The 72089-nt window shown below is 45.7% G+C and overlaps 1 protein-coding gene across 2 annotated transcripts; it reads right to left on the bottom strand.

Moving 5' to 3' along the window:
• Positions 1-13774: 13774 nt before the first annotated feature.
• LOC122544184 (sialic acid-binding Ig-like lectin 13) lies at positions 13775-44576 on the bottom strand. 2 transcript variants are annotated; one of them, XM_043683234.2, is made up of 9 exons: positions 44430-44576; positions 44129-44210; positions 28576-28929; positions 26874-27167; positions 26098-26379; positions 23608-23889; positions 18938-19034; positions 18043-18103; positions 13775-16298 (listed from the first exon to the last, which is right to left on the bottom strand). In XM_043683234.2, the coding sequence occupies exons 2-9, from the start codon at positions 44166-44168 to the stop codon at positions 16191-16193; spliced, it is 1518 nt and encodes a 505-aa protein (XP_043539169.2). In that variant the 5' UTR covers positions 44169-44210; positions 44430-44576; the 3' UTR covers positions 13775-16190. The 2 variants fall into 2 exon arrangements, with proteins under 2 accessions (XP_043539169.2, XP_087837176.1); XM_087981050.1 differs by having other exon boundaries at positions 44129-44576.
• Positions 44577-72089: the final 27513 nt, after the last annotated feature.

Genomic DNA, 72089 nt, shown 5'->3' on the forward strand with positions numbered 1-72089 from the left:
TCAGCAACAGTGGGATGGCAGCAATGCCACTGCTAATTAAGCTGGTTAAGTCATAATCAATATAGCTGCTAGACTGGGTCTGCCAATTTGCCTGCCACGAATGCAATTGTCTATGACAGTAACTGGACCAGTGAACAATGCAAACGACTTGTGGAGACTAAGTCCTGTCTTCACATGAAGAATATCCTGTTGTGTGTCCTTGTTAAGGGAGGTAAATTTTGAACTAAACCAGCAACTCAAGACGGAATATCTGTGAGGCGCTGTGAGCCATCAACAGCAAAAGTGTACTCCAATACAAACTTCAACTGCATGGCACAACATATGCCCCATTTTAGCATTACCAGGAGCTCAACCCTGGTTCAATGGAGAGTGTAGGAGGGCATGCCAGGAGCAACACTAGGCATACCTAAAAAAGGGGTGCTCACCTGGTGAAGCAACACAGGACTATTTGTGTGTCAAAGAAGATAAGCAACAAATATTAGACAATGCTAAGCGATTCCACAACTGACAGATCAGATCTAAGTATTGCAGTCCTGCCAACTCAAGTTCTGAATGGTGGTGGACAGTTAAACAACACTCTGAAGGGGAAAGCTCCATAAATATTCCATCTTCAACTCTGGGGAAGCCCCGCACAGCAATACAAAATGGAAGACTATCATATCTGCAACAACTTTTAGTCAACAGTGCCAGCTCGATGATCTGTGTCAATCTCCTCTTGAGGTCTCCAGCTTCTCTACCACTTCGATTTACTCCACTTGATATCGAAATGGCAGATGCTACTGGACAGTGCAGAGTCTCTAGGCCCTGACAATATTCTGCAATCTTGCAGCACCCTGAGCCAATCTGTCCCAGCACAACAAAAACACTGGCATCTACAGAAAAGAATAGTAATTTACTATTACTTGTATTTCACCAAGAAAAACAGTGAAAAGTATTTAAGTTGACATAGTCGTGGAGTCATAGAGATGTACAGCACAGAAACAGACCCTTCAGTCCAACTTGTCCATGCTGACCAGATATCCAAATCTAATCTCGTCCTATTTGCCAGCACGTGGCCCATATCCCTCTAAACCCTTCATATTCATATTCAGCCTCTCCCTATAGCTCAAACCCTCCAACACTGGCAACATCCTTGTAAATCATTGCTGAACCCTTTCAAGTTTCACAACATCCTTCTGATATAAAGGAGACCAGAATTGCACCAAATTTCCAATGTCCCAAACAGCCGCAATATGACCTCTCAACTACTATGCTCAATGCTCTGACCAACAAAGGAAAGCATACCAAATGCCTTCTTCACTATCCCATCCATCTGTGACTACTTTTAAGGAACTAGGAACCTGCAGTCCATGGTTTGTCTAGGGCCTTTATAATAACAGAAATCACATATAAAAACACTTTAAGAACAAAGTATATCTCTGTTTAATTCACCGCACATGGGTTCCCAAGGGTCGAAGAAAAGACTACATTCTCCACTACTGCAGAAAGGCGACATTGAAGCTGACGAATCTGGAGCCAGACCACCATGCTGCCGAATATGCTGGAGAAACCACCTCAAAGACCTATCTTGTTGCTGAAGCTGCTGTTGAAGAAGCAGACCACCATGTCGGGCCATTGGAATCCACAGCCAGAAAACATCACGGAAGCCACCTCAGGCATCCTAGGCCAAACCCACCTCATCGCTGCCGATCTGGGAGGTTGGAGTCCCAGGTTAGACCCATCATGTTGCTAAAGACAACAAAGCCACTGAACCAGACCACCACACCACAGGTCCCACCATGACACAACCTCAGTGGCCACAAGGAATAGACCACACCACTTTCACCACTGCAGCAGCCTCCCGTGACATCTTTGCTCCATTGAAGCTCCATTGTTAAAAGCGGCAATGTGGAAAATTGTTGAGTAAAACATTTTTTTTGCAGCTTCCTCGTCAAACTGCATGTCAACAGGAAACTTTCACAACCTCAGGATGTACAAAACAATTTGTTTTAAAGCAGAATTGTGAAATGATGTCACTGGTGCATTATGGGAAATCTGATGGTCAAGTTACACATACAAAGATTACACATAGAAAGATCTCACTAGTAGTAATGTGAGTATGAATGCAGCCATTTTATTTTGAGGAATGTTGCTTCTGGGTTAACTTGTGTATCACAATGAGCTCCCTCATGATCTTTCATGGAATAATGACAGTTGATTCATCTACATTGACCCATGAGGCTAGACTGGGCTCGGATTAATGTCTCAATCTACCACTGGTATGTTGACAAGAATCTTCTAACAATCAATTGTTCATCAAGGATTTATGAACTCAATGTGTTAATTTACTTAAAACAGCAACACACATTATGTTGCAGACATTACTACCAACTAACTGATTTCTATGTTCAGTTTGCAGACCCACTAACTGCAGACAGTCATAAAACACACAGGACATCAAGTTGAGATGAGCCAAAGTGAGCCAAAGACCAACAGAGAGAGAGAGAGTTGGGGTTGGGGGTGGGGTGTTGTGGGGGTGGGGGAGCTGGTGTGTGTATGAGAGAGAGAGTGAGAGAGAGTGTGTGTGTGTGTGTGAGAGAGAGAGAGAGAGAGAGGGAGAGAAGACAGGAACAGCCCAAGACAAAAACAGCCCAAGACATCGCGAATGAAATAGAGAGAGAGAGAGAGAGAGAGACAAACAGAAAGAGAGAGGGAAGGAGGCACAGATTAGATGCAGAGCAGGGGAAACCTGAACCCATCAATTCATTCTTCCCCCGCTGGATGCAGCGAGGACTGGAATTTTTAATTCACTTCAGGGATATAGGTGTCACTGAAAGGGTTTATTACCAATTTGTAACTGACCATGAGAGGGTGCTGGTGAGCTGCCTTCTACATCTTCTGCAATCATTTCATCAAATCGGTACAGTGTGGAAACAGGCCCTTCAGCCCAACAAGTCCACACCGGCCCTCTGAAGAGTAACCCACCCAGACCCATTCCCCTACTCTATTGTCTTGTATTTATGCCTGACTAACGCACTTATCCTACACATCCCTGAATACTATGGGCAATTTAGTGTGGCCATCCCACCTAACCTGCATATCTTTGGACTGTGAGAGGAAACCCACACAGACACAGAGAGAAGGTGCAAACTCCACACAGTCACCTGAGGCTGGAGTCAAACCCTGGTCCCCAGCACTGTGAGGGAGCAGTGCTAACCACTGAGTCACCATGCCACCCTTCCCGCTTCCCCTTTCCCTGCATCATCTTCCATATACATGCAAACCCTTTCCTAGCTACAAACAGATCTGAAGAAGGATCACTGGACTGAAAACACTCACTCTGTTTTCTCTCCACAGATAATGTGAGGTCTGCTGAGTTTTTCCAGCAATTTCTGTTATGTATGTTACACATGCTGACACTGTGCCTGTGAAGCAGAACATGATTATGCAGAATTACCTTGATTTCTGACAGGATATCTGAGTCTGTAATTTGCAGTGACAATGTTGGCTGAAACAGAAGATTTGAAATATTTGGATTTTGACATTTTTTCAAACAGGTGTCACACAAAGGTTTCATAAGACTCTGGGGACTCGAGGAATATGTTAACAAAGAATCCTGACAGTGTGGAAGCAGGCTATTCATCCCAGTGAGTTTACACTGTCCCTCCGAAGAGTCCCTCAATCAGACCCAACCCCTCCTAACTTATCCCTCCAAGTCATAACTTATCCCTGTAAGCCTGCATTTCACATGCTCAATTCACCTCACCTGCGCATCTTGGGGCTGTGGGAGCACCAGAGGAAACCCATGTGGACACTGGGAGAATGTGCAAACTCACACAGACTGTCACCTGAGTTTGCAATCAAACGTGGATCCGTGGCGCTGTGAGGCAACAATGCTAACCAATGAGCCACAATGCTGCCATGCTGCTATGGATCGGAGACTTGGTTAGAGACTAAATAAGACTGCAGTTTCTGGAATCCAATGTAGACAAGCAGGAGGTTGGAAGAACACAGCAAGCCAGGCAGCGCCAGGGGAGACAGGCAGGAGGCTGAAAGAACACAGCCAGCCAGGCAGCATCAGGAGGTGAAGAAGTCGATATTTTGAAGAAGGATTGAAAAGGGGTTATACCAAAACATTGACTTCGCCATCTGCTGATGCTATCTGGCTTGATGGATTGGAGACTGGGTAAAGGACAGAAAATTGAGAGAATGAACAAAGGGAAAATTTTCAGGATTGACAACCTGTGACAAGTGAATTGCTCCAAGGATCGGGGTCTCACCTATTTCCAACCAGATCATAATATGAGTGACTCTGAACTGTATAACTGGGGCAAGCAATGCTGGCTGAACCAGTTTCTTCATCCCCCCTCCCCCCACCTTGTCTCAGCCGGATCCCTCCAGCCCGGCACCGCCTTCCTGACCTGCAGTCTTCTTCTTGACCTCTCCGCCTCCACCCTACTCCGACCTATCACCCTCACCTTGACCTCTTTCCACCTATCACATTTCCAACGCCCCTCCTCCAAGTCCCTCCTCCCTACCTTTTATCTTCTCCTGCTGAACACTCTCTGCTCATTCCTGAAGAAGGGCATGTGCCCGAAACGTCGAATCTGCTGTTCCCTAGATGCTGCCTGACCTGCTGTGCTGTTCCAGCAATAAAGTTTCAGCAGTGGCTGAATGGTATTGCCATGGGATAAGTATTCCAGACTCCAAAACTATTTCTCTGATGGCATGGGGTCAAATCCCAACCATGGTAGGTGAGGGAATTTAAATTCATCAATCACTCTGGGATTGAAAGCCTATCTCAGTGATGATGACTGTTAAATGCTCATTGATTGGTGCAAACATCCATTATCTTCACCAGTGTCCTTCAGGGAAGGAATGTGACAAAAATACTACAGATGCTGGAATCCAAAGTAGGCAGGCAGGAGGCTGGAAGAACATAGCAAGCCAGGCAGCATCAGGAGGGACAGGCAGGAGGCTGGGAGGACACAGCAAGGCAGGCAGCATCAGGAGGGACAGGCAGGAGGCTGGAAGAACACAGCAAGGCAGTCAGCATCAGGAGGGACAGGCAGGAGGCTGGGAGGACACAGCAAGCCAGGCAGCATCAGGAGGGACAGGCAGGAGGCTGGGAGAACACAGCAAGGCAGGCAGCATCAGGAGGGACAGGCAGGAGGCTGGGGGAACACAGCAAGCCAGGCAGCATCAGGAGGGACAGGCAGGAGGCTGGAAGAACACAGCAAGGAAGGCAGCATCAGGAGGGACAGGCAGGAGGCTGGGAGGACACAGCAAGGCAGGCAGCATCAGGAGGGACAGGCAGGAGGCTGGGGGAACACAGCAAGGCAGGCAGCATCAGGAGGGACAGGCAGGAGGCTGGAGGAACACAGCAGGCCAGGCAGCACCAGGAGGGACAGGCAGGAGGCTGGGGGAACACAGCAAGGCAGGCAGCATCAGGAGGTGGAGAAGTTGATGTTTCGGGTGAGTCCTGAAGAAGGGGTACACGCAAAATGTCGACTTCTCCACCTCCTGATGCTGCCTGCCTTGTTGTGTTCTTCCAGCTTCCTGCCTGTCTACTTGGAGAAGGAAAGCTGCTGCCCTTACATAGTCTACATGTGACTCCAGACTGGAATATCATCGATCCTGTCTTCTGTTATAGTTAAGCAAGCTACTCAACCTCTGAAGAGACAATTAGGGATGAGTAACATATGCTGGCCTTGTCAGTGATGCTGACTTCCCATGAAAGAACATAAAAAGCAAATTGCAGCAATGAAGGACAACATACCTTTTGGGAATGAATAAATGGAGAATGTGTATGTGGAATGGGAGTGAAGGGGTCACACTCCAGCCCAGTGTGAAGGCATACATTAACATAGAAGCAAGTGTTGATCCTCTGCAGGTAGTGGGGTTGGATTTGACCACAGACATTTCATATTCTCAGAAAAACCTCAGAACATTCAGTTTAACAGTCCAATTCACACAATAAACTTCACCACAACATCCCAGTTACATTAAAACTCTCCGTGTACCCCCTTCCTAAGACAGACACAGACCCTTCTTAAATTTAATGAATTCAGATCTAGTTAAAGAACTCCCACTTGTTCTGATCCATGCTGATAGGACTGTGAAAGGAATCAGAACCCAGAGTGAAACCTGGATTGATAGGTCATACATTAATGTAGTACTTAATCACACAAGGTTGCAGATCGTCCTCAAAAACAGATTAGGAGTTCATTACACAAGAGAAGAAATAAACAAAAACCAAGCGTTACGCCTCTTTGGATTGAAACCCTCGAATTCAAGCTTCACTGTTCCTAGAGTTGTCACAAAAAAGTTGAAGGTTTTATTTGAGTAAGCAATTTTCACCAATGTACCTGTTGTTTAGTTTAACAGTGAGCACAGACCACATTTCTTGACTTGATAACTACAGTCAAAAAATTCTGAACTATACCTCTACTGCTGAAACCCTAAACCCCTGATAAAAACACCAGTATACACAGACATATAGACACATATACAGACAGAGCAAAAAAATAACTGGAGTTGTGGATGGAGAGAAGGACTGCAAAAGCCTTTCAATGGGAGTTGAACGGTCCCTTCTCTATGGGATTTGCTGAGCTATCACACCTCTAGCTCAATGTTTTAAGCTTATGATTCCAGCTGACTAGACATGAGATCTCAGTCTGAAACTTTGCTTAACAAATAATATTTTACATTTATTTTGTTTTTAACGAGGTGGTCTCTCACTAAAGCACAAGCACATAATGCTTATTACACAGATGAAGTAATGATGCCTAGAATGAATGAACTGGTTGCAGATAACATGTGCTTAAAAATTCTGAAACACAATAAATATGGTTAAAGCATAATCCCATTAATCCTCTCAACAGTACTTTACAGAACCCAAAAACACTTCTTTACAAACACATCTAGAATCTTTCACCTGAAGGCCAATCATAGAATTTTAAAATGTTGGGGTGGCACGGTGGCACAGTGGTTAGCACTGCTGCCTCACAGCGCTAGAGACCCGGGTTCAATTCCCGCCTCAGGCGACTGACTGTGTGGAGTTTGCACATTCTCCCCGTATCTGGGTTTCCTCCGAGTGCTCTGGTTTCCTCCCACCATCCAAAAATGTGCAGGTTAGGTGGATTGGCCATGCTAAATTGCCCGTAGTGTTAGCTGAATCGGTAAATGTAGGGGGGTGGGTTGTGCTTCAGCGGGTCGGTGTGGACTTGTTGGGCCGAAGGGCCTGTTTCCACACTGTAAGTAATCTAATCTAATCTAATCTAAAATATAGAAGAAAAAGGCATTTCAACCTATCATGATGTATGGTGCCCAAAAGGCCTACCCAGTTGGTCCCACTCTCCAACCCTGTCAAATAGACGCTATACTTTCCTTGCTCATAAATCTTTCCAATGAAACAAAAACCCATTAGTTCTTCAAAACTCTCTCTCCAAACTTACTTTATCACCATGGCTACAGAGATGCTCAAATCTGTCATTAAACCCTTTCCAATGTAAAAGCGATATGAGATTAGTTCAAATGTCAAAAGTCCAGTTTTAAAATAAGAGCCATTAAAATATGTATAAATCACATACCATACAGCACATGGCTTCGATGTAACTGACTCCTTACAATTTCATTTGCTGTCGACTTTGAAGACCATTCAATGAGGCTTTCCAAATGTGCCCATGAACCTTTATATAGATCTGAGTGCACAAAGGGTAATTGGTGCATGGAATACGTGGTAATAGAGTCAGATACATCAGGGACGTTTAAGCGACTCTTGGATAGAACTGAATACTGGCATCTGCTGAACTGAATTTCTTGACATAAATAACTTTTTTTCTGAATAAATTGTTAAAAATTGCTGATCAAGATTCAACTGAACTGAACACAAACCGAATAGCCTGACATGTTTATCCTACCTGTGGTGAAGCATAGAATAAACATCTTATTTCATTCATACTCAAGAAGTTTGCAGTCATCTACAATTTGATTAGGTCACAGTTTCGGAAGGACTCTCTAAAAGTCTTTTCCTCAAGAAATCCCCTCACAAAAGTCACCAAATCACATCTGTCACTATTTTGAAATCTAAACTCCAAAAGTGATATATCAAAACATGTAAATTATAAATGTTTCATCAGACCAGCAGTTTAGGAATGATGCGGCTTGGAGCACAGAACCTGCCCAAATTCTGGGTGGGTTTCCACAGATTGTTGACGACCACAGTGCGAATGCCATGACTAAGGGGAGGGGAGGGGAGAGGGTGGAGAAGGAAAGCTCCACAAGTCCATGCTGAGTGGATTTGACCCAGAGCGGACTTACCTGCAAGTCCCATTAGCACAGTTTCTCATCCAGAGAAAGCCCTTCCAATATTCCCTGGCTGAATAGAATGAGAGTCTTCCTGAAAAAAGTGACACAAAGTTGAATTCTCATCTTGCACTCATCAGGACAGAGGCAGGAATACAAAGTTCTAAAGGGAAAATCAATTAATACTGTATGAGAAACTGGGCTGGTTGGTTGGCAAGTGCACTCCGATAGTGCATCGAAGAGTCCTTAATGTTGTGCAGACCTTTGATCCTACTCCAAGATCAAACTAACCTACATTTTACTAACATCCATGTGTCTATCCAAGAGTCGCTTAAATGTCCCTGATGTATCTGACTCTACTACCATGTATTCCATGCACCAATTACCCTCTGTGAAAAGAACCGACCTCTGACATCTCCCGTAAACCTTCCTCCAATCACCTTAACATTATGCCCCCAAGTGATAGCCATATCTGCCCTGGGAAAAAAGTCTCTGACTATTCACTGTATCTATGCATCTCATCATCTTGTACACCTCCATCAAGTAACCTCCCACCCTCCTTCGCTCCAATGAGAAAAGCCCCAGCTTCCTCAAACTTTCTTCATAAGATATGCTCTCCAGTCCAGGCAGCATCTTAGTAAATCTCCTCTGCACCCTCTCCAAAGCTTCCACATCCTTTGTATAACGAGGTTACCAGAACTGAACACAATATTCCAACTAGAGCTCTATAGAGCTACAGCATAACCTCACTGCTCTTGAACTCAATCCCTCTGCTAATGAAAGCCAACACACCATGTGCCTTCTTAACAACCCTATTAACTTGGGTGGCAACTTTGAGGGATCTATGGACATGGATCCTATTTTCCCCCGGTTCCTCCACACTGCCAGTAATCCTGCCTTTAACTATGTCTTCTGCATTAAATTTGTCCTTCCAAAATGAATCACTTCACACTTTTCCAGGTTGAACTCCATCTGTCACTTAGCCCAGCTCTACATCCTGTCAATGTCCCATTGCAACCTACAACAGCCCTCCACACTACCCATAACTCCAACAACCTTTGTGTCATTGGCAAACTTACTAACTCACCCTTCCACTTCTCATCTAAGTCACTTATAAAAATCACAAAGAGCAGAGGTCTCAGAACAAATCCCTGTGGAACGACACTGGTCATTGGACAGCAGGCTGAATACTTTACATCTATTATCACATTCTGTCTTCTATGGGTCAGCCAATTCGATATCCAGACAGCCAAATTTTCCTGTATCCTCTGCCTCCTTACTTTCTGAATGAGCTTACCATGGAGAATCTTATCAAATGCCCTGCTAAAATCCATGTACACCACATCCACTGCTCTACCTTCATCAATGTGTTTTGTCACATCCTCAAAGAATTCAATAAGTTTTGTGAGGCATGACGTGCTCCTCACTAAACCATGCTGGTTATCTCTGATCAAACTATGGTTTTCCAAGTAATCATAAACCCTGCCTCTCAGAATCCTCTCCAATAATTTGCCAATCATCGCCATAAGACTGACTGATCTGTAATTTCCAGAATTATCCTGATTCCCTTTCTTGAACAAGGGAATAACATTTGTCACCCTCCAATCATCTGGCACTACTCCAGTGGACAGTGAGGACACAAAGATCATCACCAACGGTGCAACAATCTCTTCCTTCACTTCCTGCAGTAACCTTGGGTGTATCCTTGAGGGAAGCAATAACTTGTGGCATTACACTGGACTGTTAATCCAGAGACCTAGGTCATGTTCTAAGGACCTGCGTTTAAATCCTGACATGGTGGAATTTGAATTCAACAAAATTCTGGAACTAAGACTCTAATAATAACCAAGAATCTATTGTTGATTGTTGGAAAAACTCATCTGGATCACTAATGTCCTTCAGAGAAGGAAACTGCCATCTTACCTAGTCTGGCCTACATGTGACTCCAGACGTACAGCCATGTGGTTGACTCTTAACTGCCGCCTGGGCAATAAATGCTGGCCTAGCCAGTGATGCCCTCATCTTGTGAATGAATAAAAAAAGTCCCGCCTAGCCCAGGGGATTTATCTATCATAATGCTTTCTCAAAAGTTTCAGCACATCCTCCTTATTAACATCAGACTGTTTGAATATATTGGCCTGTTTCATGCAGTCCTCACAAATGACAGGTCCCTCTCACTAGAGAATACTGAATCAAAGTATTCATGAAGGACATTTTCTACTTCCTCCGACTCCAGGCACAAGTTCCCTCCACTATCTCTAATCGGCCCTACCCTCACTCTGGCCATCCTCTTGTTCCTCACATAAGTGCAGAATGCCTTGGGGTTTTCCTTAATCCTACTTGCTAAAGCTTTCTCATGCCCCCTGCCAGCTCTGCTAAATCCATTCTTCAGTTCCTTCCTGGCTACCTTGCAACCCTCTAGAGCCATGTCTGATCCTTGTCTCCTCAACCTTAAATCAGCTTCCTTCTTCCTCATGACTAGATGTCCTACATCTCTTGTCACCCAAGGTTCCTTCACCCTACCATCCCTTCATTGCCAATTTGAGACAAACCTGTCCAGCACTATCAGCAAATGCTCCCTAAACAATCTTCACATTTCTGCTGTGCATTTCCCCGAGAACATCTGCTCCCAATTTAGGCACCACAGTTCCTGCCTAATAGCATTTTAATTCCTTCTCCCCCAATTAAATACTTTCCCATACTGTCTGCTCTCTCCATGACTACAGTAAAGATCAGGGAGTTGTGATCACTATCATTGAAATGTTCTCCTGCCACAAGACCTGACACCTGACCTGGTTCGTTGTCAAGCACCAAATCTGGAAAGGCCTTCGCTGTATTCAGCCTATCTACATACTGAGTCATGAATCCATCCTGAATAACCCTGACAAAAACCTTTGGATCAAGGAGGTTCTAATTAATATTAAGGAAGTTAAAATCACCCATGAAAACAAGAGGGCGAGGCCAGTGATATGAGGGCAGAGGGAGATATGATGATTAACCTCCATGGAACATGCATGCAGCAGCCAGACTCTTGGCAGCTTCAAAGTTTCCTGTCCATCCAGGTTGCCAAACATCTCAAAATGGCCTTTGGTGCCAATAGTGCAGTGGATTTCCCCACCAAACTGTGAATGGTGACCAACCCAATCCCAAGAAACCTATCACAATATACCAAAATGTCCCTTCATCTACTCTCCCTCATCATTTATCATCATGTTGAAGGTATTGGCATTGACCTGTGGGCAAGAAATTCCCAGTTGTGGTGGGTGTGATCGAGGGTCCTGAGGTCAGTCACACCCAGCAACCAATGGGGATGTCAGGAGAGCTTGGAGTTGGCAGGGGTCAATGGGTGTAAAGGTCAGAGGATGTCAACACCAGGAATGTGGTCAACCTGAGTTAGCAACTTGTACCCGCTGGATGGGATGGTCAGGTCAATGCATTTTTAACTCAAAGACCCAACCAGTTCCTTCAAGGGGAGCGAGCCCTGCCATCTTTTAAGGGAACCTTGCAATAATTCAGGACTGGGAGCTGAATGGATTCAGCGTACGTTTCAATAAAGATGGAGAAAATAACACCACTGAAGCTGATAAACTGTCCTGGGTCTGACGCTGCCAAGCCCATGCTGCAGTGACGAAATGTTAAGGAAATTGTCTACGCATTAATCTTGATCTTCGAAATGTTCTTTATTCAGGAATTGTCATATTGGATGAGGAAAATGAACAACGTCACAACAATATTTAAAAGAACAGTCCGGTCTTCGGTTGGTCATCCATCGCCATAGTTCAAATTGCTAATCTTCTTCTCTGGTTTTAAGCAGAGCTCCCTCGATCCACATCTCAATGTTATCCAACCATCTGACTTTTCCTCTCTCACTTCTGTTTTTACGTTCAATGTCTCCTTCGTTAACCCTTTTGTTTTCTGAATGCCCACTCTTGATTTGAGAGTACAGAGGAATCACTTTTAAGTCGAATCATGGAATCAATGGCACAGAAACAGACCCTTCAGTTCAACTCGTCCATGCTCAAATTAAATTGTTCCACTTGCTTGCATTTGGCCCATAAGCCTCTAAACCTTTCCTTTCCACGTATCTGTCCAAATCTCTTTTAAATGTTGTAATTATATTTTCTTCTACCACTTCCTCTGGCAGTTCGTTCCCCAACTGTGTGTGAAAACATTGTCCCTCAGGGCCTTCATAAATCTTTCTCCTATCACCTTAAAAATATGCCCCCGAATTTTGAACTCCCCCACTCAAAGGAAAGGACTTTGGCTATTCACCTTTTCTGGTCCCCTCATGGTTTTATAAACCCCCATAAGGTCACTCCTCAACCTCCTGTGCTCCAGTGAAACAAGTCCCAGCCTGTCCAACCTCTCCTTATAACTCAAATCCTCTAGTTCCAGCAATATCCTCGGAAGTATTTTCTGAAACCTTTCCAATTTAGTAATATCCTTCCTACAGCAAGGCCACCAGAACTGTACACTGTACTCCAAAAGTGACCTCACCAACATCCCACAGAATTTCAGCATGACCTCCAACTCCTATATGTGTTGCTGGAAAAGCGCAGCAGGTCAGGCAGCATCTAGGGAACAGGAGAATCGACGTTTCGGGCATTAGCCCTTCTTCAGCTAATGCCCGAAACGTCGATTCTCCTGTTCCCTAGATGCTGCCTGACCTGCTGCGCTTTTCCAGCAACACATATCCATCTCTGATCTCCAGCATCTGCAGACCTCACTTTCTCCTCCAACTCCTATACCCAATGGACGGGGCATTGAAAGCAAGCATGCTTAATGTCTTCTTAACTATCCTGTCTACTTTCAAAAAACATGTACCTGAACTCCTTAGACTTTCTGTTTAAAAACACTAATGCGCAGGAAAATCTCTGCCGGATGTGGAAGGATCCTTTGGGGCATTGGAGGGAGATAATGGGGAGGAGTGGGTGCAGATTCTCCTGCACATCCAAACACCTCATCTACTGTGCCCATTACTCTCGGTGTGGTCTCCTCTACACTGGGGAGACAGGGCGCCAACATGCAGAACGTTTCAGAGAACATCCCAGGGACACACGCACCAAACAACGCCACTGTCCTGTAGCCAACCACTTCAACACCCCCTCCCACTCCGCCAAGGACATGGAAGTCCTGGGACTCTTCCACTGCCAAATCCTAGCCAACTGATGCCTGGAGGAAGAATGCTTCATCTTCCACCTTGGAACCTTCTAACCACATGGCATTAACATCGATTTCACCAGTTTCCTCATCTCCCCTCCCCCCACCTGATTGTAGATCAAACTCTCCGCCCAGGCACTACCCTCTTGAATTGTCCTATCTGCCCAGCATCTTTCCCACTCATCTACTCGACTCTTTGCTCTGAACTATTACCATCACCCCTCCCCCACCTGAATCTACCTATCGCCTTACCAACTACCTTCCCCCAGGCCCACACTCCCCTACTCTTTATCTCTCAACCCCCTTCCATCACCCTCTGCCCCCAACATCTCTGATGAAGGGCTTATGCCCAAAATGTTGATTCTCCTGCTCCTTGAATACTGCCTGAACTGCTGTGTTTTTCCAGCATCACACTTTTCTGATCTCCAGCAACTGCAGTCCTCACTTTCTCCTGCTCTTCAGTATTGTAATGGTAATGTCAATGTAAACAGGTCATACTGTAATAATACCCTTTTTCCAATGGTGGTTCTGTATGATCCGTGATTCACATCGCCCAATTCCTCAGCCTATGCTGTAAAGAGTCTCTCAACTTCACAAATAACATCATCTTCTGTCTAGGTTACTGTCTGTTTGTACAACCAAGGCTGACAATACAAGATCGGGACTATCATATGGAAATATGATAAGACTGCTGGACTAGAAAGTGGTGAGGACATTATACTAACGTGTTCTAATTCTGCTTTGACCCTGCTTTCTTTGGGTTTTGTTGAGAGAACTCTGTAAACTTTCATAGTGTACAACAGAATGAAAATTGATTCAAATACAGCAGCAGCAGCTAGAACCCACACTTAGAAAAGATCCAAACATAATTACACATCAAAAAGTGCATCATCCATCAAAATTAATCCAGTTAAAACTCCCGTGTCGTACAGAGAGCATGCTGCACTATTAAAGTGTCAGGACTCAGAGACTGTTGCACTGTCCGAGCATCAGTACTGAGGGAATGTTGCACTTTTCAGAGGATCAGTACTGAGGGAGTGCAGCACTGTTGGAGGGTTAATACAAAAGGATTGCTGCACTGTCTGAGGGTAATACTGAGGGACTGATGTACTGCTGGACCATCAGTGCTGAGGGAGTGCCAACATGTTGGAGGATCACTACTGAGGGAGTCCTGCATTGCTGGAGAGTCAAAACTGAGGGGGTGCCACAATGTCAAAGGATCAGTATTGAGGCAGTTCCATACTGTTGAAGGGTCAGTAATGAGGGAGTGCTGCACTGTCAGAGGGTCAGTACTGAGGGAGTACCACAGTCAGAGGGTCAGCGTTGAAGGTATGCTGCACTATCAGAGGGCCAGTACTGAAGGAGCGCTGCATTGTCAGAGGATCAGTGCTGAGGGAGTGCCACACTGCCGGAGAGTCAGTGCTGAGGGAGTGCCACACTGCCGGAGAGTCAGTGCTGAGGGAGTGCCACACTGCCGGAGAGTCAGTGCTGAGGGAGTGCCACACTGCCGGAGAGTCAGTGCTGAGGGAGTGCCACACTGCCGGAGAGTCAGTGCTGAGGGATCTGCCGAATTGTCAAAGGGTCAATGCTGAGGGAGTGCTGCATTGTCAGAGGGTCAATGTTGAATGATCGGCGCACTGTCAGAGGGTCAGTGCTGAGGGAGCACCACAATATCGGAGGGTCTGTGCTGAGGGAACTGCCGAATTGTCAAAGGGTCAGTGCTGAGAGAGGGCTGCTCAAGTGGATGTGGAAAATCCCATGGCGATTTTTGGAAAAGGAGCAGGTGTTCATCTTCCCAATGTCCTGCAACCAACTTCTATTTCCCAATCAGCATCCATAAAAGCAAACGTTATGTCTCACAATCGCATGAATTTTTTATGGAATCTTGCTGTGTCAATCCTACATTGCAAAGATGGCAGCACTTCAAAACTACTTAATTCACTGAAGCGCTTTTGAAAAGTTCTGCAGTGGTCCAAGGTGTTACACAAATGTAAGTCTGCCTTGGTTAGAATTGGGCAAGGGAATATGATTTAATACTGGTGGATAAGAGTTTGATCAAAGAGATTGGGTTTTCTGAGCATCTGAAGCAGGCGGTTTAAGGAGTGAAGGGATGTTTTTGGAGGGGAACGGTGTGGGTGGGAGACTTCAAAGAGAGAGGGGACCAGTTACTGAAGAGAGTGAACCATCACAACGGTTGGCTAACATGAGAGCCAGGAGGGAATGTTGGGTGATGAACGTTTAGTGGGAACTGGACAGAGGGAAAAGGAGGCAGTTGTCATTGACAGAGTGAGCTTGGAGAGAGCATGAGAGGTGATAGAACAGAAAGTGGGCAGAAATGACAGTTCTGGGCTAGGGCGGAGGTGAGGATTCAAGGAACGTTGACCCAGTGGATGAGTGCAAGGAAGGGAACTGGCGCAGAGTTGAATACGTCTGTTCAGTCTTGGCAGAAGTTTGATCAAGATCGAAAGACATTGACAATCACAACGGACAGAAGGACGTTCCTTGCTGTTGGAGATAATGTAGAAAAAGGATGTTTAAAATTAAATCCAGACCAACACATCTTGGACACCTCATCACTCAACTCTGACACATCACCTCCGAGAAACGCCAGCACATGATATTGAGAAATTTCAAAGTAGTTCTTGGGAATGATTCCTGTGGATTTTAGAAAATAAGTTGAAGTTTAAAAATATTCCCTCAATCTGTGTTGTCCCCATGCTGAACATTTCTCAATCTTATTTAGTTTAGATATTCGCATACACAGCCTCGTCATCATAATTGCAGTTTGCGTAGAGGTCATCTTTTTGGTGCACATGGACATTATGATTTGATTTCACTTCTTCAACTTTCCTCTGCAATAAAAATGGAAATGAGCAGAACAATAATCAGAGTGATCAATGTTAGCATTATTCACCTGAATAGAAATTTTACCCCCAATAGATCCATTAATAGTAAGGTCCTAGGACATGTTGCTGAACAAAGAGACTTTGGAGTGCAGGTTCATAGCTCCCTGAAAGTAGAGTCGCAGGTAGATATGATAGTGAAGAAGGCGTTTGGTATGCTCTCCTTTATTGGTCAGAGTGCTGAGTTTCGTAGTTGGGAGGTCATGCTGCAGCTGTCCAGGACCATTGATTAGGCCACTGTTGGAATATTGCATACAATTTTGGTCTCCTTCCTATCAGAAGGATGGTGTGAAATTTGAAAGGGTTCAGAAAATTGTACAAGGATGTTGCTAAAGTTGGAGGATTTGAGCAGCAGGGAAAGGCTGAACAGGCTGGTGCTATTTTCCCTGGTGCTGAGGGGTGATCTTACAGATGTTTATAAAATCATGGATAGGACAAATAGACTAGGTCTTTTTTGCTGGGGTGGGACAGCCCATAACTAGAGGTCATAGGTTTAGGGTGAGAGGGGAAAGATGTAAAAGGGACCTAAGGTGCAACTTTTTCACGCTGAGCGTGGTGCGTGTATGGAATGATCTACCAGAGGAAGTGGTGGAGGCTGCTACAATTACAATATTTAAAAGGCATCTGGATGGGTACATGAATAGAAAGAGTTTAGAGGCATATGGGCCAAGTGCTGGAAAATGGGATTAATTTAGGATTCCTGGTCAGCATGGATGAGTTGGACTGAAGGGTCTGTTTCTGTGCTGTACATCTCTATAACTCTATGACTCAAATTATCTGAACAGAGTCGTGTTTGATTATTGATACTGAACTGTGTGGGATTTGATTATTGGCACTGAATAGTGTGAGGTTTGACTATCGATACTGAATGGTGGGAGTTGTGCAGTTTTTGAGTTCAGGGGTTTGGTTGTATAAGTGATTGCAGAGACACGACTGGACCAGACATGTCAGTATTGGAACCGGTGGAGGAGGTGTGCCTGTGCATTTGGTGGTATGTTGCTCACCTTGTGACTTCTCAAAGCCCAGTCAAGCTCACAGATTTCATAAGTAGGACATTGACATGCACTGACACCATATTTAGCTTCATTTTCTTGTTTCATTTTCTTTCTCTCCTGGATCATAACCTGCTGTACAGTGTGCTAGGCAAAACATCTTTTCAGTTTGACTCCTGATCTTGTGAGTGGAGCAAACCACTCATGGGTTTTCAGCAGAGTAGCAGTGTGAGAAGACGAGCTTCTCATATTGTTCATACTGTTCTTTGGGCCAGCTTCCCCACCCAGAGTATTCTGAATTAGACTGGGCACCGCACAAGGCAGTGGTCCTTTGATGAATGTTCACAATGAACAGATGATCGGCGAGCTGTTATCATGCTGGGTAGTTTTGCCTTGTCTCCTTTTAGCAACAATGAACTTCTGTACTACAAAACAATCCTTTTATTATCTTAATCATTTTGTTCAGCCTTTAATGTTCTAGTCTCGAGGAACCTCAAGCTTTGCTTAGCTTGTGCAGCCTACCCTCAGAATTTGATTAAAAGATGTTCTATACTGCAGAGTTGAGCCTTCTACACAGATCTTAACACTAAGCAAAATTATTTCAAAGGTATCAATCATTGGAGTCTGCTTTATAAAGTCATCAACATCAATACAGGAAAATGTTGGTTGAGGAATTGAATTCCGACAAGTACTTTACTTACCCTGGACTTGTCAGACTGCTCCCTTGCGGTGTCTGTTTGGTTTCTTTCTGTGCTTTTCACTCTGTGTATTTAATTAGAAATAGTCACTATGGGTCAGATCGGGGAGTAGGGAAGAGTATGAAGGTACGTTTTCTGAAATGCAGGACCTTCATCTTTCATTGCTAGTAAATCATTAACTCTTTGTGTCCTGTTTCCTAACCATATTGCAGTGTTAGGTGGGCAATTATTGACATTGAGATTTACTTCACTGCTCCCTCCAGAGGACAAAGAGGGAACGTCTGCAGGACCAGATGTTACTCCACGCTCTTTGAAACAGTGAGAAACTGAACAAAATGTGCAAGACAATGAAAACGAGAATGAGATGGAGAGCATCAGTAGATAAAGGAGAGGGAAATGAGAAGGTGAAAATGGAAAGGGATGCATCCACTGATGACAGAGAGGCTTGCATTTATATAAATGCAAAACGCTGCTGATGCTGGAGATCTGAAATGAAAACAGCAAATACTGGAAAATCTCAGCAGGTCTGGGAGAGTCTGTGGATAGAGAAACAGAGTTAATTTTGGGAGTTCAATATGGCTCTTCATCTCGTTCAGGTCAGTAGTTGGGACAATCTATGAGTGACTGTCAAAGAAGAGTTGTATTGGACTGTAAAGGTTAACTCTGTTTCCCTCTCCACAGCTGCAGCCAGACTTGCTGAGTTTCTCCAGTATTCCCGGTCTACAGTTAGATGGCTCCTTTCACAACCTGAGGAGATCAAAACACATTTTAAAGCCAGATTACTAAACATTGACTGGAAATCAAAGCACTTCAGTATCTCATCAGTATTTTTGAAATGTGAAAGGTGCTGAGGAGCTGCTGTGAGTTCAAAGGCAGCAAATGAACCTTTTGCACTTACTTTCTCACACACTTGAAGATGAAGAACGCACTCAGTCCAACAATCAAAATGATTCCAGCTCCAAGCAATCCTGCTTTCCAAGCACTAAAATTTCGACCTGGAGAAACAGCCAATGAATTTAGATTTTGCATAGTTTTAGTGGTACAGACTTGATCGGCTGAAGAGCCTTTTTTGTACTCAGAGACTCATGGAATCATACAGTAGAGGACCTTTGGTCGATCATGTTTATACCACTACCCGCATTTGCTCCACTTTACTGCACGAGGCCTATTCCCTTGAATGCATGAGTTCATCCAAGTATGTTTTGCCTTTCAACTTCAAAACGATAGCCCCTTGATATTGACCCTTCAACTAAGAGGAACAGCTGCCTTCTATACATCCTATCCATACCCCTCTTAAATATAACCTCGATCAGGTTTCCCCCTCAACCTTCCTCGTTCTAAAGAAAACAACCCAAGCTTAGACAGCCTCTCTTCATCACTGAAATGCTTCATCCCAGGCGACATCCTGGTGAATTGCCTTTGCACCCCCTCCAGTGTAATGGCTCTGTATGATTCTATGAATGGCTCCAATACTATTTTTGGATATTGCGTTCAGAAGTGGGTCTCCTCATGCTAACCTGGTGAAGCGATATTTGTCCATATGTGTAAGATCTATACAAGGAATGTTTATGAATATAATATTTATAAACTACATTTATATCAGAAAGAATTGTTTTCATGGAGTTGGCAAACTGATGAGATGATACGAAGGTCTGTATGCAGAATAACAGAAGCAATAGTCCGAGTTAAGCAATCCCACAACCAATGGAACAGAATGAAGCTCTGCAGTGCTGCCACATCCAGCCATGAAAGTTGGAGGAAAATCAAACAATAATTGGAGGACAGGACTGCAGAAATATCCCATCCTCAGCGATGGGAGAGCCCAGTTATTCTGTGCAAAAGACAAGGCATGTGGATGATCCATCTTGGCCACTTCCAGAGGTTCCAAGCATCACAGATTCCAGTCTTCAGCAAATTTGATTTACTCCACACAATGTGAAGAAATGGCTAAAGACACTGGGTACATTAACAGCTGTGAGCCCTGAGAACAGTCTGGCAATTGTCAATTGTGTGGTGACAAGAGCAGATCAAAGGCTAGGAATGCTGCGGTGAGGACCTCACCTGCTGACTCCTCAAAATGTGCCCTTTATTCATGAGGCAGGAGTGCGATGGAATCCTCTCCACTTGCCCTGGCTGGGTGCAGCTCAAACAACAAGAAGCTCAACACCATCCAGGACAAAGCAGCTGTTTGGCTGGCACCACATTCACCCTAACTGACGTTCATTTTCTCAACCACATATGCACAGGTGAGGGCAGTGCACATTACAAAATTCAATATGCATCTCATCAATGTTCCTTCGCCAGCACTGGTCAAACCTATAACCATGGTCACTTGGAAGAATGCTGCATGGAAACACAAGTTCTCTTTAAGTCACACAAGGTGTTTTCGGAAGTAGGAATTGAAGATTGGCATTAGTTAAAAAAAACTCCAGCGAGATTAATGGGACTGAAAGCTGATCAATGCCTAGGGCCTGATAATCTACAGCCAAGACACTAAAGATGTGGTCATAGAAATGGTGGAGGAGAAATAGGAGATTGGAAATTGTCAAATGTAACCGTGCTGCTGAACAAAGTAGGGAGTCACAGACTGGTTAGCCTAACATCAGTAATAGGGGAAATGCTGGAGACATTTATATACATACAGAACTGGCTCAAAGGTAGACGGCAAAGGGTGGTGATGGAGGGTTGCTTTTCAGACTGTGACCAGTGGTGTGCCACAAAGATCAGTGCTGGCTCCACTGTTTTTAGTCATTTACATAAATAATTTGGATGTGCATGTGGAGCTATCGTTTGCATTGACACCAAAATTGGAGGTGCACTGGACAACGAAGAAGGTTACAACTGGATCTTGATCTTGATCAGATAGGCCAACAGGCCATGGCATGGCAGATGGAGTTTAATTTAGATAAGTGTGAGGTGCCACATTTTGGAAAGGCAAATCAGGGCAAGATTTATATAGCTGAAAATGTGTTGCTGGAAAAGTGCAGCAGGTCAGGCAGCATCCAGGGAACAGGAGAATCAACGTTTTGGGCATAAGCCCTTCTTCAGGAATGAGAAAAGTTTGTCCAGCAGGCTAAGATAAAAGGTAGGGAGGAGGGACTTGGGGGAGGGGCGTCGGAAATGTGATAGGTGGAAAGAGGTCAAGGTGAGGGTGATAGGTCATTCTGGGGTGGGTGCCTGCTGGACAAACTTTCCTCATTCCTGAAGAAGGGCTTATGCCCGAAACGTCGATTCTCCTGTTCCCTGGATGCTGCCTGACCTGCTGCGCTTTTCCAGCAACACATTTTCAGCTCTGATCTCCAGCATCTGCAGACCTCACTTTCTCCTCCAAGATTTATATACTTAAGGATAATGTCCTGGGGAGTGTTGCTGAACAAAGAGACCTTGAAGTGCAGGTTCATAGTTCCTTGAAAGTGGAGTTGCAAGTAGATAAGAAAGTAAAGAAGGCATTTGGCATGCTTGTTTTATTGGTCAGTGCATTGAATATAGGAGTTAGGAGATCATGTTGTGGCTATACAGGACATTGGTTAGGCCACTTTTACAATACTGCTTGCAATTCTGCTCTCCCTCCTGTCGCAAGGATGTTGTGAAACTTGAAAGGGTTCATCAAAGATTAGCAAGAATGTTGCCAGGGTTGAAGGGTTTGAACTACAGGGAGAGGCTGAATAGACTCGGGCTATTTTCCCTGGAGCATCAGAGGCTGAGGGTTGACCTTGTAGAGGTTTATAAAATCATGAAGGGCATGGATAGGGTAAATTGACAAGGTCTTTTCCCCAAGGTTGGGAAAGTCCAAAACTAAAGGGCTTAGATTTAAGGTGAGGGGGAGGATTTAAAAGGAATTGAAGGGGCAACCTTTTCACGCAGAGGGTGGTGCGTGTATGGAGTGAGCTGCTGAAGGAAGTGATAGAGGTTTGTACAATTACAACATTTAAAAGGCATCTGACTGGTTATATGACTAGAAAGGGTTTAGAGGATACGGTCAAATGCTGTCAAATGCAACTAGATTTATTTAGAATGTCTAGTCAGCACGGTTGAGTTGGACTGAAGGGTCTGTTTCTGTGATGGATTTCTGAACGACTCTGTGACAAACTGACAACAGGAAATTTAGAAAATAGCAACAGGGTTACACAAACTCAACATATATATATGAATAAGAAACCTGTTGTAGTTTTTAAGGAGCTAACTAGGAGAATAATGAGGGAGAATCAGTGAATTTGAATTTGGATTTTTAGAAAACTTTTGATAAAGTTCCAAATAAGAGGCTAGGGTATAAAAATCAAAGTATGTTGGACTGGTGGTAATATGGATTGAGAACTGGTTAGCAGACAGGAAATAGAGATTCGGAATAAATCAGTCATTTTCAGAAGAAAGGCAGTGACATACAGGATATCATAGGGAGCAGTGCCTAGGTCCTAGCTATTCACTACATATCAGCAATGATTTGGATGAGGGAATTAAATGCAATATTTCCACAACACAATCCATCAACAGTAACTAGTTGGGGTTATGAGGTGGTGAGGAGGATGCAAAGAGCTTTCAAGATGATTTAGACAAATTGAGTGTGTGAACGAATGTATGACAGATGCAGTAGAATGTGAATACGGGCGAAGTTGTCAACTCCAATCAGAAAAACAGAATGGCAGAGTATTACTTAAACAGATGGAAAGGTTAATGTAAAAAGAGACATGGGTGTCCTTGTGCACTGGGCATTGAAAGCAAGCATGCAGGTGCAGCAAGCAATGGAGAAAGGAAGTGGTCCGGTGGCATACAGTGCAAGAAGATTTGAAAACAGAGCAAAGAAGTCTTACTGCAGCTGCACAGGGCTTTTGTGAGGCCAGACCTGGAATATTGTGCACAGTTTTGGTCCCCCTACCTCAGAAAAGATATACCTATAGAGAAGGTTCACAAGACTGGATTTCTGGGATGGCAGGTTTGTTGTTTGAGTTTTTCGAAGAATGAGAGGGAATCTCGATGACATATATACAAATCTGGCAGGTCTAGATAGACTGGATGCAGGGATGATATTTCCTTTTATCAGGAATCCAGAACAAGGGGTCACGGATTCAAATTGTGGCTATTTTGGACTGAAACATGAAGAGACTTCTTTGATCAGAGGTGAACCTACAGCAATTGTCTGCCACAGAAAGCTATGAATCCAAGCCACTGAATATGTTTCAGAAAAAAGTAGATTTCCAAAGGCTAAAGGTGTCATCGTGTATGATGGGAATGGGAGTATGAGATAGAGGGTCAACCAAAAATATGTTGAACAGCAAAGCAGATTTGATGGGCTGAATTGCCTATTACTCATCTTATTCTCCATGTTTCCACATTATCCTTTCTTGGAACTATATCACAATTCCTTCAGTGTTGCTGAGTCAAAATCTTGGATCTTGTTTCCAAACATTACAGTATGATAACCCCAACCCTCTGAACCACAGTCATGTCTAGAAGGTAGCTAAGGGCTAGGTTCTCAAGGAGCAATTAGGGATGGTCAAGAAATGTCAGTGCTACCAGGAATGCACACATCACGTAGACCAATAAAAGCTGATAAAGTCTGAGTACACTCACTTTTTACAGAGATGGTTATGGAGTCCTCCACTGTTCCATGTTCATTCTCTGCCACACACTGATAGTCTCCAGTCTCCCTGTACGTAATGTGAGGAATCTCCAACCACAGCTCATTGCTGGAACGTGTTCTGTTCACTGTGACATTAAGATGTCTCCATATCAGGTTGGAAGCAGGGGAGCTCTTGACAGAGCAGATTATCACTGCAGAATGCCCTTCAATTACACTGATCGATGAATCTTTAATAACATGAATAGAAGTGATCACAAGATTCCGTGGTGTGTCTACAAACAAAGAAAGAATTTGTTGTGAGCTACCAGCGCACAGCAAGACTCCCTGCTCATCTCTCTCTCTGTCTAATGTCATTATGCATTAGCAGTAACATTTCTGCAATCTAAGTTTCTGTGTGACATTTCTGGTGGACACTACCTGTCTAAATCATCATGCTGCATTTCACTCTCACCCCAGTGGACAAAAGATGAAGAAAGTAAGTAAGGTACACATCCTCAGAATGTCACAGTTGAAGGCGGGGGATGGTTTGAGAGGGGAGGGATTGTGTGTACATGTGTGTGTGTCCCAGTGACACTGAGGGAAAAGCAATATATTTCCAACTCAAGATGATGAGTGGTTTGGAGTGGAATTTGCAGGAGATTCTCATGTACATGTAGCCCCTGTTCTGTGTGGTCATAGGTTTTGAAGGTGCTGTCTATGAACCTTCCCAGATTTCTGCAGTGCCTCTTGTCAATAGTACACATCGCTGCTACTGAATATTCATGGTGGAGGGAGTGAATGCGCCATAGAGTCATATATTATGGAAACAGACTCTTCGCTACAATTCTTCTGTGCCAGCCAGACATCCCAAACTAAACGCGTCCCATTTGCCAGCTTGTGGCCCATATTCCTCGAAAGCCCTCCGATATATACACCCATCCACATGTCTTTTAAATGCTGTCATTGTACCTGCCTCCACCATTTCCTCTGACAACTTGTTTTGTACATGCATCTTCTTTTCCATGAAAAAGTTACCCTTTAGGTCCTTCTCAAATATTTCGTCTCTCACCTTAAGACTATGCCATTTCAGTTTTGGACTCCCAAATCTTGGGGAAAAGACCTTGGCTATCTGTGCCCCTCATGATTTTATCAGCCTCCGTAAGGTCACTTCTCAGCCTCCAATGCTCCAGGGAGAAAAAACCCAGTCCATTCAGCCTCTCCCTATCTTTCAAGCCCCCAATCCTGGCAACATCCCTATAAGTCTTCTCTGTACCTTCTCAAGTTTAACAACATCCTTCCAATAGAAGGGCCACCAGATTTGTATGCTGTATTCTAAACATGGGTTTGTGGATGTGGTGCCAGTCAGGCAGCTGCTTTGTCCTGGGCAGATTTTTGAGTGTTATTGAAGTTGCATCCATCCAGGCAAGTGAGGAGTATTCCATCACACTCCTGACTTGTGCTTTGTGAATGGTGGACAGAATTTGGGAAAACAGGAGGTGAGTTACTCACACCAGGATTCTTAACCTATGACCTGCTCTTGGAGCCACTATATTTATACGGTTTGTTCAGTTATCTTTCCAATCAATGGTAAGCCCCAAGGATGTTGATCGTAGGCGATTCAGCGATGTTGGCACCAGGTAATGTCAAGGGATACTGGTAGATTCTCCCTTTCTGCAGATGGTAATTGTATGGCATGAATAGCACTAGACAAATGTCAGACTAAACCTAGATTTTGTCCAAACCCTGTTACATTCACATATGGATTGCTTAAGTATCTGTGCAACAGACCTTATGATGGAGGGATGGCCATTGATGAACCAGCTGAAGATGGTTGGGCTGAGGACATTTCCTTGAGGAACTCCAGCAGAGATGTCCTGGAGCTAAGATAACTGACCTCCAACAACCATAACCATCTTCCTCTGTGCCAGGTATGAATCCAACCAATAGCAAGTTTTCTGCTGATTCCTATTAATTCCAGTTTTGCTCAGGATCCTTGAGCCATATTTAGTCAAGTGTGGGCCTGACATTAAAGGCAACCATCTCAATCTCTGAAATTCCGATGATTTGGTTATGTTTGAGCCAAGGCTGGATGAAGTGAGGAATACAGTTCCCCTAGTGCACATCAAGACTCCACACTCTTCTGTCTATTTAAGCTGCCATGCTGTATTTACACTGTCCCATCAGTGAAAACACTCAACATTGTGGAAGAAAGGAAGTGCCTTTCACTGTCTAAAGTAGTTGCCAAACAATGTGGCAGCCAGTAAAATGTCTTTGATCAATGGAGTTTTGAGAGATAAATCTACAATTTTCCATAGAGAAGGCTGCTCAATTATTACAGGTCCTTCTAATCTATAACATTTGCATTCCTTCAACACAGATTCAGAGTGAACACTGACACTGCACTGTACAAATGAGAGGGGGCAGATAATTCACAAGTGGGTGTGTGTCTCTGTGTCTTCATGTATATTTCTGACAGGAATTTAGAAAGTGTGTACACTCACGATCCACTGTGATGGTTATGGAGCCCTCCACTGATCCATGTTCATTCTCTGCCACGCACTGATAGTCTCCAGTCTCCCTGTACGTAATGTGAGGAATCTCCAACCACAGCTCATTGCTGGAACTTGTTCTGTTCACTGTGACATTAAGATGTCTCCACGTCAGGTTAGAAGCTGGCAAGCTCTTGACAGAGCAGATTATCACTGCAGAATTCCCCTCAATTATATTGATTAATGAATCTTTCATCACATTAAGGGATGCAACTGAGAGATTCCGTGGTGGATCTAAAACAATTAAAACAAATTCAATTACAATTACTGTGAAGCAGTGAAAAGCAGTGACAATGTGAAAGGAGTGATATCAATGCAGCTTCCTTTATCAGAAAACAGATCATCTAGACACAAGCTTCAATTCAGCACTGAGGGCGTGCCACTTTGTCAGATGTTCAGTCCTGAGGGAATACCATGCTGTCTGAGGTTCAGTAATAAGGGAGTGTCACACTTTCAAGATGGTCAGTGTTGAGGGAGTGCTGCACTGTCAGAGGGTCAGTACTGAGGGAGTGCCGCACTGTCAGAGGGTCAGTACTGAGGGAGTGCTGCTTTGTTGGAGTGTCAGTAATGAGGGAGTACTGCACTGTTGGAGGATTAGTACTAAGGGAGTACTGTCAAAGTGTCAGTAGTGAGATAGTACTGCAGCATTAGAGGATTAGCTCTGAGGGCTTGCTGTATTGCCAGAGAGTTAGTACTGTGCGAGCTTTGCTCTTTCAGAGGACACTTACATTGCACTGTCAGTACGAAGGTCTGCTCTGATGAAACAGTTGGATATCTCACTCTGCAGGTGAGAGTTTGTCCCTGGTGTCTGGGTGATGGGATCAGGCTCAGAACAGAAGTATAGGTCAGAGTGACACCATGCTGAGTTACAGTGTTTGAGACTGATCCAGGTACGGCAGTGGGAGTGTCCCAGGCTAAGACAGGAGCTGTTCCATTGCACGTTGTGTTGAAGGTGCAACTTAGGTTCACACGCTTTTCCGCGATAATTTCCACAGGGATTATTATGGGTTTCTCGGTGAAATCTAAGATAGAGAGAATGCATCATTTTAAATAAATAAAATGGGAATCATCAGTTCAAAAAGAATCAAATTCCCATGAAAGAAAGCACTTTTACAAGCACTCATGATATGAGATCAGAGGTTAAAATAATGAAGGAATTCCTTTTAAACAGGATTAGAGATAGAGGCAGTCAGTAACCAGATAGAACTGATACATTTAATCATTCAATATATTTAATCATTGATATCGAAGTCTGTATTAGAGGTTCCTTCTGGACAGAATTCTTAGAATCCTGACAGTGTGGAAGCAAGGCATCCTGTCCATCGAGACCACACCAAATCTCCAAAAAGCATCCCACCCAGATCCACATACCAATCCCCGTAACCCTGCATTTCCCATGGCTAATCCAGCCTGCACACCTCTGGACACTATGGGCAATTTCGCATGGCCAATCCACCTAACCTACATATCTTAGGACTGTGGGAGGAAACTGGAGCACCCATAGGAAACATACACAGTTAGAGAGAATGTGCAAACTCCACAGACAGTCAACCGAGGCTAGTATTGAACCCGAGTCCCTGGTGTTGTGAGGAAGCAGTGCTAACTGCTGAGCCAAGGTGCTGTCCTGAATTGAAAGCTACCACCAGTTAATTGATAATACATACAGTGTTTCAATAAGCTGTGCTTTCTGTGGAATGCTGTGGAGGAGAGGCTCGAGTGTTCCATTGATCCAAGAGTGACACTGTCAGAGTTCTGAACTCCTGTCAGTGTCACCCATGATGGTAAGGTCAGAGAGAAGAAACTAGACAAAGCACAATCCAAAAACCTGTTGTCAACGGCGAGCCAGGTGGAAGATACCTTTTTTTTATTAGATTACTTACAGCATGGAAACAGGCCCTTTGACCCAACAAGTCCACACCGACAAGCAACCCACCCAGACCCATTCCCCTACATTTACCCCTTCACTAACATGATGGGCAATTTAGCATGGCCAATTCACCTAACCTGCACATTTTTGGACTGTGGGAGGAAACTGGAGCACCCGGAGGAAACCCACGCAGACACAGGGATAATGTGCAAACTCCACAGACAGTCGCCCAAGGTTGCAATCAAACCCAGGTCCCTGGTCCTGTGAGGCAGCAGTGCTAACCACTGTGCCACTGTGCCACCCATACCTGTGTGATATCAACGGCTATGAGACAAATATCAGCTGCAGCGGTAGGGAGATTCATCATTAACATTCACCTGCTGATTTCTGATGAATTGCAAAGGCATTCCTACATTGTTCAACACATACCTAACCCAGATTTTCATCAGTGTCCAATCATGCTCATTCCCAAGTGATTGCCATGACAGTAATAAACTGTGTCTGTATAATTTCCTACTGAGAGCTGGGTGTACGTTATTGAGTAAATGTAACTCAGCACTTACCAGAAATGTGAAGGTTGGTTGCAGGAAAGTAGCTGTAACTATTCACATTGTCAAATTCTATTCTCAAGTGATAAGATCCTGCATCTTCCCGTATGATATTGTTTATAATCAGGGAACAGTCTCCATCTTTCAGGTGTCCAGACAGCCAGGTCCGAGTGCGGAACCGTTGCAACATTTTCTCATGATGCTCGGAATGAAAAGCTATGGAATCTTTCCCTTGGTACCAGATTCCAATTCGTGTTTGGCTTGCTAGATGTGAAGGATAACTGTAACGACATGGAATCCGAGCACAGGAACCTTCCTGCGCTGTCACCTGAGGTGGAATGTTGATTTTCCAGTTTTGGGCCAGTCCAGCTGGGGAGAGAAATATCAATATTTACCATTGAATGACCTGTAGATTCACTAGACCGATCTCCACTCCCTCCAACACTGGTACACATTGGCTGCAGTGTGGACCATCTACAGCACATACAAGGAACTCCATAAGGTTACACAGCAGATGGAGGGGAATCGTGGGGCACAGTCATGGACAAATTCATTCTACATTGGCTCATGGACCTCTGGGCTCTGTTTAGTGAAGCAAGTCTTCCACTCAACACAATGTCTATACGGTGCACAATTCGAGATGCATTCAGTTCTGATTTACGAAAAAAAATCCTCTTATCTATTTTCTAATCAGCCTGTTTAGTCAAATTATTACATGCCTCTGGAGTAGGTGAGACTTGAACCCAGGCCTCCTAGTCCAGGGTTAGGGATGCTACCACTCCACCACAAGAGGACACTTCAGTGCTGATTTTTAAAGTAGGACAATGGATGAGGAACTCTCAGAACTTACATCACTCTCGCATCATTTCGACTTGAACCCAGCCAATTAGCTGATTGATTCAACTTAATTGGTGAAAATTCTTTTTTTAATTCGTTTACAGGATGGGTGGGTCACTGGCTGGGCCAGCATTTATTGCTCATCCTTCAGTACCTTCAAAACGATGGTGGTGACCTCACTACCACAGCGATGAATTGGAGAATAACGCTTTGTTCTTAATGACATGTCAGAGCGGAAGTAACAAGAAACAAAAGTGGGGCAAGACTATTCATCTTTTGATCCTCCTGAAGACTTGCGCACACATGGGGCTAGGGATAATTTATTCATTTGGATCGATTGTCCACCAACAGGAACAAAGAGTTTGGATAAATGGGTCTGTTTGTTGTTGGCAAGATGCAACACGTGGTGTGCCACAGGGATAAGTTCGCAGGCACCATTTACCATGTACACCCATGACTTGAATGAGGGAATGAGCTGGAAATGTGTTGCTGGAAAAGCGCAGCAGGTCAGACAGCATCCAGGGAACAGGAGAATCGACGTTTCGGGCATAAGCCCTTCTTCAGGAATGAGGAAAGTTTGTCCAGCAGGCTAAGATAAAAGGTGGGGAGGAGGGACTTGGGGGAGGGGCGTCGGAAATGTGATAGGTGGAAAGAGGTCAAGGTGAGGGTGATAGGTCAGACTGGGGTGGGGGCGGAGAGGTCGGGAAGAAGATCTCAGGTTAGGAAGGCGGTGCTGAATTCAATGGATTTCACTGAGACAGGGTGGGGGGAGGGGAAATGAGGAAACTGGTGAAATCCTCATTTCCTCTCCCCCCACCCTGTCTCAGTCAAATCCACCGAATTCAGCACCGCCTTCCTAACCTGCAATCTTCTTCCCGACCTCTCCGCCCCCACCCCAGTCTGACCTATCACCCTCACCTTGACCTCTTTCCACCTATCACATTTCCGACGCCCCTCCCCCAAGTCCCTCCTCCCCACCTTTTATCTTAGCCTGCTGGACAAACTTTCCTCATTCCTGAAGAAGGGCTTATGCCCGAAACGTCGATTCTCCTGTTCTCTGGATGCTGTCTGACGTGCTGCGCTTTTCCAGCAACACATTTCCAGCTCTGATCTCCAGCATCTGCAGACCTCACTTTCTCCTTGAATGAGGGAATAGCAGGTACTCTTGCCAAAGTTGCAAATCACAGTTGAATAGGTGGGAAAGAAAACTGCAATGAGAAATAAGAAATTTATGATCAGTTCCGAACACGTTAGGTGAATAAGATAAAATTTCGCATATGGAGTTTAACATTGATTAGCAGAATTAACTAATTCAGTTAGAGGTGTAAAAAGCGAACTTGTTATCTAAACGGAGAAAAACTTCAGAGTGCTTTGATGCAGAAGAACTTGGGTAGCCTTGTGCAGGAATTGTGGAAACTGGTATGAAGGTACAGCGGATGATAAGGAAGACAAATGGAATTTTGGCATTTATTATTGAAGGAATAGTTTCAAAGTAGAGAAGGCTGAGGAGTGACCTTATAGAGGTGAATAAAATCATGAGAGCATGGATAGGAGGTCACTTCACCAGGATAGGGGAGTCCAAAACTACTAGGCTTTAGTTCAAAGTGAGACGGGGAAGATTAAAAGGGAGCTACTTTTTGACACAGAGGGTGGTGCATATGTGGAATGAGCTGCCAGAGGAAGTGGTGAAGGCTGTTACAATTACAATATTGAAAAGGCATCTGGGTGTGTACGTGAGTAGGAAGGCTTTATAGAGATATGAGCCCAAATGCTGACAAATGGGACGAGGTTAATTGAAGTTATCTGGTTGGAATGGAGAAATTGGACCAAAGGCTCTGTTTCCATGCTGTATATCTCTCTGACTTTAATTATTGCTGCAACTGTAAAAGGCATTAGTGAAACCACACCTGGAGTACTGCACAGAGTTTTGGTCCCCTTACTTGAGAGGGACGTAGTTGTATTAATAGCAATTCAAGGGAGGTTCAATAAATCAATTTCAGAGATGAGGGGTCTGCCTTATGAAGAGAGATTGAGCAGTTCATGTCTGTACACTGGAGTTTAAAAAATGAGAAAATATAGAACATAGAACACTACAGCTCAGTGCAGGCCCTTTGGCTGTTGATGTTGTACTGACTTGTGGAACCAATCTGAAGCCCATCTAAACTACACTATTCCATTCTCATCCATATGCCTATCCAATGACCATTTAAATGCCCTTAAAATGAGCAAGTCTACTACTGTTGCAGGCAGTGCATTCCACACTCCTACTACTCTCTGACTAAAGAAACTACCTCTGACATCTGTACTTTATCGATCACCCCTCAATTTAAAGCTACGTCCCCTCTTGCAGGCCATCACCATCCAATGAGAAAGGTTATCACTGTCCAACCTATCCAAACCTCTGATTAGCTTACATGTCTCAATTAAGTCACCTCTCAATCTTCTTCTCTCTAATGAAACAGCCTCAAGTCCCTCATCTTCTCCTTGTAAGAAAATATGCCTCCAAACCAGGCAACTGCCTGGTGAATCTCTTGTGAACCCTTTCTAAAGCTTCCACATCCTTCCTATAATGCAGTGACTAGAACTGCCCGCAAAACTCCAAATATGGCCACACCAGAGTTTTGTACAGCTGCAGCATGATCTCATGGATCCGAAACTCAATTTTTCTACCAATAAAAGCTAACACACCGTATGCTATCTTAACGATTCCATTAACTTGGGTGGCAACTTTCAAGGATTTATGTACCTGAACACCGAGATCTCTCTGCTCATCCACATTACCAAGAGTCTTACCATTAGTCCAGTACTCTGCATTCCTGTTACTCCTTCCAAAGTGAATGATCTCACACTTTTCCACATTAAACTCCATTTGTCTTCTCTCAGCGCAGCTCTGCAGCTTATCTATGTCTCTCTGTAACCAGTAACATCCTTCGTCACGATCCACAACTCTACCGACCTCGTGTCATCTGTAAATTTACTAACCCATCCTTCTATACCCTCAACCAGGTCATTTGTAAAAATGACAAACAACAGTGGACCCAAAACAGATCCTTGTGGTACCCTACTAGTAACTGAACTTCAGGATGAATATTTCCCATCAACCACCACCTTCTGTCTTCTTTCAGTTAGCCAATTTCTGATCCAAACTGCTAAATCACCCTAAAACCCATGCCTCCATATTTTAGTGCAATAGCCTACTATGGGCAACCTTATCAAATGCCTTACTGAAATCCATATACACAACATCAACTGCTTTACCCTCATCCATCTGTTTGGTTACCTCCTCAAAGAACTCAATAAGGTTTGTGAGGCACGACCTATCCTTCACAAAACCATGTTGATGATCCCTAATCAACTTATTCCACTCTAGATTATTATAAATCCTATCCCTTATAACCCTTTCCAGCACTTTACCCATAACTGAAGTAAGGCTCACAGGTCTATATTTTCGAAGGTTGACTCTACTCCCCTTCTTGAAAAAGGGAATAACCTTTCCTATCCTCCAGTCTTCTGGCACTATTCCTGTAGACAATGATGACATAAAAATCAAAGCCAAACTCTCGGCAATCTCCCCCCAGCTTCCCAGACAGTCTGCGGATAAATCCCATCCAGCCCAGGAAACATCTATTTTTACACTTTCCAGAATTGCTAACATCTCTTCCCTGCAAATGTCAATCCCATCTAGTCTAGCAGCCCGTATCTCAGTATCCTCCTCGATCACATTGTCTTTTCCTAGTGTGAGGAGGCCAACAGAAAACTCCCAACAGGGTAATCTCTCCTTTCCTGTTTCTAATCTCAGCCCACACTACCTCAGTAGATGAGTCCTCAAACGTCCTTTCTGCCACCATAATACTGTCCTTCAATTACAGTGCCGCACCTCCCCCTCTTTTACCATTTTCTCTGTTCTTACTGAAACATCTGAATCCCGGAACCTGCAATAACCATTCTTGTCCCTGCTCTACCCATGTCTCTGAAATGGCCACAATATTGACATCCCAGATACTAACCCATGCTGTAAGTTCACCCATCTTCTTCTGGATGCTCCTGGTGATGAAGTATACACACTTCAAACCAAATTCTTGCTTGCCGGTGCCTTCTTGCAATCTTGAAATCTTAATTCTGACTTCACTACTCTCAGCCTCCCATATACTGCAACAACAAAAAATTTGGTTCCCATCCCCCTGCTGGACTAGTTTAAACCCACCCGAAGAGCAACAGCAAATCCCCCCATCCCAAGATATTTGTACCCCTCTGATTCAGGTGAAAAGCATCCTGTTTGTAGGATGCTTTTATCTCAGAAAGAGCCCCAATTATCCAGGAATCCAAAACCCTCCCTTGTGCACCATCCTTGTAGCCATGTGTTCAACTCCTCTCTCTCCCTTTCCTCATCTCGCTCGCACGTGGCACGGGCAACAAACCAGAGATAACAACTCTGTTTCTTGCTTTAAGCTTTGACCCTAGCTCCCTGAATTTCTGCCTTAAATCCCGATCTCTCTTCCTACCTATGTTGCTGGTGCCTAAGTGGATCCCGATAACCCATCCACCTTCTTCTTTTACCTGAGATGTGACTACCTCCCTGTAACTCCTCTCAATAAGCCCCTCGGCCTCCCGAATGATCCCAAGGTCATCCAGCTCCAGCTCCAGTTCACTAACGCAGTTTTCGAGGAGCTGGAGTTGGGTACACTTCCCACAGATGAAGTCAGCAGGGACACTACTGGTGACCCTTACTTCACACGTTCTGCAGGAGGAACATTCAACATCTCTAACCTCCATTCCCACTATTCTACATTCCCAACGAGACGACTGCAAACCTAAAAAAACAGAGACCAGTCACCTTACCAATTGGAGCACAGAACCTTGTTTTTTGGTTAGAGGAGGAGGACGGATTGGAGCCACTACCTAAGTGGTGTTTTGGGTAAAGCAACCACCCAAATATAAGCCTCACTTACCCAACAGACCCATGTGCACTCCTCCTCAGTATACGCTCTGCCTTTATGTGAGGTAAGCTTTTATATCGTTTAAAATTTACCTTCCTGTCAGGCCTCTGGCCCTCGCTGTCGCTCCTCCCACTCCAACCGCCACCAAAAAAAGTGAAGAACGCTGAACTCCTGAAGCCAGCTTTTATATCTTTTTAACATTTACCTTCCTGTCGGGCCTCTAGTCCTTGCTGTTGCTCCTCTCACTCCGACTGCCTTCAAAATAAAATGCGGAGGTCTAATTGGGGTTTTTAAGATTATAAAGGGAATGGGAATCACTGAGGTGTACAGTATAGAAACTGTCCTTTTTGCCCATCTCATCCAAACCAACTAGGTTTCCTCAACTGATCTAATCCAATTTGCATGTTTTTGTTCCATATCTCTCTGAACCTTTCTGATCCATGCACTTATCAAAATGTCTTTTAAATGTTGAAATTGTACCTGCACCTACCACTTCCTTTGGTAGTTCATTCTGTCTGCACTACTTTCTTTGTGAAAAAGTTGACCATCGGGTCCTTTTCAAATCTTTCCTGTCTCATGTTAAACCTATGCCCTCTAGTTCTGAATTCACCTCACTCTGATTTTATAAACACCTGCAACGTCACTCCTCAGCATCCTGTGTTCCAGGGAAAACAGTCCCAGCTTATCCAGCCTCTCCTTACAAGTCTAAACCTCCAGTCTTGTTAACATCCTTGTAAATGTTTCTTGCTCCCTTTGCAGTTTGATAACATCCTTTCTGCGGTACTCCAAATGTGGCCTTGCCAATGTCTTGTACATCCCAACTCTTGTGCTCAGTGCTCTAACTGATGAACGCAAGCATGCCAAACACCTTCTTCACTACCCTGTCTACCTGAGATGCTACTTTCAAGGAAAGTACCTGCACCTCTAGATTTCTCTATTTTGCAACACTCCCCCCGGTCCTATCACTAACTGTGTATATCCTGCCCTGGTTTGTCTCACCAAATTGCAACATCTCATATTTATCAAAATTAAGCTCCATCTGCCATTCATTGGCCCAAGGCCCAGTTGATCAAGTCCCCATTGGAACCTGAGGTAACCTTCTTCACCATCCACTATACCATCAATTTTGATGTCATCCACAAAGCCAATTATGCCTCCGACATTCTCATACAAATCATTATATAACTGACAAACAACAGTGGATTCAGCACTGACCCCTGTGGCACAATGCAGGTCATAGGCCTCCAGGCCAAAAAACAACCCTTAACTACCATCCTTCTGTCAAACCAATTTGGTATTGAATTGGCTAGTTCTCATTGCATCTCATGTGATAGGATAAAGGGGAGCAGATTTAAAACAGAGATGAGGAGAAGTTATTTCTCTGAAAGTGTCATGAATCTTTGGAATTCACTACCACAGATGGATTCCAGGACCTAGAGTAAAATTAAAGAGAACATAGAGAGATTTAGAATGAGCAATGCGTTGAAGAGTTAGCGGAGTGGGGAGCAGGCAAGAAAGTAGAGTTGAGGCCAAGGTGATTATGAGCCATAATCATATCGAATGTAGACAGGCAGGAGGCTAGAAGAACACAGCAAGCCAGGAAGCATCAGGAGATGGAGAACTTGACATTTCGGGTGCAACCCTTCTTCAGGACATCATATAAAATGGTGGAGCAGGCTCGAGGGCCTGATGGGCCTACTCCTGCTCCTAGTTCTGATGTAAAATCATGACCTTAGCTTTCCTCTCCTACCTTTTCACTGTATCCTTGACTCCATTTTTGATCACAAATTAATCTAACTCAGTCTTGAATATTTTCAGCAACACAGCCTCGAAGAAAAGTTCAGAGGATTAACTGGAGCCAGGGAAAGAAATTATGACATAGGTTCTTCTCTTGCCTTCATGTCCCATCTACTCCTCCATATCAACACCACTTTTAATCCTTGGAAGCCTTCACTGTGCACCATCTGGCTGCAGTCCATGCTAATTTGGTACCCTCTGTAACATGAGTTTTTATTTTCCACAAGAGATTTTCATGTGCTGCCTGACCAAATATCTTAGAGTCATAGTGTCATAGAGATGTACAGCATGGATACAGACCCTTCGATCCAACCCGTCCATGCCGACCAGACATCACAACCCAATCTAGTCCCACCTGCCAGCGCCCGGCCCATGTCCCTCCAAACCCTTCCTATTCATATACCCATCCAAATGCCTCTTTAATGTTGCATTTGTACCAGCCTCCACCACATCCTCTGGCAGCTCATTCCATACACGTACCACCCTCTGTGTGAAAACGTTTCCACTTAGGTCTCTTTTATATCTTTCCCCTTTCACCCTAAACCTATGCCCTCTAGGTCTGGACTCCCCGACCCCAGGGAAAAGACTTTGTCTATTTATCCTATCCATGCCCCTCCTAATTTTGTAAACCTCGATAAGGTCACCCCTCAGCCTCTGATGCTCCAGGGAAAACAGCTACAGCCTGTTCAGTCCCTCCCTGCAGCTCAGATTCTCCAACCCTGGCAACATCTTGTAAATCTTTTCTGAACACTTTCAAGTTTCACAACATCTTTCCGATAGGAAGGAGACCAGAACTGCACATAATATTCCAACAGTGGCCTAACCAATGTCCTGTACAGCTGCAACATCACCTCCCAACTCCTGTACTCAATACTCTGACCAATAAAGGAAAGCATACCAAACACCTTATTCACTATCCTATCTATCTGCGACTCCACTTTCAAGGAGCTATGAACCTGCACTCCAACGTCTCTTTGTTCAGCAACATTCCCCAGGACCTTACCATTAAATGTATAAGTCCTGCTAAGATTTGCTTTCCCAAAATGCAGCACCTCACATTTATCTGAATTAAACTCCATCTGCCACTTCTCTGCCCATTGGCCCATCTGGTCAAGATCCTGTTGTAATCTGAGGTAACCCTCTTCGCTGTCCACTACACCTCCAATTTGGGTGTCACCTGCAAACTTACTAACTGTACCTCTTATGCTCGCATCCAAATCATTTATGTAAATGACAAAAACTAGAGGACCCAGCACCGATCCTTGTGGCACTCCACTGGTCACAGGCCTCCAGTCTGAAAAACAACCCTCCACCACCACCCTCTATCTTCGACCTTTGAGCTAGTTCTGTATCTAAATAGCTAGTTCTCCCTGTATTCCATGAGATCTAACCTCGCTAATCAGTCTCCCATGGGGAACCTTGTTGAACGCCTTACTGAAGTCCATATAGATCACATCTACTGCTTTGCCCTCATCAATCTTCTTTGTTACTTCTTCAAAAAACTCAATCAAGTTTGTGAGACATGATTTCCCATGCACATAGCCATGTTGACTATCCCAAATCAGTCCTTGCCTTTCCAAATACATGTACATCCTGTCCCTCAGGATTCCGTCCAACAACTTGCCCACCACCGAGGTCAGGCTCACTGGTCTATAGTTCCCTGGCTTGTCTTTACCGCCCTTCTTAAACAGTGACACCACGTTTGCCAACCTCCAGTCTTCCAGCACCTCACCTGTGACTATAGATGATACAAATATCTCAGCAAGAGGCCCAGCAATCACTTCTCTAGCTTCCCACAGAGTTCTCGGATACACCTGATCAGGTCCTGGGGATTATTCACCTTTAACCGTTTCAAGACATCCAGCACTTCCTCCTCTGTAATCTGGACAATTTGCAAGATGTCACCATTTATTTCCCTACATTCTATATCTTCCATATCCTTTTCCACAGTAAATACTGATGCAAAATATTCATTTAGTATCTCCCCCATTTTCTGTGGCTCCACACAAAGGCCGCCTTACTGATCCTTGAGGGACCCTATTCTCTCCCTAGTTACACTTTTGTCCTGAATATATTGGTAAAACCCCTTTGGATTCTCCTTAATTCTATTTGCCAAAGCTATCTCATGTCCTCGCTTTGCCCTCCTGATTTCCCTCTTAAGTATACTTATACTTCTTTTATACTCTTCTAAGGATTCACTCGATCTATCCTGTCTACACCTGACATATGCTTCCTTCTTTTTCTTAACCAAACCCTCAATTTCTTTAGTCATCCAGCATTCCCTATACCTACCAGCCTTTCCTTTCACCCTGACAGGAATATATTTTCTCTGGATTCTTGTTATCTCACTTCTGAAGGCTTCCCATTTCCCAGCCGTCCCTTTACCTGCGAACATCTGCCTCCAATCAGCTTTCAAACGTTCTTGCCTAATACCGTCAAAATTGGCCTTTCTCCAATTTAGAACTTCAACTTTTAGATCTGGTCTATCCTTTTCCATCACTATTTTAAAACGAATAGAATTATGGTCGCTGGCCCCAAAGTGCTCCCCCACTGACACCTCAGTCACCTGCCCTGCCTTATTTCCCAAGAGTAGGTCAAGTTTTGCACCTTCTCTAGTAGATACATCCACATACTGAATCAGAAAATTGTCTTGTACACACTTAAGAAATTCCTCTCCATCTAAACCTTTAACACTATGGGAGTCCCAGTCGATGTTTAGAAAGTTAAAATCCCCTACCATAACCACCCTATTATTCTTACAGATAGCTGAGATCTCCTTACAAGTTTGATTCTCAATTTCCCTCTGACTATTGGGGGGGTCTATAATCCAATCCCAATAAGGTGATCATCCCTTTCTTATTTCTCAGTTCCACCCAAATAACTTTCCTGGATGTATTTCCGGGAATATCCTCCTTTAGCACAGCTGTAATGCTATCCCTTTTCAAAAATGTCATTCCCCCTCCTCTTTCGCTTCCCTTTCTATCCTTCCTGTAGTATTTGTATCCTGGAACATTCAGCTGCCAGTCCTGCCCATCTTGAGCCATGTTTCTGTAATTGCTATGATATCCCAGTCCCATGTTCCTAACCATGCCCTGAGATCATCTGCCTTCCCTGTTAGGTCCCTTGCATTGAAATAAATAGTTTAATTTCTTAATCCTACCTTGTCCCTGCCTGCCCTGACTGTTTGACTCACTTCTGTTCTCAGCTGTACCCGTCTCAGATCAATCTCTTTCCTCACTATCTCCCTGGGTCCCACCCCCTCCCCACCTTACTAGTTTAAATCCTCCCAAGCAGTTCTAGCAAATTTCCCTGCCAGTATATCAGTCCCCTTCCAATTTAGGTGCAATCCGCCCTTCTTGTACAGGTCACTTCTACCCCAAAAGAGATTCCAATGATCCAAAAATGTGAATCCTTCTCCCATACACCAGCTCCTCAGCCATGCATTCATCTGCTCTCTCCTCCTATTCCTGCCCTCACTAGCTCATAGCTCTGGGAGTAATCCAGATATTACTACCCTTGAGGACCTCCTTTTTAAAATTCTACCTAACTCTCTGTAGTCTCCCTTCAGAGTCTCAACCTTTTCCCTTCCAATGCCTTTTGTTCCAATGTGGACAGTGACCTCCTGCTGGCCCCTCTCCCCCGTGAGAACATTCTGCACCCTCTCTGAGACATCCTTGATCCTGGCACCAGGGAAACAACACACCATTCTGCTTTTTCTCTGTTGGCCACAGAAACGTCTGTCTGTACCTCTGACTACAGAATCCCGTAATACAATTGATCTCTTGGAAGCCGGCGTACCCCTCATTGCCTTCTTGAAATCAAAGTACAGTACAGTTACTGCAATACATTGGTTAAACATGATTTCCCTTTCCCAAAACCATGACTCTACTTGATTACCTTGATGGCAGAAATATAATCTTTCTAACCATCATTTTGAATGCATTCCATATGACAGACGTCAGTCGAACTGGCCTACAGTATTCTGTTTTCTACCTCCCTCTCTTCTTGAATAGAAGAGTTAGTTTTGCTATTTTCCACCATGGGGTTGGTGCTGGTGTAGTGGTGATGCTGCTTATCTAGTGTGCAATGGCCCAGGCTGGTATGTTGCAGAACATGGGTTCAAATTCCACCATGGCAAATGGTGAAATCTGAATTCAGTACAAAATCTAAGAATAAAACATAGTCAAATGGTTAAAAATCACATAACACCAGGTTATGCACCTGATGAAGGAGCGGTGCTCCGAAAGCTAGTGTGCTTTCAATTAAACCTGTTGGACTATAACATGGCGTTGTGTGATTTTTAACTTTGTACACCCTAGTCCAATACCAGCATCTCCAAATCATAGTCTAATTGATTAGTTTCCCACAAGTCCACACCAACCCTCCGAGGAGCAACCCACCCAGACCCATTCCCCTGCACCTAACGCTATGGATAATGTAGCCTGGCCAATTCACCTAACCTGCACATCTTTGGACTGTGGGAGAAAACCAGATCACCTGGAGGAAACCCATGCAGACATGGAGAGAATGTGCAAACTCCACGCAGACAGTTGCCCAACGCAGGAATTGAGCCCGGATCCCTGGTGCTGTGAGGCAGCATTGCTAACCACTGAGCCATCATGCCACCCGTAATGGTGACTGTCAGTTGTCAGGAAAAGCCAATGTGGTTTACTAATGGAAGAAAATGTGCTGTTCTTAACTAGTCTGGCCTACACATGACATCAAAACCACAACAATCTGATTGACTCCTAATTGCACTCAATGCTGGCCTCGCACATCCCGTGAACAAATAAAAAGAAATATGATGAAACATTTCTGTAATTTGTTTGTCTATTACAAGTTCCCTTGAGATTGTAGCTTTCCTAAATTCCTTCTTCCTTTCATCTCCTGATTTATAGTTACTATTTGAAATTTTTTAATCTTCTGTGTTGAAGACAGAAATAAAATGTTAATTTCATCTGCTATTTCCTTATTAACTTCCATTAACTCCCATTATCACTCTTCAGACTTACTCTTTTCCTCTGTAACTACCTGTAGAAACTCTTGCTATACATTATTTTACATTTCTAGCCAGCTTCCTCCTCTTCCTAATTAACCTTTTAGTCATTCCCTGCTATTCCCTACATTCTCATCAATCATTCTGATCTGCCATTCATCTTTGCACGGTTGTTCATTTTTTCCTTGATATAGCAATGAGTGTTCCCCTTAGATTATTTTTACAGTCAGAAAATATTCTGGAATATCTCCTTAAATGCTTACCACTGTGTCTCTATTGATATATTCTCTATTCTATTACACCTGTTCACTTCACTGTCACACCCACATAGTTGTCCTTACTAAAATACTAGGTTTAAAATACTACTCTTAGACCCAGTCTTCTCCTTTTAAAACTGGATGTAAAATCCTATGACATTGTAGTTGCTGCTACTTAGGGATGTCTTAACTCCAAGATCATTCATTAATCCTGTCACATTATACAATACCAAGTGTCTTATAACCTGCACTCTAGTTGGCTCCAGACCTCGTTGCTGTAAGAAATTCCTCACCCTGGATATGATTGACAATCTGATTTCCCTAGTTTGGACATAAATTAAAATCAAACATGATGATTTATCAGAATCACCCACTGTTTCTTCTTTGAATTAGAATCCCTACAGTGTGGAAACAGGCCATTTGGCCCAGCAAGTTCACATAAACCCTCTGAAGAGCATCCCACCCAAACCTTCCCTCATCGTGAGGGCAGAAGCAGGGATGTTCGCCGAAGAGCGCACGATGTTCAGCACCATTCGCGATTCCTCAGATCCTTAAGCAGACCATGTCCAAATGCAACATGATCAGGATAATGTCCAGGTTTGGGCTGACGATTGGCAAGTAACATTCTTTCCACATTAATGTCAAGCTATGACCATCACCAATAAGAGATAATTTAACCACCACCCTTGACAATCAATGGTTTGGCCATCACTGAATCCCCCACTATCAGCATTCTTAGTGGATACCATTGACCACAAACTCAAATGGACTAACTAATGAACACCATGCCTACAAGAGCAGGTCAGCGGCAAGGAATACGGCGGTGAGTAACTCACCTGTAATATCAACAAGGCACAAGTCAGCAGTGTAATAGGATCCAAACCACTTGCCTGGATGGGCACAGCTTTAATAACACTCAGCTCCTGACACCATCCAGAGCAAAGCTTGATTGGCATCACATCCACAGCATCCACTCCCTCCACCACTAGCAGTAGCAGCAGTGTGTAAAATCTACAAGATGCACTGCAGAAATTCTCCAATAATCCTTAGATAGCACCTTCCAAATTCACGACTATTTCAATCCAAATGGACAAGGCAACAGATACATAGGAACACCATCACCTGCAAGTTCTCCCCCAAGCCACTCAACATCTTGACCTGGAAATATATCGCCGTTCCTTCACTGTCGCTGAGTCAAAATCCTGGAATTCCCTTCCGAAGGGTACTATGGGTCAGCCCACATTAGGTGGACTGCAGCTGTTCAAGAAGGCAACTCATCATCACCTTTCAAGGGCAACTAGGGACGGGCAATAAATCCTGGCCAAACACTTATGTCCCACAAAAGAATAAAGAAAAATCCTCATTGTCCAAGGAACCTCCTTGACTCCTCTGTCTGAGAGATCTCTTTTATTGTCTCAGGGATTATATCTGATTCAAGCACTGTGCTGTTGATGCTGATACAGCAATGGAGACTGATGGATCCCCAATGTCAGCACTGACCTGAGTCTTGTAGGCATCATGAAAAACTTGAGCAAAGTTTGATTCCAGCCTCAGCCATCTCTGTGGAGTTGGCACATTCTCCCCGTGTCTGTGTGGAGTTGGCACATTCTCCCCGTGTCTGTGTGGAGTTGGCACATTCTCCCCGTGTCTGTGTGGAGTTGGCACATTCTCCCCGTGTCTGTGTGGAGTTGGCACATTCTCCCCGTGTCTGTGTGGGTTTCCTCCGGGTGCTCCAGGTTCCTCCCACAACCCCAAAGATGTGCAGGTGAGGTGAATTGGCCATGCTAAATCGCCCATAGTTTTCAGGGATGTGTAGGTTAGATGTAGTAGTCTGAGGCAAATATAGAATATTACGATAGGTGAATGGATCAGGGTGAGTTACTCTTTGCAGGGTTGGTGTGGATTTGTTGGGCTGAAGGGCCTGTTTCCACACTTTGGGGATTCTATTCTATGAAAGTGCCTCTAGACTGAGCTCTGCATGTATTGAGATCACAGGCAAATATGGAAATGGAATTTTATACCTGTATCCACGAACTGGTTTGCCTTCATTCCCTATAATCAGTTATCTTAGTGAGGTTTCAAGTTCAGTGAGAATGGACAGCAAGGGTGATGCTGAACAGCATGTCCATTTTAGTAACTGCTGTGTTGACTTCATGGGGAATACAACAACATTAGCAAAAGGTACAAATTTTAAACTACATTGAACAGGGTTTACAAGAATGAGAGAGATCGCATAGTAACCTACAAAATTCTCAGAGGACTGGCTAGGATGTTCCCAATGACAGGGTCACAGCCTAAGGATACCAGGTAGGCCATTTAGCATTGAGATGAGGTAAATGTTTTTCACCCAGAGAGTGGTGAACCTGTAGAATTCTCTGCCACAGTTAGAAGTAGTTCTTAGGACTAAAGGGCTAAAAGGTTCTGGGGGAGAGAGAGCCAGACCAGGAGGCTGTGTTGGATGATCAGCCATGATCATATTGACGAATGGAGTAGACTTAAAGGGCCAAATGACCTACTTCTGCTTCTATATTCTACGTTATTAAAAGATGTGGTCTTTATAACTGGCGTATTGTTGAATTAGTTCCCAATCAGAAGAAAGTGAGGTCTGCAGGTGCTGGAGAGTCAAGAGTCAAGAAGTGTAGGACTGAAAAAAAGCACAGCAAGTCAGGCAGCATACAATCAGAGCTCAGTAAGACTGATATTTACATTAAGCATAAATCTATCCAAACTGACAATGACATTACCTTGGAGAAGCGACAGCAGGAAATAAGATTTCTCGATCATTGTTCGCTCCCAGGTATTTCGTCAGCTCCTCCCTCGCAAGCTCTGAAAGAAAAAGTAGCTGATGTACTACAAAAGTACCTCTTGTGCAACAGCTCTCAAGAAATCAGAACTACTTTTAGACATTGTCCTCATAGACCACGTTGATTCTCTGTGGGTTCAAGGCTTTAAGAAAAAAAGCATGTGCCAAAGTTCCTGTCTCTGTATTTCTCTGATTCCTTTGATCAAGAAAGATGCTCTGTTCCAAGATAGACTTGAGCTCACCGTCTCCACCAGAACCCAATCATTAATTGAAATCTTCCGAAGGCATCATTGGAATCTGTCTTCACAAAGTTACAATGTCAGCAAAGGATAATGTTGATCACAGAAGCAAGTTCCAGTCATTGTGTAACTGACTCAGGACCTGTCCAATTGCTCGCCAGGGGAGTAACCACTGTCACAACCTGTGTATCATGACTGGCCTCTTTATGTGCTGCTTCTGTTAATTTCATTAGAAGGAGTTGGTGTTTCACTGTGAGTCAATTCAGGAAGTTGCGTTGATTTGAGAAAGCAGCATTACAAGCTGCCTCTGCGAGAAAAATGTTAACCCTTTGAGCTTACTTATTTATTCATTTTGTGAGATGTGGGCATCCCTGGTTGGCCAGTATTTATTGCTGGTCCCTAGTTGCCCTTGAGAAGGTGGTTCTGAGCTGCCTTCTGAAGTCACTGTAGGGCTTCTGCTGTGGGTTGACCCACAATGCCCTTCGGAAGGGAATTCCAGCAATAGTGAAGGAATGCTAATATGTTTCCAAGTCAGGATCGTGAGTGACTTGGAGGGGAACCTGAAGGTGATGGTGTTCTCATATATCTGCTGCTCTTATCCTTCTAAATGTAAGTAGTCAAGGATTTGGAAGGAGTTGTCTAAGGATCTTTGGTGAATTTCTGCAGTGCATCTTGTAGATAATACACACTGCTGCTACTGAATGTTAGTGTTGGGAGCAGTGGATGTTTATGGATATGGTGCCAATCAAGTGGGCTGCTTTGTCCTGGATGGTGTTAAGCTTCTCAAATGTTGCTAGAGCTGCACTCATCCAGGCAAGTGGGGAGTATTCCATCACATTTCTGAATTGTGCCTTGTAGATGGTGGACAGGCTTTGAGGTATCAGGAGGTGACTTACTCGCCACAGTATTCCTGGTCTGTGACCGGCTTTTGTAGCCATTGAGTTTATGTGGTGAGTCCAGTTCAGTTTCTGATTAATGATAACTCCTAGCATGTTGATTGTGGAGAACTCAGTGATGGGAACACTGTTGAATGACAAGGGATAGTGGTTAAATTGTCTTTTACTGGTGATGGTCATAGCCTGGCTTTTACTTGCAGTTGAAACTTTATTGCTGGAACAGCACAGCAGGTCAGGCAGCATCCAGGGAACAGGAGATTCGACGTTTCGGGCACAGGCCCTTCTTCAGGAATGAGCAGAGAGTGTTCAGCAGGAGAAGATAAAAGGTAGGGAGGAGGGACTTGGAGGAGGGGCGTTGGAAATGTGATAGGTGGAAAGAGGTCAAGGTGAGGGTGATAGGTCGGAGTAGGATGGAGGCGGAGAGGTCAAGAAGAAGACTGCAGGTCAGGAAGGCGGTGCCGGGCTGGAGGGATTCGGCTGAGACAAGGTGGGGGGAGGGGGGATGAAGAAACTGGTGAAGTCCAAGTTCATCCCCTGTGGTTGGAGGGTTCCCAGTCGGAAGATAAGACGTTCCTCCTCCGACTGTCGCGTTGTTGTGGTTTGGCGGTGGATGAGTCCAATGACCTGCATATCCTCGGTGGAGTGGGAGGGGGAGTTGAAATGCTGTGCTACAGGGTGGTTGGGTTGGTTCGTCCGGGTGGCCCAGAGGTGCTCTCTGAATCGCTCCGCAAGTAGGCGGCCTGTCTCCCCAATATAGAGGAGGCCACACCGGCTGCAGCGGATGCAGTAGATGATGTGGGTGGAGGTGCAGGTGAATCTGTGGCGGATATGGAAGTTTCCTTTGGGGCCTTGGAGAGAAGTGAGGGGGGAGGTGTGGGCGCAAGTGTTGCACCTCCTGCGGTTGCAAGGGAAGGTGCCGGGAGTGGAGGTTGGGTCGGTGGGGGGTGTGGATCTGACAAGGGAGTCGCGGAGGGAGTGGTCTCTATGGAAAGCTGATAGGGGAGGGGAGGGAAATATATCCTTGGTGCTGGGGTCTGTTTGGAGGTGGCGGAAGTGACGGCGGATGATGCGCTGTACATGGAGATTGGTGGGGTGGTAGGTGAGGACCAGTGGGGTTCTGTCCTGGTGGCGGTTGGAGGGGCGGGGCTCAAGGGCGGAGGAGCGGGAAGTGGAGGAGATGCGGTGGAGGGCACCGTCGACCACATCGGGAGGGAAATTGCGGTCCTTGAAGAAGGAGGCCATCTGTGTTGTACGTATTTTGAACTGGTCCTCCTGGGAGCAGATGCGGCGGAGACGAAGGAATTGGGAGAATGGGATGGCATTTTTACAGGGGGCAGGATGGGAGGAGGTGTAGTCCAGGTAGCTGTGGGAGTCGGTTGGTTTGTAGTAGATGTCCGTGTTGATTCGGTCGCCTGAGATAGAAACAGAAAGGTCTAGGAAGGGGAGGGAGGAGTCCGAGACTGTCCAGGTGAATTTGAGGTCGGGGTGGAAGGTGTTAGTGTAGTGGATGAACTGTTCAACCTCCTCGTGGGAGCACGAGGTAGCGCCGATACAGTCATCAATGTAGCGAAGGAAAAGATGGGGGGTGGGGCCAGTGTAGTTGCGGAAGATGGATTGTTCCACATACCCTACGAAGAGGCAGGCATAGCTGGGGCCCATGCGGGTGCCCATGGCTACTCCTTTTGTTTGGAGAAAGTGGGAGGATTGGAAAGAAAAGTTGTTCAGGGTGAAGACCAGTTCGGTCAGTCGAAGGAGGGTGTCGGTGGAAGGGTACTGGGTGATACGGCGGGAAAGGAAGAAGCGGAGTGCTTTGAGCACTCTCTGCTCATTCCTGAAGAAGGGCCTGTGCCCAAAACGTCGAATCTCCTGTTCCCTGGATGCTGCCTGACCTGCTGTGCTGTTCCAGCAATAAAGTTTCAACTTTGATCTCCAGCATCTGCAGACCTCACTTTCTCCTCGAAGATTTTACTTGCAGTTGTCAGCCCAAACCTGGATATTGTCCAGATCTTGTTGCATTTGAGCATGGACTGCTTCAGTCTCTGAGGAGTCATGAATGGTGCTGCATTGTGCAATCATTGGCAAACATCCCCACTTCTGACCTTATGACGGAGAGAAGGTCATCAATGAAGCAGCTGAAAATGGTTGGGCTGAGGACACTAATCTCAGGAAATCCTACAGAGATGTCCTGAAGCTGAGATGACTCACGTGACCTCCAACAACCACGACCATCTTCCTACATGTCAGCTATGACTCTAACCAGCAGAGTGTTTGCCCCCTTAAGCTCTTTAATTCCAGTTTTGCTACACATCCTTGATGCTACACTGGGTCGAATACAGCCTTGATGTCAAGGGCTGTCGCTCTCACCTCACCACTGGAATTCAGTTCTTTTGTCCATGTTTGAACCAAGGCTGTAATGGGGTCAGGGGCTGAGTGGCCCTGGTGGATCATAAACATGGAGTCATTGAGCAGGTTATTGCTGAGCTGGTGCTGCTTGATAACACTATTGATGCCGCCTTCCATCACTTTACTGATGATCAAGAGTGGACTGATGGGGCAGTAATATACCAGGTTGGACTTGTTCTGTTTTATTATATACAGTACATATGTGGGCAAATTTCCACTTTGTTATGTAGATGCCAGTTATAACTGACTGGAACAGGCTGGCTCGGGGAGCAGCAGGTTCTGGAGCACAAGTCTTCAGTAATATTGCCAGAATGTTGTCAGGGCCCATAGCCTTTGGAGTATCCAATTCCTCTAACCATTTCTTGATATTGAATTGGCTGAAGACTGGTATCTGTAATGCTGGGGACCACTGGAGGAGGCTGAGATGGATCATCCACTCAGCCCACTGCTGGCTGGAGATTGTAGCAAAAGCTTCAGCCTTGTCTTTGGCACTGATGTTCTGGGCTCTTCCATTATTGAGAATGGGGATGTTTGTGGAGTCTCCTCCTGCAGTGAGTTATTTAATCATCCACCACCATTCATGACTGGATGCAGCAGGACTGCAGAGCTCAGATCTAATCCATTGGTAGTGGAATCGCTTAGCTCTGTCCAACTCTTGCTGCTTATGTTGTTTGGCATGCAAGTAGTCCTATTTGGTGGTTTCATCAGGTGAACACCCCATTTTTAGATATACCAGGTGCATATCACCTGGCAGTAAACACGCTTACTAATACTGTCATGGACAGACGCATCTGCAGCTGGCAGATTGTGAGGGAGGAGGAGGAGGAGGAGGAAATGCCAGGCCATAAGATTACGGATTGTGTTGAGTACAATTCTATGCTGCCAATGGCCCACAGTGCCTCATGGATGTACAGTCTTGAGTTGCTAGATCTGTTTGAAGTCTGTCCCATTGAGCACAGTGATAGCGTCACACAACATGATGAAGGATATTTTCAATGTGAAGGCAGGACTTCGTCAACACAAGAACAGTGCAGTAAACACTCTTACTAATACTGTCATGGACGGATGCATCTGCAGCTGGCAGATTGTGAGGGTGAGGTCAGGTATGCTTTCTCCTCTTGTTGGTTCGCTCGCCATCTGCCGCACACCCATTTCAGCAGCTCTGTCCTTTAAGACCCAACCACCTCGATCAGTAGTACTGCTGCCAAGCCACTCTTGGTGATGAACGTTGAAGTCCGCCTTCCCAGAGTATGCTTTGTGCCCTTGCCAGCCTCAGTGCTTCCTCTAAGTGTTGTTCCAAACGGAGGAGCATCGATTTATCAGCCGAGGGAAGAAGGTATGTGCTAATTAGCAGCAGGTTTCCTTGCCCTTGTTTAACCTGAAGCCATGAGACTTCATGGGGTCAGGTGTCAATGCTGAGGACTCCCAGAACAACTGCCTCCCAGCTGTCTACCACTGTGCCACCACCTCTGATGGGTCGGTCCTGCTGGTGAGAAAGGACATATCCAGGGATGGTGATGGTGGTGTCTTGGGTATTGTCTGTAAGGTATGATTCTGTGAGAATGAATATGTCAAGCTGTTTCTTGACTACTCTGTGATACAGCTCTCCCAGTTTTGGCACTAGCCTCCAGATGTTCTTGAGGAAGACTTTGCCGGGTCAACAGGGCTGTTTCTGGTGATCACCTGATGCCAGGTTATCTGTCTGGTTTCATTTCTTTGAGACTTTGTAGAGATTGATACAACTGAATGGTCTTCTAGGCCATTTCAGAGGGCAATTGCGAGTCAACCACATTGCTATAGCCGCAACTTATTTTACTGTGTAGCAAGCTCGAGGTGTTGATTGGGATTCAAATTGTTCTTGCGCAATATACTAGAAGGAACTGAATGGCCTCTCCTGGTTTTGTGGAACAGGTTTGAGGAGTGGGCTGAATGGACTCCACCTGTTCCTATGTAACAGCCTCATCGGGGCTGAATGGCCTCTCCTGTTCTGGTGTAAAAGCCTCAATTGGGGGGGGGGGGGGGGGGGGTGTTGAATGGCCTTTTACTCTTCCTGCATAACAGGTTTGAGGGGGGGGGGCTGAATAGTCTCCTCCTGTCTCTGCAAAGCAGGAGGCAGAGGGGTAAAGGTTCAGACAGAGACAAGCTTCTCTATCCATTTATTAAATTCTCTACCGTGGGGAAACTCTACAGGCCATTTGGCCCAACAAGTCCACACTGACCCACGCAGACTCATACCCTTGCATTTAGCCCTGACTAATGCATCTAACACTATGGACAATTTCGCATGGTCAATTTACCTAACCAGCACATTTTTGGATCATGCGAGGAAACCGGAGTACCCAGAGCAAACTCACACAGAGATGGGGAGAATGTGCAAACTCCACACAGACAGACACCCGAGGCGACAATTGAACCTGGGTTCATGGCACTGTGAGGCAGCAATGCTAATCACTGAGCCACCGTGCCACGCTATATGTTTTTCTCTGTGGTCTAAAATCTCTCTCTCACATCTGCTGAAAACAAACTGCTAGAAATAGCAGCATGTTTGCAGCTGCCGAGTTATGTCTTTGTAGGTTTAGTATTTGTAAGTGATATTTCATCTCCAACAAGCGAAGATTCTTCTCATGATGGATATGAAATAGACAGTGAGGAACTTTGCATACCTGCGAGGGATGACCTGCCTGACTACTTGAATTGCCCTGGGATAGAATGTTGCTTTCATCTCGGACTGCCTTTTGTTGAATTGACATTGGCTTCACAAAACTGGATGGACCAAGTGATTGCTGTAGCCATTTCATGTCAGTGTTTTAGTCCCGTTTCCAAACACTTTGAGTGCAGGGACACACAAGATGTCAAACAGGGTGATGAAATTTAAAAATTAGTACCCTGTATCTGATAACACTGTGACAAGCATAAATGTTGGCATGGAGCAGATGGACTGAATACCCTGTTTCTGCCTGCCGACAGCACGAGTCTGTGTAGCTCCATATCAGGGTAAGAACATATACATTGGGAAGGGTCTGTCTCTGACCCTTAGTTCACATTCTCTCTGACAGCCTCGAATTGACCGAGTAAATAGATGTGAAGCTGAAAACAGTAAGGACTGCACCTGGTCAGGGTGAAACAGCAGTTCACAGCTTGGGTACAAACTGGCTCATTAGATTCTTAAAGTCAATTACAAATTAACTCTTGTCCACAGTAGGACACAAATTGTTTGAAATTATCCCCCACCTAGCATCCAACTGTTATGAGCAGCTGTTGTTGTTTGTGGGATCTTGCTGTGCAGCAGTTGGTGGCTGTGACTGTTACATTATGGCATACGAAGAATGCTTTGTTGTCTGCAAAGTTTATTGAGATATTCTGAGGTGGAGAAAGGTGCTGGAGAAATGCAAGTCTATATTACAATAAGATATAGGAGCAGAATTAGACTATTGAGTCTGATCCACCATTTGATTACTGCTGCTATATTTCTCAATCCCATCCTCTTGCCTTCTCGCTGTAACCCTTGATCCCCTTACTCATCAAGAACCTATCTATTTCTGTCTTAAATGCACTTGGTGGCTTGGCCACCGTTGCCTCTGTGGCAATGAGTTCCATGGATTAATCACCCTCTGGCTGCAGAAAGTCTCCCTCATCTCAATTCCGAAGATTCATCCTTTCATTCTGAGGTTATTACCTTGGGTCCTAATATCTTCTACAAATGGAAATATCTTCACCATGTCAACTCTATCCAGGCCTCTCAGTATTCTGTGAGTTTTAATCAGATTCTCCTTCGTCCTTCTAAACACTACTTATTACAGACCCAGAGTCCTCAACTATTTCTCATATGACAAGCCCTTCATCCCAGGATTATTCTTCTAAACCTCCTCTGGACCCTCTTCAAAGCCAGCGAATCCTTCCTTCAATCTGGGCCAAAAACTGCTCACAATATTCCAACTGCGCCTGACCAGAACTTTATATAGCCTTGGCAGTACATCTCTGCTTTTGTATTCTCAACCTCTTGAAAAGAATGCTAACAATTCATTTTCCATCCTAACTGCATGTTAACCTTTAAAGAATCCTGAACTAGGACTCCTAAATCCTTTTATGCTTCAGATTTCTGAAGTCTTTTTCCTGTTTAGAAAATAGTCTACATCGTTATTCTTTCTATCAAAGTGTATAACATTACATTTTGTTAGTGTATTCCATCTGCCACCTCTTTACCGACTCCTTCGGCAGCCTCCCATTTCCACAACAGGACCTATTCCTCTGCCTATCCTTATGTCATCTGCAAACTGAGCAACAATGCCCTCAGTTCCTTCATCCAGATTGCTAATGTATGTCATGAATAATTGTGGTCGCAACTCTGACTCCTGCAGAACTCCACTAGTCACAGGCCGCTATCCTGGCAAAGGTGCCTTTATCCCAACTCTCCACCTTCTGTCAGTCACTCAATCCTTTGTCTATGCCAGTACCTTGCCCCTCACACCATGGGCTCTTATCTTATTGAACAGCCTCCTGTGCAGCACTTTGACAAAGGCCTTCTGGAAATCCAAATAGATGCTGTTCACTGGCTCTCCTTTGTCTCACTTGTTCATGACCTCAAAGAATTCTAACAGATTTGTCAGACATGACCTCCCCTTGATGAAGCTGTGCTGACTCTGCCCCTACTTTATCATTGCACACCTAAGAACTTCACAATCTCGTCCTTAAGAATGGATCTACAATCATACCAACAACCGGGGTCAGGCTAACCAGCTTATAGTTTCCATCCTCTGCCTCCCTCTCTTCGTAAACAGGGGTGTTACTTTGGCCTTTCTTCTATCTCTATGTGAAACTTTAAACAGGATTATAGAGATTGATGGAAGCAAATAAGTTGATAACATGGTTGGACATAGACAATGCATTTAATTATTGACATTAAAAGAAGCATTAGACATTATTTTAGGATGGAACTAGAACTTATCATCAGGTTATTGTTAACCAGACACTGTGTTATTAAGCTGTGATGGATGGAAGTAGATAACCTGATAGGAATTGAGGACTAAGGATAATGTTCTGATGTGGGTTTGAATATCAAGTAAAACTTGAATTCACTGAAAGTCTGGGATAAAAAAGCTGGCCAAATGTCCACAATGCTACCACTGTTGATTGGTGTAAAATTCAACTGGTTCACTAATGTCCCTTAGGGAAGGAAATCTGTCATCCTTATCCAGTTCGGCCAATGTGTGAATCCACACCCACAGCAATAGGGTTGATTCCTAACTGCCCTCTGAACCATTACGGATGGTCAATTAATGTCCAGCCGGTGACAACTGCATCCATGAAAGAACAAAAATTAAAAATGGAGGCAGTCAAGATATTCAATCACTGATATTAAAGTATTAGAGGTCGTTCCAGGACTGTACTGGAAGCTATCACTAGGTTATTGAGAATTACATTTGGGATTGTTAATACTGTGTGGTATGTTCATATCAATGTCATGGTTTGTGTTATTTTTCATTAAGTGGTGGATGTGAATTGTTAGTCATTATAGTACTGCACTTGCCAGAAATGTGAAGCCAGGTTGCAAGGAAGTAACTGTAGCTATTCAGTAGCTAAAGTCATTCCAGGTGTTAAATTCTCCTCTGAAATAACAATTGTCTCACATCTCCCTATCTGATGTTGTTGATAATCAGGGAACAGTCTCCATCTTTCAGGTCTACATAGAGCCGAGTCTGATAGTGGAACCATGCCAAACTCACCATTGTGATTCTTGTAGTGAAGGCCTGTTGACAATATTCCCCATTTCACATTGTTAACCAGATTCTGACTCCCAGTTAGAAGGGTAACTATAAAGATACGGAATCTGTGCACAGGAACCTTCCTGTGTTGTCACCTTGTGTGGAGTGCTGACTTTCCAATATTGTGTCAGCTGGGGTGAGAACTGTCAGTATTTACCAGAAAATGAATTTAATTCCTCTTTGCCACCAAGACCATTCTGATGCCATTAGCACCGTCAGGAGACAAAAGAGTGAATACAACATGAACACAGGATAGACGATCAAGCATATTAAGAGTATATTCATAGTAGCAGTAATGGTAGAGCAAGCCAGCAGGGTTGATGCTTCTTCCTTGGAATCAACAGATGAGCAATCATGATCCTCACTGGAATCTCTTTGGATCCCCATTGTCTCAGCAATCTTTTTGCATCCTGAATGTCTGAGGAATCTCTTTGGATTATCATTGTCCAAGGGATTATTTCAAAACAAACCCAATGCTGATGCAACATTGTCAAACTGGAAAATCGTTAATGTAACACCTCCCCCCCCCCCCCCCCCCCCCAATTAAAGGACTGGAAGATCATCAATGTAATACCCCTGTTTAAGAAGAGAGTAAGGCAAAAGATTGTAAATAATAAGCTGATTAGCCTGACCTCAGTCATTGGTAAGATTTTGGAGTCCATTGCGAAGGATGAGATTTCTAAACACTGGGAAGTGCATGGTAAAATAGGGCAAAGTCATGGTTTCATCAAGGGGAGGTCATGCCTGACAAATCTGTAAGCATTCTTTGGGGAGGTAATGAGAAGGTTAGACGAAGGAGAGACAACGGATGTTATCTATCTGGACTTCCAGAAGGCCTTTGATAAGGTGCGGCACAGGAAGCTGCTGAGTAAGAAAAGGGCCCGTAGTGTAACAGGCAAGGTACTAGCACAGACAGAAGATTCGCTGTCTGACAGAAGGGATAGAGTGGGGATAAAAGGGCCCTTTCAGGATGAAAGCTGGTGATAAGTGGTGTTCCGATAGGCTCAGCATTGAGACCACCACATTTCTCTTTACGCGTTATTGATGTGGATGGAGGAACTGAGGGCATTCTGGCCAAGTTTGCAGATAGTGCAAAGATAGGTGGAGGGGCATGTAGTAATGAGAAGGTGAGAAGGCTACAGCAAGATTTAGACAGGTCAGGAGAGTGGGCAAAGAAGTGGCAGATGAAATACACGTGGGAAAGTGTGAGGTCTTGCACTTGGGTAGGAAGAATACAGGCATGGACTATTTTCTAAATAGGGAGAAAATTCATAAATCTGAAGTGCAAAGGGACTTGGGAATCCTAGTCCAGATTTCTCTTAAGGTAAACTTGCATGTTGAGTCAGTATTTAGGAAGGCAAATATCATTCATCTCAAAAGGACCAGAATACAAAATCAGGGATATACTTCTGAGGCATTATAAGGCTCTGGCCAGACTGCATTCAGAGAATTGGGAGCAAGTTTGGGCTCCATACCTCAGGAAGGATGTATTGGCCCTGGAGCGGGTTCAGATGGATTCCACAAAAATGATCCCACGAATGAAAAGCTTAACACATGAGGAACATTTGTGGATTCTGGGACTATATTCAATGAAGTTTAGAAGGATAAGGGAGGATCTGGTTGAAACTTACAGAATGCTGAATGGCCTGAACAGAGTGGACATTGGGAAGATATTTCCATTGGAAGGAGAGACTAGGACCTGAGGACATAGTCTTAGAGGAAGGGGAAGACACTTTCGAATGGAGATTAGGAGAAACTTCCTTAGCCAGAGAGTGAGGAATTGTGGAATTCACTGCCACAAGAGGCTGTGGAGTTCAGGTCATTGAGTATACTTAAAACAGAGATAGATAAGTTCTTGATTGCCAACGGGATCTAAGCTTACAGGGAGAAAGTGGGAATGTCGGGTTGAAAAACCTATCAGTCATGATCGACTGGCTGGGCAGACATGATGGCCAAATGGCCTACTTTCTGCTCCTATGTCTTATGGTCTTAGCGAACTATTTCTCAATGCTACCTGGGCCAGCATTTAGTGCCCACCCTTAGCTGCCACTTGGACTGACTGACTTGGTAAGGCCAGTCAGAGGGCAGTTAAGTGTGCCCTCTGACTGGCCTTAGCAACATCTTTGCATGTGGGCCTGGAGCCACATGTCGGCCCGACTAAGTGAGGTTGGCAGATGTTCATCCCGAAAGGATATGAGTGAACTAGATGGGTTTTCATGTCAATCAACAATGGTTACATGATTGCCATTTGGCTCGCTTTTAATTCCAAATTTTCATTGATTCAGATTTCACTATCTCCCATGCTGAGATTCAAATCCATGTTCCCAGAACATTAAAATAATCACTGGATTTTCTAGTCTAGTGACAATACCCCTAGGAGGTGGTGGCACAGTGGTATTGTCAATGGGACTAGTGACCTCGAGTGTCTGATATCCGAAAGCTCTGTACTGACTCTATCTCAGCAGGCACTATGAAACGCACAGGCACAGGACCTCTAGCCTGAGCTCTGCATGTGTCAGATAAGCCTCTGCGTTAAGTTATTAATATTCACAGATGGTCTCAAGATTTTTGGTTAAAGTGTGAAGCAAACCACACTCTAAAATCTCATGAGGAACACATCCTTGCTCCTCTGCAATCTTTCTAATTTCAACAGAAGAGACGAAGAGTTAATGATAAGAAAATCAAATTTTAGAATATTATAGAGCCAGAGGAGGCCATTCTATCTATTGTCTCTGCGTTGGCTCTTTGAAAGGCTTCTCCTGTTAGTCCCATCTCTATATCCCTTTCCCATAGCCCTGAAAATGCTTCCTGTTCAAATATATCTCCAATTTGCAGTTGAGAAAATGGTGAATATAGTTGACAGGATCCTGGACTTTATAAACACAGCATAAAGTACAAGAGCAAGAAAGTAATTGTGACCTTGATAAACACTGGTTCAGCCTCATCTGGAATATTGTTCAGCGCACTGCATTTTAGCAAAGATGTGAAGGCTTTAGAGAGGGTGTGGAAAAGATACATGAGAATTCATGCAGAGATGAGGGGCTTGACTCAATGTGGAGAGCTTGGATAAGCTGCGATTGTTCTCACTGGAGAAGGGAAGGTGGAGGGGAGATTGAATTGAGTTCAAAATCACCGGAACTTTCCATTGAATCAATAAGGGAGATACAATTTCCAGGGGAAGAACTGTCAGTCATCAAAGGGACACAGATTGAAGAGAGTTGGGAAAAGAACCAGGTGGGATGGGGTGGAAAGGAGAAAAATTTGTATTTTGAAGCAGTGAAGTGTTGTGATCTGGGACCTGCTGCCTGAAAGAGCAATGGAAGCAGATTCCATGTGAACTTCTGAAAGGGGGAGTCAGAGAAATACAAACAGAGTAGAGGTGTGAGTCTGTTTGGACAGTACAACTAAGGATAATGGGCAAAATGGGCTCCTCTACCTTTTCATTCTTTGATATTATGAGTTTTAGTTTCACATCAGATGAGACGCAAACAGGCAAATTCTGAAAGTTTGACACCTTTATTCACCTTTGGCAATGCTTTCTCTTTATCTTTCAGTAATTTCACTTTTTCAGAGTTGCTAAAATAGTGAGATTGGACAGTAAGTGAGAGAGCTGACTGTTCACTTTCCATTTTGAACACTGCCGAGCTGTCATCATACAAACCTCACACTGAACAGAATTCAACTTCTCGAATTCAAACCTAATGTTCATGCTCAAGTTTCAGGGAAAGGAGTTACAGAGCTTTGAGTCCCAATAGCTGAAAGCACATCATTCGTGGGGCACAGTGGGAATTGGGGAATCAGCAAGAGGCTGGAAATGGCAGACCACAGAGATTTCAGGGAGTTGAACAGCGTCACAACGATCAGGAGTGGATGGGGGGAGTGGAGAGCCTGGAGAAAGTTCGAGATAGTGAGGGGTGTAGGGGCCGGTGGAGATCACAAAGACCTGGCAGGTTGAAGAGGCTGAAGGAGGTTACAGCAATAGGGAGAGTTGAAGGGGCTAGAGGAGGGTCCAGAGATATGGAGGAGTGTAGGTGCTAGAGGAGATTACAGAGATCAGGAAGATTGTAGGGGTTGAAAGAGGTTACAAAATAAGGAAACGTAGGGGCTGGAGGATGTCACAGAGATAGAAAGGGATTTCAAGGCTGGAGGTGATTATAGAGATGCGTTGAAGCTGGAGGAGGTTAGAGAGAATAATGATGGTGCAGGAGCTGGAAGAGAATATAGCATTGGGGTTAGAGTTGGAAGATCCGGGAGATTATAATTCAGGGAGCTGAATTATAATAAGATGTCCTGCTCACTGGCCACTGCCAGATTTCGTCAGCTTCTCCCCTTTAAGCTCTGAAAGAGAAAGGAGTTGGTATTGAGTTCTCTTGTCTAATAGAACTCAGTAGGTCACAGAAACCTTTACACAATGTTCTCATAGGCTACCTTAATTCCTCCGAGATGATAGGCACTCCAAAGACTGTTGCAAGCAATGATAAAATGAAACCTCTGAGAAAATTGTACTTTTACAGGGCTTTTCACTGCCACAGTGCAATCAGAAGCTTAAATTAAAAACAAATTTTGTCAATGCTGTAAATTATAAATCAAATCAAAAAGTGCTGGAGAAACCCAACAGGTCTGGAGAGAAAAAAAAAATTAACAGTCTGAGTACAATATCATTTCCTTAGAACTGAAAGAGAATAAAAAATTGTGCTTTTCATGCTGTTGACAGAGGGGAAAGAATGATGAATGGAAGAGATGGTGAAGGTACCCAGAGCAAAAGACAGAGGCTGTGCTAATGGTGGTAAAGGAAGGATTGAGATATAAAATGGTTACAAGTGAGAGGAGAAAATGGGTCCTCCCCACTTGGACACATGTTGGTGATGGGGGAGGGTGGTTTGATTAATATGTACGACAGAGAGCAAGCTCTCATGTTACTGAGCACAAAGTTGAACCCCATGCTCAAGGAAGCAGAATGCACACTAGAGGAACAACACCTCATTTTCCACTGAGCTCTTTGCAGCTTTCTGCACTGAGTTCAACAACTTCAGTCCACCATTTGGATTACACAGCTCGCAGGTTTTGTTTGTGCTTTATTGGTTTTCCTCCCAGCACCGCAGACCAATTCTCTCCTATTCACACCCATCATTAACACCTGGTTTACATTTCAATCCCTCTTTCCCCATCGTTAACAATCCCTTGGTTTTCCCCTCCAGGCACTATCACCATCTGTCCCACTTGGTCGCCCTCTCCCTCTGTCAACAACAGAATAACTATCATTTATCAACCCCTTTTACTTCAGAAGAACATTCAGATTGGACTCAAAAGATAACTCCATTTCTCTTTGTCTATAGATGCTGCCAGACCAGCTGGGTTTCTCCAGTATTGTTGTGGTTCTGTTCGCCGAGCTGGGAATTTGTGTTGCAGATGTTTCGTCCCCTGTCTAGGTGACATCCTCAGTGCTTGGGAGCCTCCTGCGAAGCGCTTCTGTGATCTTTCCTCCAGCATTTATAGTGATTTGTACCTACCGTTTCCGGTTGTCAGTTCCAGCTGTCCGCTGCAGTGGTCGGTATATTGGGTCCAGGTTGATGTGCTTATTGATTGAATCTGTGGATGAGTGCCATGCCTCTGAGGATGTCACCTAGACAGGGGACGAAACGCCTAGAACACAAATTCCCAGCTCGGCGAACAGAACCACAACAACGAGCACCCGAGCTACAAATCTTCTCCCAAACCTTCTCCAGTATTTCCTGTTTTCAGTCCAAAGCTTCGTGTCTCTGCACTTCCTTCATTCTATATCGAGAAAGATGATCTGCCTTTAGTCCAGAGGTCAGTGTGAAGTAGAAACATTTCAAATACATCAGTGATTGGAATCAGTCTTTGTACAGTCACAACATCAACAAAGGGTGATGTTGGTCATGGCACTGATTATAGAGATGCGTTGGAGCAACGACTGTTGTTCGACTGCTCACCTGGAGATTAACTGGCAACACGCTCTGCTTGGACTGAATGAATTCATCCTGTGCTGTTCACTCTGTATATTAATTCAAAAGGATTGACGTATTACTGTGTGTGGCTTCAGGAAGTAGGTACAGAGTGTCAAAGTGGCTGAATACACAGCCTTACAATAAACAAACTGTGAATGCTGTGCATGACCCTGGCAATTTTACTCTGCAGACCTGGGCAGCTATTGACATAGTTCAAAGTGGCTGAATGATCTCTTCCTATTCCAGTGCAACACTGTTTTTGGGCTGAAAGGTCTCCTCCCATTCCAGTGTAATAGGGTCAATGGGCTGAATAGCCTCCTTCCGTTTCAGTGTGACAGGATGAATGGCGTCTACCTGTTCTGAAATAACAGGCTCCTGGGGCTGAATGGCTTCCTCCTGTTCCTGCAAACACACTCAAGGAGGGGACTGAAGGGCTGAAGGGCATTTCTGATGAAGGGCTTTTGCCTGAAACATCGATTTTCCTGCTCCTCGGATGCTGCCTGACCTGCTGTGCTTTTCCAGCACCACTCTGATCTAAACTCTGGTTTTCAGCATCTGCAGTCCTCACTTTTGCTGGGTCTCCTCCTATTCCAATGCAACAGTTTGATGGACTGAATGGTCTCCTCCTATTCCAGTGTAACAGGGTTAATGGGCTGAAAGGTCTCCTCCCATTCCAGTGTAACAGTGTTGATGGACTGAATGGTCTCCTCCCGTTGACAGGATGAATCATGTCCATCTGTTCCGAAAAAACAAGCTCCTGGGGCTGAATGGCTTCCTCCTGTTCCTGCAAACACGCTCAAGGTGGGGACTGAATGGGCCTCTTCCTGTTCCTGTGAGCCATGGCAATGACTGTCTAGTCTACACAGAAATAACATCAAAGATCTTTCCAACAGTTTACAGTTTGCATGCAGTGACAGCTATGGCGCTGTTTTCTCACAATTTCCTCATTTCCTGATTTGAATCATCTTGACATTTAGTTATCAAACACACACAGGGGCTGCAGCACAGGAAGAGGCCATTCCACTCAGGCAGAGCATATGGGCAGTTATTCCCCATGCAAGTAATAGGACAGCTCAAGGGTAAGTAATGGAGTGACAGGAACTCACATGCATGACCAACATCATGTTTCATAGATACATAGAATCCCTACATAGTGGAAGCAGACTATTTGGTCCATTGGGTCCACATGGACCTAACAAAGACCAGCACACCCAGAATCACCCTCTGACGCTATCCATGTAACCCTGCATTTCCCATGGTAAATCCACCCAGCCTGCACATCAATGGACACAATGAGCATACGACACTCCTACAGTCTCCTCGTGTCCCCATACCACACTCCTACAGTCTCCTCGTGTCCCCATACCACACTCCTACAGTCTCCTCGTGTCCTCATACCACACCCCTACAGTCTCCTCGTGTCCTCATACCACACCCCTACAGTCTCCTCGTGGCCCCAGACCACACCCCTACAGTCTCCTCGTGTCCTCATACCACACCCCTACAGTCTCCTCGTGTCCTCATACCACACCCCTACAGTCTCCTCGTGTCCTCATACCACACCCCTACAGTCTCCTCGTGTCCCCATACCACACCCCTACAGTCTCCTCGTGTCCCCATACCACACCCCTACAGTCTCCTCGTGTCCTCATACCACACCCCTACAGTCTCCTCGTGTCCCCATACCACACCCCTACAGTCTCCTCGTGTCCCCATACCACACCCCTACAGTCTCCTCGTGTCCCCATACCACACCCCTACAGTCTCCTCGTATCCTCATACCACACCCCTACAGTCTCCTCGTGTCCCCATACCACACCCCTACAGTCTCCCCGTGTCCTCATACCACACCCCTACAGTCTCCTCGTATCCTCATACCACACCCCTACAGTCTCCCCGTGTCCTCATACCACACCCCTACAGTCTCCTCGTGTCCTCATACCACACCCCTACAGTCTCCTCGTGTCCTCATACCACACCCCTACAGTCTCCTCGTGTCCCCATACCACACCCCTACAGTCTCCTCGTGTCCCCATACCACACCCCTACAGTCTCCTCGTGTCCTCATACCACACCCCTACAGTCTCCTCGTGTCCCCATACCACACCCCTACAGTCTCCCCGTGTCCTCATACCACACCCCTACAGTCTCCTCGTGTCCCCATACCACACCCCTACAGTCTCCTCGTGTCCTCATACCACACCCCTACAGTCTCCTCGTGTCCCCATACCACACTCCTACAGTCTCCTCGTGTCCTCATACCACACCCCTACAGTCTCCTCGTGTCCCCATACCACACTCCTACAGTCTCCTCGTGTCCCCATACCACACCCCTACAGTCTCCTCGTGTCCTCATACCACACCCCTACAGTCTCCTCGTGTCCCCATACCACACCCCTACAGTCTCCCCGTGTCCTCATACCACACCCCTACAGTCTCCTCGTGTCCTCATACCACACCCCTACAGTCTCCTCGTGTCCCCATACCACACCCCTACAGTCTCCTCGTGTCCTCATACCACACTCCTACAGTCTCCTCGTGTCCTCATACCACACTCCTACAGTCTCCTCGTGTCCCCATACCACACCCCTACAGTCTCCTCGTGTCCCCATACCACACCCCTACAGTCTCCTCGTGTCCCCATACCACACCCCTACAGTCTCCTCGTGTCCCCATACCACACTCCTACAGTCTCCTCGTGTCCCCATACCACACCCCTACAGTCTCCTCGTGTCCCCATACCACACCCCTACAGTCTCCTCGTGTCCTCATACCACACCCCTACAGTCTCCTCGTGTCCCCATACCACACCCCTACAGTCTCCTCGTGTCCCCATACCACACCCCTACAGTCTCCTCGTGTCCTCATACCACACCCCTACAGTCTCCTCGTGTCCTCATACCACACCCCTACAGTCTCCTCGTGTCCCCATACCACACCCCTACAGTCTCCTCGTGTCCGCATACCACACCCCTACATTCTCCTCGTGTCCTCATACCACACCCCTACAGTCTCCTCGTGTCCCCATACCACACCCCTACAGTCTCCTCGTGTCCTCATACCACACCCCTACAGTCTCCTCGTGTCCCCATACCACACCCCTACATTCTCCTCGTGTCCTCATACCACACCCCTACAGTCTCCTCGTGTCCCCATACCACACTCCTACAGTCTCCTCGTGTCCTCATACCACACCCCTACAGTCTCCTCGTGTCCCCATACCACACCCCTACAGTCTCCTCGTGTCCTCATACCACACCCCTACAGTCTCCTCGTGTCCCCATACCACACTCCGACAGTCTCCCCGTGTCCCCATACCACACCCCTACAGTCTCCTCGTGTCCTCATACCACACCCCTACAGTCTCCCCGTGTCCCCATACCACACCCCTACAGTCTCCTCGTGTCCTCATACCACACCCCTACAGTCTCCTCGTGTCCCCATACCACACCCCTACAGTCTCCTCGTGTCCCCATACCACACCCCTACAGTCTCCTCGTGTCCCCATACCACACTCCGACAGTCTCCCCGTGTCCCCATACCACACCCCTACAGTCTCCTCGTGTCCTCATACCACACCCCTACAGTCTCCTCGTGTCCCCATACCACACCCCTACAGTCTCCTCGTGTCCCCATACCACACTCCGACAGTCTCCCCGTGTCCCCATACCACACCCCTACAGTCTCCTCGTGTCCTCATACCACACCCCTACAGTCTCCTCGTGTCCTCATACCACACCCCTACAGTCTCCTCGTGTCCCCATACCACACTCCTACAGTCTCCTCGTGACCTCATACCACACCCCTACAGTCTCCTCGTGTCCCCATACCACACCCCTACAGTCTCCTCGTGACCTCATACCACACCCCTACAGTCTCCTCGTGTCCCCATACCACACCCCTACAGTCTCCTCGTGTTCACATACCACACCCCTACAGTCTCCTCGTGTCCACATACCACACCCCTACAGTCTCCTCCTGTCCCCATACCACACCCCTACAGTCTCCTCGTGTCCCCATACCACACCCCTACAGTCTCCTCGTGTCCTCATACCACACCCCTACAGTCTCCTCGTGTCCCCATACCACACACCTACAGTCTCCTCCTGTCCCCATACCACACCCCTACAGTCTCCTCGTGTCCTCATACCACACCCCTACAGTCTCCTCGTGTCCTCATACCACACCCCTACAGTCTCCTCGTGTCCCCATACCACACCCCTACAGTCTCCTCGTGTCCTCATACCACACTCCTACAGTCTCCTCGTGTCCTCATACCACACCCCTACAGTCTCCTCGTGACCTCATACCACACCCCTACAGTCTCCTCGTGTCCCCATACCACACCCCTACAGTCTCCTCGTGTCCCCATACCACACCCCTACAGTCTCCTCGTGTCCCCATACCACACCCCTACAGTCTCCTCGTGTCCCCATACCACACCCCTACAGTCTCCTCGTGTCCCCATACCACACCCCTACAGTCTCCTCGTGTCCTCATACCACACCCCTACAGTCTCCTCGTGTCCCCATACCACACCCCTACAGTCTCCTCGTGTCCCCATACCACACCCCTACAGTCTCCTCGTGTCCCCATACCACACCCCTACAGTCTCCTCGTGTCCTCATACCACACTCCTACAGTCTCCTCGTGTCCCCATACCACACCCCTACAGTCTCCTCGTGTCCCCATACCACACTCCTACAGTCTCCTCGTGACCTCATACCACACCCCTACAGTCTCCTCGTGTCCTCATACCACACCCCTACAGTCTCCTCGTGTCCTCATACCACACCCCTACAGTCTCCTCGTGTCCCCATACCACACTCCTACAGTCTCCTCGTGTCCCCATACCACACCCCTACAGTCTCCTCGTGTCCCCATACCACACCCCTACAGTCTCCTCGTGACCTCATACCACACCCCTACAGTCTCCTCGTGTCGCCATACCACACGCCTACAGTCTCCTCGTGTCCTCATACCACACCCCTACAGTCTCCCCGTGTCCCCATACCACACTCCTACAGGCTCCTCGTGTCCTCATACCACACTCCTACAGTCTCCTCGTGTCCCCATACCACACTCCTTCAGTCTCCTCGTGTCCCCATACCACACCCCTACAGTCTCCTCGTGTCCTCATACCACACCCCTACAGTCTCCTCGTGTCCCCATACCACACCCCTACAGTCTCCTCGTGTCCCCATACCACACCCCTACAGTCTCCTCGTGTCCCCATACCACACCCCTACAGTCTCCTCGTGTCCTCATACCACACCCCTACAGTCTCCTCGTGTCCTCATACCACACCCCTACAGTCTCCTCGTGTCCCCATACCACACCCCTGCAGTCTCCTCGTATCCTCATACCACACCCCTACAGTCTCCTCGTGTCCTCATACCACACCCCTACAGTCTCCTCGTGTCCCCATACCACACCCCTACAGTCTCCTCGTGTCCTCATACCACACCCCTACAGTCTCCTCGTGTCCCCATACCACACCCCTACAGTCTCCTCGTGTCCTCATACCACACCCCTACAGTCTCCTCGTGTCCCCATACCACACCCCTACAGTCTCCTCGTGTCCCCATACCACACCCCTACAGTCTCCTCGTGTCCTCATACCACACCCCTACAGTCTCCTCGTGTCCTCATACCACACCCCTACAGTCTCCTCGTGTCCCCATACCACACCCCTACTGTCTCCTCGTGTCCTCATAACACACCCCTACAGTCTCCTCGTGTCCTCATACCACACTCCTACAGTCTCCTCGTGTCCTCATACCACACCCCTACAGTCTCCTCGTGTCCCCATACCACACCCCTACAGTCTCCTTGTGTCCTCATACCACACCCCTACAGTCTCCTCGTGTCCCCATACCACACTCCTACAGTCTCCTCGTGTCCTCATCCCACACCCCTACAGTCTCCTCGTGTCCTCATACCACACCCCTACAGTCTCCTCGTGTCCTCATACCACACCCCTACAGTCTCCTCGTGTCCTGATACCACACCCCTACAGTCTCCTCGTGTCCTCATACCACACCCCTACAGTCTCCTTGTGTCCTCATACCACACCCCTACAGTCTCCTCGTGTCCCCATACCACACCCCTACAGTCTCCTCGTGTCCCCATACCACACCCCTACAGTCTCCTCGTGTCCTCATACCACACCCCTACAGTCTCCTCGTGTCCCCATACCACACCCCTACAGTCTCCTCGTGTCCTCATACCACACCCCTACAGTCTCCTCGTGTCCTCATACCACACCCCTACAGTCTCCTCGTGTCCTCATACCACACCCCTACAGTCTCCTCGTGTCCCCATACCACACCCCTACAGTCTCCTCGTGTCCCCATACCACACCCCTACAGTCTCCTCGTGTCCTCATACCACACCCCTACAGTCTCCTCGTGTCCCCATACCACACCCCTACAGTCTCCTTGTGTCCTCATACCACACCCCTACAGTCTCCTCGTGTCCTCATACCACATCCCTACAGTCTCCTCGTGTCCTCATACCACACCCCTACAGTCTCCTCGTGTCCTCATACCACACCCCTACAGTCTCCTCGTGTCCTCATACCACACCCCTACAGTCTCCTCGTGTCCTCATACCACACCCCTACAGTCTCCTCGTGTCCTGATACCACACCCCTACAGTCTCCTCGTGTCCTCATACCACACCCCTACAGTCTCCTCGTGTCCCCATACCACACCCCTACAGTCCCCTCGTGTCCTGATACCACACCCCTACAGTCTCCTCGTGTCCTCATACCACACCCCTACAGTCTCCTCGTGTCCTCATACCACACCCCTACAGTCTCCTCGTGTCCTCATACCACACCCCTACAGTCTCCTCGTGTCCCCATACCACACCCCTACAGTCTCCTCGTGTCCTCATACCACACCCCTACAGTCTCCTCGTGTCCTCATACCACACCCCTACAGTCTCCTCGTGTCCCCATACCACACCCCTACAGTCTCCTCGTGTCCCCATACCACACCCCTACAGTCTCCTCGTGTCCTCATACCACACCCCTACAGTCTCCTCGTGTCCCCATACCACACCCCTACAGTCTCCTCGTGTCCCCATACCACACCCCTACAGTCTCCTCGTGTCCTCATACCACACCCCTACAGTCTCCTCGTGTCCTCATACCACACCCCTACAGTCTCCTCGTGTCCCCATACCACACCCCTACAGTCTCCTCGTGTCCTCATACCACACCCCTACAGTCTCCTCGTGTCCCCATACCACACCCCTACAGTCTCCTCGTGTTCACATACCACACCCCTACAGTCTCCTCGTGTCCTCATACCACACCCCTACAGTCTCCTCGTGTCCCCATACCACACCCCTACAGTCTCCTCGTGTTCACATACCACACCCCTACAGTCTCCTCGTGTCCTCATACCACACTCCTACAGTCTCCTCGTGTCCCCATAACACACCCCTACAGTCTCCTTGTGTCCTCATACCACACACCTACAGTCTCCTCGTGTCCTCATACCACACCCCTACAGTCTCCTCGTGTCCTCATACCACACCCCTACAGTCTCCTCGTGTCCTCATACCACACCCCTACAGTCTCCTCGTGTCCTCATACCACACCCCTACAGTCTCCCCGTGTCCCCATACCACACCCCTACAGTCTCCTCGTGTCCCCATACCACACTCCTACAGTCTCCTCGTGTCCCCATAACACACCCCTACAGTCTCCTCGTGTCCTCATACCTCACCCCTACAGTCTCCTCGTGTCCCCATACCACACCCCTACAGTCTCCTCGTGTTCACATACCACACCCCTACAGTCTCCTCGTGTCCTCATAACACACTCCTACAGTCTCCTCGTGTCCTCATAACACACTCCTACAGTCTCCTCGTGTCCTCATACCACACCCCTACAGTCTCCTCGTGTCCCCATAACACACCCCTACAGTCTCCTCGTGTCCCCATACCACACCCCTACAGTCTCCTCGTGTCCCCATACCACACTCCTACAGGCTCCTCGTGTCCTCATACCACACCCCTACAGTCTCCTCGTGTCCCCATACCACACCCCTACAGTCTCCTCGTGTCCTCATACCACACCCCTACAGTCTCCTCGTGTCCCCATACCACACCCCTACAGTCTCCTCGTGTCCTCATACCACACCCCTACAGTCTCCTCGTGTCCCCATACCACACCCCTACAGTCTCCTCGTGTCCTCATACCACACCCCTACAGTCTCCTCGTGTCCCCATACCACACCCCTACAGTCTCCCCGTGTCCTCATACCACACCCCTACAGTCTCCTCGTATCCTCATACCACACCCCTACAGTCTCCTCGTGTCCCCATACCACACCCCTACAGTCTCCTCGTGTCCTCATACCACACCCCTGCAGTCTCCTCGTGTCCCCATACCACACCCCTACAGTCTCCTCGTGTCCGCATACCACACCCCTACAGTCTCCTCGTGTCCCCATACCACACCCCTACAGTCTCCTCGTGTCCTCATACCACACCCCTACAGTCTCCTCGTGTCCTCATACCACACCCCTACAGTCTCCCCGTGTCCCCATACCACACCCCTACAGTCTCCTCGTGTCCCCATCCCACACCCCTACATTCTCCTCGTGTCCCCATACCACACCCCTACAGTCTCCTCGTGTCCCCATACCACACCCCTACAGTCTCCTCGTGTCCTCATACCACACCCCTACAGTCTCCTCGTGTCCCCATACCACACCCCTACAGTCTCCTCGTGTCCCCATACCACACCCCTACAGTCTCCTCGTGTCCCCATACCACACCCCTACAGTCTCCTCGTGTCCCCATACCACACCCCTACAGTCTCCTCGTGTCCCCATACCACACCCCTACAGTCTCCTCGTGTCCCCATACCACACTCCTACAGTCTCCTCGTATCCTCATACCACACCCCTACAAGTTAGAGTCTGGGCTACTTTCCTGAAATGTTTTGAGGGGGTCTGACTTGGTCCATAACAGTGCCAACTTCTCCTTTTGATTTTCTTCCCCATTTAAATACTTTTGAGCATATTTACATGACACATTCTGTGGCATTTCTATCAAATAATTTACATCGATCAATTTCCTTTCATATTGATAAGGCCTACTAAACGTTGCTTTTAAAAGTCCACCTCCCACTGGTACCAATACTGACATTTGATCTGTTCTTGCAATACTACAACTTTTTGAATTCTGGTCTACTTCCTGTTTCATTTCATGCTGTGCTCCTTTCAAATGCTGTCTCGCCATCTCATCCACTTTTCCTAGTCTTTCCCTAAAATTTGACACATAGTCTAAATGTGTTCTCTCTAAACTCTGATTTGCCAATTTTTCTTTAATTTATTTCAGAGGTCCTCTCATCTCATGTCAAAAAAACTACTGAGTTTAATTGATTCAACCAGTGCATCCTTAATTAGAAAATGTAAGATGGAATTTGTTTACCCCAATTCTATGGATAGTCATGATTATAAGCTCTCGACATGATCTTTAAAGTTTGATACCCCAGTTCTAATACCCCTTGTGATTCTGGATGGTATCCATAACTTTTTTGAATAACTTTGATGTAAAATGTGACCCCTAAATCAGATTGTCTGTCTGTGGTTAGTCCACATCTAGTAATAAATTGAACAACTCTTCCACACTCCTTTCAGTCATAATGTTGCATCATGGAATGGCCTCTGGAAATCTCGTAGACACATCTATTACAGTCAACAAATACTGGTTCCCACTTCTTTGTTTTAGGGAGTGGTCTTACGCAATCAGTTATATCTCTTATAAACAGGTTCCACAAATGCTGGATTAGGTATTAACAGTGCTGGTTTTAATCACTGCCTGACGTTTTTCTATAAGCTCACATGTGTGAGCTTATTCATTCCTGAAGAAGGGCTTATGCCCGAAACGTCGATTCTCCTGTTCCCTGGATGCTGCCTGACCTGCTGCGCTTTTCCAGCAACACATTTCCAGCTCTGATCTCCAGCATCTGCAGACCTCACTTTCTCCACATGTGTGACATGTCTGGCAAAACTCAAGCACATCTTTATGCAGTCTAGGCCAATAAAAATGTTTTTTTTGTATTTTGGCTTGAGTTTTCCTTACTCCCAAAGGACCACCTGCTAGAAAATTCATATGCTACCTGGAACACCTCTTTTCTCTCACTCGCTGGTAACACAATTTAATGAACTCATGTCTGAATGTGTAATAGATTCTATTTCCTCATAAAGACTTCATTTTAAGGATAGTAAAATTCTGGGATACATTCAAATTCTTCTTCTGTATATGTTTCAGATACTTTTTAAAAAATATTTTGTTGTAATTCAAGTAACCACTCTGAATTTAAAATATCCACTTTGATTTCCAGCTGTTCTTGGTTGTTCTCAATCATCTGAACACTCATTTTCTGCTCATTGAACTCTAACTTCCTCATCTTCATTTTTTGGTTTCTCATCTTGTTTCAATCTGTGGTTTTATGACCTTCCTCCCATGCAGACAAGAAAGATCTCAGGATAGACTTTCTGTCACACCACAGTGGCTGATTTTACACTGGCCTTTCAACCATAATAGACATGACCCCCACCTGTGATTCAGCTATTTCATTCCTGAGGATACACTGTATATCTGGAACAGAGAATTTCTCTGTTACTCCTACTTCACCAGACACTCCAACCTCACCTTTTCTGGCAATATCCTTCCCAAGTACAGGCCTTCTCACCTCTCACCTTTAAAGAATTGACTTGCTCCAGTATCTCTTAAAAATTTAATTTCTTTACCTACTCTTCCTGGTACACGAGTAAACCTTACACAAGTAAATTCTTTAAAGATAACTCGTACTTTCTTAATAATCAATCCTCGACCAGACTATACATTCTTTTGCAGATCTTTAGCTTCCATTCGCTCTCCTTTCCCACTTTAATAATCTCACTGGGTTATCCTGTTTTGCCATTTCCAACTTCCCAGTGTTTTTCTTAAACCACCAACACTGCAACTTCAAGTATCCTACTGCATAACAGTGAAAACACCTAAGTTTTGTAAAAATTTCTCTTTCACCTTCATGATTTCCTTTACACCCTGTGGCTATCTCTAATACCTTCAATGAGACCTCTTTTTCTGTTGCTACCTGAGGATTTCTCTTTTCCCCAATTTCTATCCCTCACAGATTGAACTTGATGTTGAAAGCTAAACTTTGAATTATAAAATAACTTATAAGCATCCACCATCTTCAGTGCTAATCTTGTAGTTTTAACTCTCTGCTCTTCCTTAAGTTCTCACTGCTTCAGGAGGTAAATAAGAACTCCACGGTGGTACAGTGGTTAGCACTGCTGCCTCACAGCGCCAGAGACCCGGGTTCAATTCCCGACTCAGGCGACTGACTGTGAGGAGTTTGCACGTTCTCCCCTTGTCTGCGTGGGTTTCCTCCGGGTGCTCCGGTTTCCTCCCACAATCACAAAAATGTGCAGGTCAGGTGAATTGGCCATGCTAAATTGCCCGTAGTGTTAGGTAAAGGGGTAAATGTAGGGGAATGGGTCTGGGTGGGTTGCACTTCGGCGGGTCCGTGTGGACTTGTTGGGCCGAAGGGCCTGTTTCCACACTGTAAGTAATCTAATCTAATCTAATCCACCTTGGGACCCTCCAACCATATGGCATCAGCATCGATTTCACAAGTTTCCAAATCTCCCCTCCCCTCACCTCATCCCAGATCCAACCCTCCAACTCGGCATCACGCTCTTGATGGTCCTATCTATCCATCTTCCTTCTCACCTATCCACTCCACCCTCCTTAGTTCCCTATCACAATTGCCACCCACCTGCATTGACCTATCACCTTCCCACCAAGCTTCCCTCCCAGCCCCACCCCCACCCCCACCCCCACCTCTTATTTCTCTCTCAACCCTCTGCCCCCTCCACATTCCCGAAGAAGGGCTTATGCCCGAATCGACTCTCCTGCTCCACAGATGCTGCCTGACCTGCTGTGCTTTTTCAACGCCACCCTTTGACTCTGACTCTCCAGCATCTGCAGTTCTCAATTGTTTCCAAGAGCATCATATATTTGGTCTATTTTCAATGCCCTCATTCACCTGTCAAAGTTACTTTGTTTGATCCTATCAAACTCAATGTACATTTGACAAGATTCCCTCTTTAGATTCCTGAAATGCTATCTGTAGGCAAATGTTCACATGCACTCAAGATGGCTTTTTTCACCTCATCACACTCCCTAGATATGTCTTCTGATAATGCTGCAAATACATCACTGGATCTACCTACCATTTTTGTTTGAGTCAACAAAGTCCACATGGTCACCGGCCATTTCATTCGTTTAGCCACTTCCTCAAATGAACCGAAAAAGGCTTTGATGTCCTTCCCATCAAATCTTGGTAACACTTGTACACATTTAAACAGAGCCCCACCGGGTCTTTGGCCACGATGGTTAGCTCTTCATCATTGCCTTCATCACCACTCCTAATTTCTGCCTTTTCTATTTTAACTTGACTTTTCCCTTTTATTGCCAACTTTTGAAGTTCAAAGACTTTGTCTTCCTCCCTCACTTCCCTCCCTATCACCTGCCAGGACCGTTCTTCGTTTTTCTTTTTCCCATTGCCTCTAATTCAAGCTTCTTCATTTGCAAATC

The sequence above is a fragment of the Chiloscyllium plagiosum genome, unplaced genomic scaffold (genome assembly GCF_037043375.1).
Source record: "Chiloscyllium plagiosum isolate Xiang-an unplaced genomic scaffold, Cpla_swu_hap1 HiC_scaffold_38, whole genome shotgun sequence".
Taxonomy (NCBI): Eukaryota; Metazoa; Chordata; class Chondrichthyes; order Orectolobiformes; family Hemiscylliidae; genus Chiloscyllium; species Chiloscyllium plagiosum.

What these genes read in the sequence shown, in the direction of transcription:
- LOC122544184 (XM_043683234.2), bottom strand. Translation starts at nt 44,168, where the DNA reads ATGATCGAGAAATCTTATTTCCTGCTGTCGCTTCTCCAAG. An exon ending in CCTGCTGTCGCTTCTCCAAG is followed by an intron (nt 28,930 to 44,128) that starts GTAATGTCATTG and finishes TTCTCTCCCCAG; the next exon opens with CTGGACTGGCCCAAAACTGG. An exon ending in CTTCGTACTGACAGTGCAAT is followed by an intron (nt 26,380 to 26,873) that starts GTAAGTGTCCTC and finishes TAATTGTTTTAG; the next exon opens with ATCCACCACGGAATCTCTCA.